Genomic DNA, 72,089 nt, shown 5'->3' on the forward strand with positions numbered 1-72,089 from the left:
GTAAGCTTCGTAAGGCTTTGTATGGGGACTGAAGCAAGCTCCACAAGCATGGCATGAAAGATTGCTGAGTATCTTGTCACTATTAACACTGTTGCGAACAAAATAGGTAATATTTCCTGAAAACGAGAAACATTTGGCATCTTTCAAAGATTCCATAAAAAAAGTTCAGTTTTTTACCTCTTTTTAAAAAGTGGTGTATGCATGCGTACAACACTGCCAAAAAAAGATAATATTTTGGGCACTTTACATGTTTCTTACAAAAATTGACATGAAAAAAAAGACTTCATTTTGTTACTTTTTGAGATTATAATTAAAAAGACTTCGTTTTGCTGACTTTTTGAGATTATAATTAAAAATCTAACAATAAGTTTTTAAAAAACATGCCAAAATAGAGACACTGTTTATTATTTCCATCTTCAATCCATTAAAAAAATGATACAACTATAAAAGAAGCCATTTTCTAAACATATAGCTTATGGCATAAGTATGGTTCCTCATAATCATTGCTACACCATCACTAGTTAATGTGCCTTTCCTTGAGAAGGTAGACGAGGCATCCTCTTCTTCACTATCCACAAATATAATTTTTTCTTCTATGTGTACACTTGAAGCTTAGACTCCTTGGGTCATTTGCCATGTTAGCATGATTGAGGATGTGCTACAGAGTGCAACTATAAACAACTATTTGTATAATTATATTACAAAAGCATTATCTTGATACAATTATTATCTTCATTATAAAACCCTATTTTGGCTCTCGATGAGAGTAGTATTAAAATCTATTTTGAAGCTCTTGAGTATTATAATTTCTTAATTGATAATATATACTTTTTTAAAAAGAGTTTGTTACGTACATATGAATTTTAAAATATCATGAATAAGCTATTTAAAAGTTGTCTAATTTTGAAAAATAATTCCACACTCATTTTTAAAGAAGATGTGTCCTTGATGTGATAAAAAAAGAGTTAAATGGTGATTTTAGTTATTAAATGAGTTTAGAACTTTTTCATAAAACTTAATGTTTTGCATCAACTTGATGCAAAACATCGAGTTGTCAACTTTTAAAACTTTTTCATAAAACTTAATGTTTTGTATCAACTCGATGCAAAACATCGAGTTGTGTGGAAAAGTTGATGTTTTGCATCAACTCGATGCAAAACATCAACTTTTCCACACAACTCGATGTTTTGTATCAAGTTGATGCAAAACATCAACCTTTTCACACAACTCGATGTTTTGTATCAACGTTGATGCAAAACATCAACTTTTTCACATAACTCGATGTTTTGCATATCAAAGTTGATGCAAAACATCAACTCTACCACAAAACTTGATGTTTTGCATCAAGTTTCAGATGCTTCAAAGAAGAAAGTTGGAGGATCAGAGATCGATTTTCACAAACGTCTTGTTTTAGTGATTATGTTCCCCCATTGGCATGCTCAGACAACCTATTGCACAAATTTTGAGTACCAACACAAATATGTTTTGATGCGATTTGCAGACGTCACAAAGTGACTTGCTGCATCAGCAAGTTGCTTTGTGATGTCTCCAAATTGCATTGAAACATAGTTGTGTTCATACTCAAAATTTATGGAATAGGTCATTTGTGCATGCATTAGCAGTCGAAATCGCTAAAAAAGTCCGTTTGTGAAAATAAACCTCCGATCCTCCAACTTTTTTCTCCAGAGCATCTAAAACTTGATGCAAAATATCAAGTTTTGTGATAGAGTTGATGTTTTGCATCAACTTTGATGCGAAACATCGAGTTGTGTATGGAAAAGTTGATGTTTTGCATCAACTCGATGCACAACATCGAGTTGTGTGGAAAAATTGATGTTTTGCATCAACTCGATGCAAAATATCAACTTTTAGCCGAAAAGTTGATGTTTTACATCAAGTTGATGCAAAACATCAACTTTTCCACACAACTCGATGTTTTGCATCGAGTTGATGCAAAACATTAAGTTTTATGAAAAGTTGATGTTTTACATCGATTTTATGCAAAACATCAACTTTTCCATAAAACTTGATGTTCTGTATAGAATTAAAGAAAAAATATGCCTAGGATAAGGTGATATAGGTAGAACATAGGTTTACGGCTAAGGACGTGAAAAACACATATGGTCGCAACCTTTGACTACAAATTTGAGAGGAGGTCATAAAAAAAATGCTTGTCTATGTAACCATGTAACCTTTGTATCATAAATAATATCGCTACATAGTAGATGCCAAAAAATCATGATAACAGAAGAGCTAGATGAGATAATCCATGATGACCTATAATCCATTGGTTTTAATCCAAATGTACAAGGCTCCATTGATTTGGAATACCATGATTCGCCAATCCTGATTTTTGTTCTACAATTCAATTTTAAAACTGAAGAACTATAAGCAAATACACATGGTGCGACCATCTATGTCGAGGAGGGAGGTGCATGTGAGCCTGGACTCTACCATGCCTATGTGTAGTAGTATGCTCTCCAGCATAGGGAACCTTGAATCTACCGTCATCGTGAAAGCTCTAAGATCTTCTCTACCACCATTCCAGAAGCCCTAAGCTCCTCCTTTTTCTCTTTGTACACAAAGACAATGTGAGCGAAGATTGCATCTCTCAGCATCCTTTGCATGTCCTCTAAATAATTATAACCAGAGGTCATTCTACACTACCCTTAGACATACCATCTTTCAACAGCCTTCACATGCACTATAAATAATTATAACAAGAGCTAATTCCTACACTACTCTTAGATATACCACCACCTATTTTCATGATAATGGGTATCTGGATAAAACATCAACATATGCATACTATGAATTTTTGCCACCACCACATATGTACATGATATAGGTATAATTTCTTCCTGCCACCCTTATCCATATTGCATAACAAAAATTCCCTTCATGAAAACAAATGCCTATGTGGGTCGAAATTTACACCCATAGGCTATATGATGTCTGCCTCTAAGATTGTCATGTTGAAAAATATATCTTTTAACATGCTTAGGTTTACTCAAAGTCTCCATAGTTACCATCTTCTACATATATATATAAATACAAGTCTACCTTTGCACACCTATAAGTTGACCTCTTTAAACTCTTAGCATTGGTTGTATATCATGCCCACTATCTGCTTATAAATAATAGAGCAGATAATTATATCATGCAAACTATCAAGGTAAGTATATACTAAAGGCTTTACTATTTGGGTCTAGAAATAGACTCAAACACCATATTAGTGAATTTGGGAATTTCCCAATTCCCGTTTTTGAATACTTAAAAAAGGGGGACATGGATAACATGTTTGTAAGTTTCTCAAAACCCTATCATATGACCTATCGTTGGAAAGCGCTTGAAAAATGGAATCTAAAGAGCTATAAAGCGCTCATTTTGGATTAGTGGTGTTCAAGTTATGGTTAATCCAAACTTTTGACCACGTGTCCCAAACTTGTGGGAAATTCCCATATTCCCCAATATGGTGTTCTCAAGGATGTTTGTAGATTTTTTCATAAATTATGGAGCTTATATTATTATGTATTCTAATATTTTTTAAGTGCTTATCAAATAATGTGTATATTTATGTATAGTGGTAGAACTTGTCCCAAAAAGTCCATTAAAAAAAGTGTCTTATATTCATGAAATTTATAAAATAAATTTTTATTTGAAAAAGATTGATATTTCTTTAAGTTATGTAGACTCCTATGTAATTTTGTAAGTCAAGTTTATTTTTATGTCACAAACAACAGCAGTTTAAAATTCTACGAAGGTTACACGTGTTTACAATCTTGAAAAAAAAAGAAAAATTCATGTATTTTTTAAATTTATACATGGAATTCTAGATGTGTTTTTAAAAAACTATGTTTTTAAGCCATTTTTGAGATTTCACACATTTTGTCGCGATAGTGTTTATTGGTTTTCATATGGCAGATGTAGATTACTCTTTGTATGTGCACAAGAGTGATAAGGATATTGTGATCATCACCATATATGTAGATAATCTTATTGTTGGTAGGGGGTGACAACTTGGATGAAATTGAGCATGTGAAAAGGAAGTTTGAGATGAAGAATTTGGGATATCTACACTAATTTTTGGGAATTAAGGTACTTTTTGGAAATTGAGGTCATTCACACATCAAAACGTCTAAAAATGGGCTGTTTATTAATCTAAAGATTAAGGAATGGTCCAATAGATATTTGCCACGTATAGCAACATGGGAAACTCTCGATGGACTCTTTGGTTTTAGTGGAAAGAATTCCAAGATAAATCTGAAGTAACAAATCTTTAGGCTCACTATGCAGAATGGAAACTCATTTCCCAATCATCTTAATAAAATAAAAAGTCTCCTTGCACAACTAGCAAATATCAAGGCACCTGTCGATGACAAAGATACCATAGTTTTATTACTAAATAATATGCCTAAATAATATGATAATATTGTAGCTACACTTCTTAATGTTTTGGAGCTAAAGGGGAATATTTTTTATGGAGCGATTGGAACATCTGATTAGTGGCAATGCACACTTTAACAATGACAAACCAGTGGATATCTCGCTTGAATGATGGAGACCAACAAGAGTAGCCACAAATGAGGTGATCCAACAACCCAAGGAACTTGAGGCGGATTCGGAGCAAATACTAGAACATGACATGGATGACATGATAAATGCCTTACATGATGGAACAGAAGATCGTGGTTTGGAACATGAAGGGGTAGAAGAAATCACACGACATGTGGAATACACTTCCCAACAGAAAGAGCTATGCAGGTTTGCTCATCTTCTACTATATCGTGGAGCACATGTGTCTATTTTACGCACTTGCCTATCCATGTTGAACTTGCAATCAATTTTTCGATGGTCTGATAGAAGCATATCAAAACTTTTTGCGTAAGTGATGATATCATATGCAATTAGTGAGTTATGTACCTTTATATGCATTTTCTTATACGAGCGTATCAAAACTTTTTGCGTAAGTGATGATATCATATGCAATTAGTGAGTTATGTAGCTTTATATGCATTTTCTTAGCCATTCTATTTTGTGTAATAGCTTATTGAAACATCAAATATTGCCAAAAGATAACGAGATGCCAGTGGACCATAGTCGAGCAAAAACAATGTTGCACACTCGATTGGCATAGACTACAACACACACCATGCTTGTCCAAATGATTGTATTCTTATCGACAAGAATATATCAACACAGTAAAATGTCCACATTGTGGTACTTCAAGATATATGTGCAAGGAGAAAGGGTACCACCAAAGTTTTACGACACTTTTCCATCATCCCTTGGATTAAAACAATGTTCAAGTGTAAATCCATTGCAGGATTGATGACTTGGCACCGTAACACTAGGTCCACGGATGGTGTTATGTGTGTGCCCCCACAGATTCCCCTGCATGGAGCACATTGAAGAGAAGTGGGTAGCCTTTCAGGAGGAGGCTCACCATATTCAACTCGGACTAGCGATGGATGGAGTTAATCCATTTGGTCTACAAAGTTCATCATGGAGTACATGGCATGTTTGTCTAGTTAACTATAATCTTCCACCATGGAGTACATGGCATGTTTGTCTAGTTAACTATAATCTTCCACCATGGCTAGCGATAAAAAAGGGCATCTTTTATTGTCTTTTGATAGTTCCTGGAAAGTACAAGGTGAAGAACATGGATGTGTATTTAGCCCCTTTAGTTGAGGAGCTTCGTGTTCTATGGGAGGGCATTGAAGTTCAGGATATTTCCAAGAGGTTTGGACAACGTGCGCTAACATTCAGAGGAATACTTATGTGGACTATGCATGATTGGCCTGGCTATGGAGAGTGCTCTAGTAATACTGAAGCTTGTTAACATATCATGTTAAGTCATGATTGTCATCCAAACTTACCTGCTACAATCTTTTTTGATGTTCTACAAGGCTTTCAGTGTCAAGGTATAATGGATGTCCATTATGTGGGCCGTAACTTGAGGCTCGATACTCAAAGTCTAAGAAGAAGATAGTATACGAGGGCCACAAGAAGTGTCTCCATGACAACCATCCTTTGCGTGAGGGAGGTCTCCTCGCATATGGAGGATTAGTGATTGGAGGATGTTATGGGAGCTAGATCCAACCTACACACCTCCAGGAATGAAGCATATATCCATTTTCCATCAACTTCCATACTGGAATTACCTTCTAGTGAGCCATCTTCTTGACCCAATGCACATTTTCAAGAATATAGCCGAGGTGCTTTGGAAAACCATCATAGGAGCAAAGGAGAGCAATGCACAACGAGATGATTTACAAGAGGTTCAATGCATGCAACACTTATGGGCCCAAAATAGAGCAGATGGAGAGCTGAAGCTACCAAAAGCACCTTGGGTCATGTGACAAAGGAAGAGCAACAACGTGTAAAGAAGTGCATTAGTGAGTTTCGTACCCCTATAGGATGCATGCATAACTTGAAGGGAGCATTTACAAAGGACGATGAGCTTAGTGGCTTGAAGAGTTATGATTGGCACAAATTCTTACAATTCGTGCTTCTTATAGCCATCAAGGATTGCCTCAATGATGACATTAGAGAAACAATTTACAAAATTGGTGCAGTGGTGTGTTGGATATCAAGGAAAGAGATTAGTAGAGACACATTGGAAGCAGCACGGTTAAACTCATGGAGGCTGTTATAATGGCTAAGAAATACTTTCCAAGTATTTTAACCATTTCATTGCACTTGCTAGTTCATGCGGTTGATGAAGTTGCTATGGTTGGGGTTGTCCATAGCCGATGGATGTTTTTCTTAGAGAGATTTATAAAGACACTTAAAGGATTTGTTCATCAAAGAGCTTGTCCTAAAGGTAGGACGGAAGTAGGATGGCTTGTTCAAGAATCACTTGTATATATAACTGAATTTCTCAGTATGTCTGATCCCGATGTGCCAAGATTATGGACACAAGAAGAAGATGATTGACTAGTTGGGGAAGAGCCACAAGGGAAAGGCCTTGTGAGAACAATGGATGTAGCATTGCATGAGAAGATCAATAAATTTTACATCTTAAACTCACATGCTATGGAGAAATATAAAAGTACTTATTTATTGTGCTTGCAGTATCGTAAGTTTGTGGTAATTTGGTCACGCGGATATCACTTTTGAGTAGAAGGAATAGATAAAAAGAGAGTAACATTTGATTGTGGGGTGTGAAGGCTAATTTCATGCAAGAAAGTCATTCAAGTGCAAGTGATGGAAATACTAAAGTAGGCATGCTAGATTATTGTGGAGCAATCTAAGATATTATCAAGGTTGGATTCAGAAAGTTTAATATGTTCATTTTTTATGTGAAATGGTTCAAGTTGGTAACTCAAGGGACGCAAGTAACTGTACGCACAGATAAGTGTGGATTTATTCAAGTAGATGGCACAAAGATATGGACTAACCAAAGGGACACATTTGTGCTACCAGAGCACTGTGTGCAAGTCATCTTTGTGGAAGACCCGACAGATCATAAATGGTTGTTTGTGATCCAAATAAATCCACGTGGTAAACAAATATTTGAAGAGGTAAAAATAACAGTTGACAAATTACCAGATGTGCTGAGGAACCCCCCCCCCATATCATGTGATGGTTGAGCATACACCACTAGCACCTATTGAACAACAAGAAGAACAAAAAGAATACGTAATAGTTGAGGACGTAGGTGAGGCCCACACTTGATTAGGATCGGATGAAGGTGTACTCATTGAGCAAATACATCTTGAACGAGAAATAGACACTAGAGATAATCTAGAAAAGAAGAAGAGATTCAAGCTGAGTATGATCATGATGCATCGACAGCTCTCATGCTAGAGCTAGAAGAGGATGACGACATGGATGAATTACCTTCTACTACTACAAGACAACCGGTTCCACCAATTGATAACAATGAAGAAGTATTTCTAGAAATAGATTTATTTGGAGACATGGATCTCGTTGAGGGACGAGCAAGTTGATGATAATGAACTTTAATTTCATTGTAAAACTGTAAGATCCATGTTCCCACCGAGCAACAGATTCGGGATACTAGCAGCGGAAGTAGCACTTCTCGCGCGGGACAGGGGTCCCACACTCGGGGCCTCACCCACGGATATCCGGATAAGAGATTAATCCGTTGGTTGTTCCAAACCGAGAACCCGAAAAAACTTCCTTTACTGGAAAGCACGGGCGATTCCACCAGGATAACATTTTACTCTAACGTAGTCAAGATCATTTTTGATCGAGCTGATCCAATTACATCTATAAGATACTTGGTCAGATCAAGGAAGAGACTTGCACTTGGATCATTGGGATCAACGCTTTTTTCCCTATTCAAGAGGCACAGCCGTTGATTCCTATCCATAGAACAGTTACTGTCCGGGATTTATTTTATCTATCGTAAAAACAAAAGTTTGAGTCTCGATTTACGGATCCATCAGTCCAGCCTAACCCCATCCACCAGTCCCATGGGTTAGCCAACCGCCCAACCACTGTAGTGATGGGATCCAATTAAGAATTTGGTTAGGTTTTGTCGGGTACCAAGGAAAAGAGTTCCAAGGCCCCCTAGCCGGATGTTCATACAAAATAAAACTAGTCACACCACTCACACACCAATATGAAATTGCCTTTTCACATATTCAACTAGTTTAAAACAATCCTTTAATAAAACCATAGTATCACTGATCACTATCTTCCAATTTATCCGGTTGATTCTTAATTTTCCCATCATTCCTTCATCAGAGTACCTATGGCATCATTGGCAACTAGGACGCTCACCACCTGTCCACACAAGGGCCGTTTCCTAATTCCTAGCCCATAATAGTCGGCAATATAATCACTTAACAAGATGGACTCTCGTTGAAGATCAGCAAGATCAACCAACAGATCCATATAAAGAGCCATGGACTCATCCATTGAAGACCAGCAAGGTCAATCAACCAGATCCATGCCCGATTTCAGAAAACAACTCCTACTCTTATTCCAATATCTTCCTCGACGCACGCATGGGTATCCTAGGCGACCCAGAGCCCGAGCACCGTATGGTCAGCACCCTCTAGGATCCTTCACAGGTGACCTAGCGCTTCACTCATAGGCCGCTTCCTTGGCCCCTCATCCACCGTACCGGAAGCTCACCATTTTAATCGCACCGAGGCTGGTCAACAAGACCTCGGCCGACCTTGCTACGCAAGACGTCCTTCATTGACTCTCCGTCAGCAGTTGCAACTTTATCAGTTAGGTCCACGACCTTAATCACAAGACGGTCAAAATGCTCCCCCAGCATTCTTGACATAAAACAGTCATTTACAAACAGCATTTACAAACAGTTTACAATACAATTTCTATTTTAACTTTCATTTTTCCACATTATCCCTCATCAATCTACATTCTTGACATAAAACAGTCATTTACAAACAGCATTTACAAACAGTTTACAATACAATTTCTATTTTAACTTTCATTTTTCCACATTATCCCTCATCAATCTACATTACTTATTCCATATTCCATTTATATGTATGTACTCATCCCATCACATCATTTTCCATCTCATCACTTCAGATTCCTTCACATCACATATCATATATTCACATCCATACATCCACATCTACATCCATACATCTATTTTCACATCCACATCTACATGCACATTCATGCATCCACATCCATACATCCACATCTACATGCACATTCACATCCATACATCCACATCTATATGCGTACTTTCACATCTACATGCATACATCCACATCTCTATGCATACATCCACATCCACATTCACATTCACCTCCATACATCTACATCTACATGCATACATCCACCTCCACATTCACATCCACATCTATACATCTACATCTACATGCATACATCCACCTCCACATCTACATCCACATCTACATCTACATGCATACATCCACCTCCACATTCACATTCACCTCCATACATCTACATCTACATGCATACATCCACCTCCACATTCACATCCACATCTATACATCAACATCTACATGCATACATCCACCTCCACATCTACATCCACATCTACATCTACATGCTACATCCACCTCCACATCCACATCTACATCTATACATCTACATCTACATGCATACATCCACATCTACATCTATACATCTACATCTACATGCATCCATCCACCTCCACATCCACATCTACATCTATACATCTACATCTACATGCATACATCCACATCTCCATTCACATCTACATCTATACATCTACATCTACATGCATCCATCCACCTCCACATCCACATCTACATCTATACATCTACATCTACATGCATCCATCCACCTCCACATCTACATCTATACATCTACATCTACATGCATCCATCCACATCTCCATTTACATCCTCATCTATACATCTACATCTACATGCATACATCCACATCTCCATTCACATCTACATCTATACATCTACATCTACATGCATCCATCCACATCTCCATTTACATCCTCATCTATACATCTACTTCTACATGCATACATCCACATCTCCATGCATACATCCACCTCCACATTCACATCCACATCTATACATCTACATCTACATGCATACATCCATCTCCACATCTACATCTACATGAATACATCCACCTCCACATCCACATCTACATCTATACATCTACATCTACATGCATATATCCACATCTCCATTCACATCTACATCTATACATCTACATCTACATGCATCCATCCACATCTCCATTTACATCCTCATCTATACATCTACTTCTACATGCGTACATCCACATCTCCATGCATACATCCACCTCCACATTCACTCACATCCCTACATCTACATCTACATGCAAACATCCACATCTCCATGCATAATAAAATTGTTTTAATTAATCTAGGATGATAGTTCCTAGAATATGGTAGGAAGTCCTCTTTTTATGCTTTGAAGAATGAAATTATTTTATGCATAATTTCTTTAAAAATTTTGCCATAGCTCCGCTACTATGACTGATAAATCTCAATTTTTTCTAAGGGATAAGGCTTATCATTAAGGAAATAATTAGAATGGTCTCTATTTGGATCATCAATCCATAATGGATTGAATCATCGATATACATAAACTAAAAGCATAGAAAAAAGCCATTAATTTGCTCTCAAGCATAGCTCAATCTTGGATTAAGGAAAAGCCTTATGAAAAGCTTCATTTGGATTGAAAAGGGTCATGAGTATGACCATTTCTTAAGTGAGAGAGAGAAAGACCATTAGAATTAATTATAAGTAGAATTTTATGTAATTCTTTACTATCATTAATTAACTTCAATAGCATTTCAAAAACCATATCAATTAAGCTTCTCAAGCTTGAGAGGGGTTGAGAAGAGAGAATCATTGAGAAATTATAGAAAAGATCAAAATTCACTGTACTTATCTTATAATTTGCTTGATTCTTTGATCACGGTAGAGGCCCCCAACCAATCAATTGGTTTAGTATGTTGATGGAGCTACCAATGGGGATTGAAGAAAGGGAGAACTTGTATCAAAAACTAGTGAATTATTAAAGAATTCACAGTTCTTGGCTTAGGTAGAGTAGAGTAACAATGCATAAGACACTATATCTTTTTCAACAAGGGAAGGCTTCTATTTATAGGAAAAATTGAGCTCCTAACCAAACAAACTGATTCTAGAATTTTTCAAGTCCGTTTGGTTGAATTTGGACTAGATTTGGACTAGATTTGGACCTAGTTTGGTTGAATTTGGACTAGATTTGGACCTAGTTTGGTTACTTTTTGATTTGATTTGGTTCCATTTTGATTTGGTTTGGTTCAAGAGATATGAGAGATAAAAATATCACATTATTTTTTAGTTTAAAACTCATTCAAGCATGTGAAATATGCACCTCCTTTAAAGAACTCCCCTTCCTTACATATGTGTCAAAATTCTATTGCTCATAGTTTTTTTACTAATAAACCTTGTACATTTTCAACTCTTCATCTTATGTGAAATATGCACCTTCTTTAAATAACTCCCCTTCCTTACATATGTGTCAAAATTTTATTGCTCATAGTTTTTTACTACTAAACCTTGTACATTTTCAACTCTTCATCTTATGTGAAATATGCACCTTCTTTAAAGAACTCTCCTTCCTTACATATGTGTCAAAATTCTATTGCTCATAGTTTTTTACTAATAAACCTTGTACATTTTCAACTCTTCATCTTATGTGAAATATGCACCTTCTTTAAAGAACTCTCCTTCCTTACATATGTGTCAAAATTCTATTGCTCATAGTTTTTTACTAATAAACCTTGTACATTTTCAACTCTTCATCTTATGTGAAATATGCACCTTCTTTAAAGAACTCTCCTTCCTTACATATGTGTCAAAATTTTATTGTTCGTAGTTTTTTACTAATAAACCTTGTACATTTTCAACTCTTCATCTTATGTGAGCATTTACTCATTTTTGGGTATCTTCTTCTTTTACAAATTGTTGGGTATCTTCTTTTACAAATTGGATTTATCTCCTCCCTACACATGGATTGATGCTATTGGCCCATAGGAACCTTAATTGGACCATAATCCAAAAAATTCTGAAAATCTAGACCCTTAGACTAAGGTTCTTTATATCTATTTCCAATTAATTTCAATTGCACATTGAAAAATTCTTTTTGAATTTCTGTTTCAAGGAAACTTATTTTAATAAGATGAGATATTTTTCTATCCAAAAATATTCAAAATCTTAATATTCTCTCTCTAGAATATTTTCTCTCTCTAGGTTAAAACAGCCACAAACAAGATCTCTTATTTTTCAGAAAAGGAATTGATTAGAGGGGAATATGCTAGACATCAAAAAGGGTTGGGGGAGGAATCTTACATTCTACCCCACTTAAAAAATGCGAGATGTCCTCATCTCGCAAGGTAGTGGACAGCTCTTTTTCTTAAGATCCAATTTTATTCTGGGGTTCCTTACATTCTGGTCAACCCAACAGAACACTGGGATAAATATCTCTTATATAGAACTCATCATTAAATAACAATTCATTCAGATCATATCATTCATATCCTTAACACGATAATGGTCCATTAGACTGAAAAGTTTCCTTCGGAACATTCCTCCACGGAAATTTTAGTCAAGCAAGTTCTCAATTTGACATCCCTTAACTTAATCTACCGGTCAAGTATTAACAGTAGCAATCTGACAGCACAACCCACTAATCTCATAGTGATTTGCTGAATTCATTATCATCATTCTAGTTATGAATATCATCACAAGGACTCGTCCCATTCCCCCTCATTGTGGTTTCATTATATTTCAACTAATTTTTAAAAATCATCATTTTTTAATCAAAATTTTCAATCAGAACCCAAATCAATTCATCAATTCTCAAACAGAATTAAAAATCATATCAATCACATTCGAAATCATCATCTGGATAGCATTAACGCTTATAATTTCAAGTCTTAGATTTACTCGTATATACTGTCAGTAAAGAGCTGCAGTTATACTCTCGAAAAATACGGTAGTCACGGCCCTTGGAATTATAAGGTAAATACCATCATGTCTAGGCCTCAAGTCAGGGATTCTATATAATTGCGGTACTTCCATTTGAAGACCCCCCCAGCATTCTTGACATAAAACAGTCATTTACAAACAGCATTTACAAACAGTTTACAATACAATTTCTATTTTAACTTTCATTTTTCCACATTATCCCTCATCAATCTACATTACTTATTCCATATTCCATTTATATGTATACTCATCCCATCACATCATTTTCCATCTCATCACTTCAGATTCCTTCACATCACATATCATATATTCACATCCATACATCCACATCTACATCCATACATCTATTTTCACATCCACATCTACATGCACATTCATGCATCCACATCCATACATCCACATCTACATGCACATTCACATCCATACATCCACATCTATATGTGTACTTTCACATCTACATGCATACATCCACATCTCTATGCATACATCCACATCCACATTCACATTCACCTCCATACATCTACATCTACATGCATACATCCACCTCCACATTCACATCCACATCTATACATCTACATCTACATGCATACATCCACCTCCACATCTACATCCACATCTACATCTACATGCATCCATCCACCTCCACATCCACATCTACATCTATACATCTACATCTACATGCATACATCCACATCTCCATTCACATCTACATCTATACATCTACATCTACATGCATCCATCCACCTCCACATCCACATCTACATCTATACATCTACATCTACATGCATACATCCACATCTCCATTCACATCTACATCTATACATCTACATCTACATGCATCCATCCACATCTCCATTTACATCCTCATCTATACATCTACTTCTACATGCATACATCCACCTCCACATTCACATCCACATCTATACATCTACATCTACATGCATACATCCACATCTCCATTCACATCTACATCTATACATCTACATCTACATGCATCCATCCACATCTCCATTTACATCCTCATCTATACATCTACATCTACATGCCCAAGGTGGATTCTCTTGTTGGTCCAACGACATGCCACAGGGGGGGTGAACTTCGAGTAAATGGACTAAGCAGGCATGTAGGGGACACCTCCTTGAAACCTTATGCCCCATTGGATCTCACTTTGGACCATCCACCCAAGAGATATGCCTGAAATTGCATCCGCAAAGGTGCCAAAGCCATAGGATGCTAGAGGCCGTTGTTGCGGCCGTGTGCAAACCTCTCAAACGATGTCAGATGGGGACGGATCCCTGGATCCTCTATGACCGTACTAGTACTAGTGCATGTGCAAGGCCATTTTGGGCTTAGACGCACACAAGTCGAATTAAGCCTTCATTAGAGAATCTCCCATCTCGAGCCACCAGGAACTATGCCGCTGAGACAAAGATCCCCCGGTCGTTGGTGGATAATCCTTGATGTTTATGCGAGGTGTGGGACTACATGTTTGTAATCCTTGAGGGATAAATGGACACTTTACCTTTTTGGACGGATGGAGTCCGACATCGTTACGATGCTTGACCATTATCCGTTGCCGTCGTGCGGGCGACAAGTTGGAAAAAATGGCCTGGAGCCATTTTTGGGCTGTTGGGAAACCATGGAGGGAAGGTACGATGAGGCCAACGCATGAGGGTAGTCCTTTTTATGGTCTACCTCCTTGTCTAGACAGCCCGAGAAAATTGTTTTTGCGCTTCAAATGGTGCGCTACCAAAGTTGGCACCGGAGCGAGGATGCCCAAGTGGATTCTCTTGGTGGTTAGATGACGTGCCGGGGGCAGGGGGTACTTGGAGAAAATGGAATCCGATTGAGATGGGGCTTAGTAAACATGCGCAGGACACGTCCTTAAAACTTTATGGCCCATTGGATGTCACTTTGGACCATCCACCCAAGAGATATGGCCGATACTGTGTCTGCGCAAGTGCCAAAAGCCATTTTTTTGCGGCCCTGCACAAACCTGTCAAACGATGTCGGATGGAGACGGGGCCCTAGATCCTCTATGAAGGTACCAATACTAGTGCACATGTACAAGGCATTTTTTGGGTTTGGATGCGGACAAGTCCAATTATGCCCCTATTAGAGCATCCACACCAACAGAGTATGCCAAGTTCTTAAGCTCTAGAAGTATATTAGTTATCCCTAGTGGTAGCTACCTCTTAGGTATGGGCTAGGTGCTACGATAAACAAAAATTTACGAAACACATGCCCTAAAAAATATATAGAAGTGACTTGCGACATGATGTGTCTACGGCCATGTGGAATGTAGGACCTTGGGTTGTTTTAGCACCTTGGGGCTGATGCCTTGGTTTCCATGGGGTGTACACTGACGTCTAAAAGATTAAGAAGAAGACTTACAAGGACTCTATCGCCTTGATAGATGCTGGTAGGACTCTTGGGTACATTATGGGCCCTCGTGAGACCGATGCCCTCATCTTCATGGGGTACTCCTTATGTCAAAAAGAAAGAAAAGGGTCTGTCGCCCTTGAGATACTTAGCGGCCTTTAGATTCTCTTGGCGGAGGTCTCTTGGCCATTGCTTGGGTCTCATTGGGATGGAACCTTTCTCTTTATCAAGCTAAAAATAATAATTCTCTTAAATCTTCAGCTCTTTACACAAAAAAAAAAACAAAACAAAACAAAAAAGAGAAAGAAAAATGAAAGAAAGAAAGAAAGGTCCAATCACCACCCATGGCTTATATTTAGGAGCAGGGTTGCCACTTAGGAATAACTTAAACACTTGTAGGACATTGAGACTGCGATCATAACCTGTGGTGTACAAACACACTTGCCTTTGCATAGCACTATCTACCACTTAGTCTCACTTTGACTAGTCTTTACTCGCTTCTTTTAGCACTCTTTAAAACTCTAATCGGCCTTACACTTGCATGCTCACATGTGAGATTGTCATTTCTTGTTTTTTTTTTCAATAAAAGGCTTTACTTGTCTTCCATTGTTTTTTTACAGCTTTTGTTTCTACCGCGCCCGAGGACGTGCGCGATTTAGGAAGAGGGGAATGTTCCACGGGAACACTCACGGGAACACGGATTATGGAAGGAGGCCAGAAGCAATTAATGCGAGAGAGTGGGATTGTAGCCATGGGAACATAAAGACGCACATAATTTTTTCATATTTTTGTGCTGAAGAGCAATGTAAATCGTTTTACGCCAATGTGGGTTCTAAATGAGAGTTCTAAGTGTATTAAGCAAGGCTCACTTATGCGGTTGTCCCCCCACGTGTGAAAGAGGCCTAGGGTTAGGGTTAGTGACATCTCTATAAAAGAGATGTTAGCTAAAGAAAGAGTACGTTTTTTGGCCATTCTCATAAGCTATTGAGTGAATCTCTTGAGCTCTCAAGCTATGGCAACTCTCTAACTCTCTCTCTATTGTACTCTAATGAGCATCAAGCTCCAATGAGTAAAGCTCCACTTCTTTCTCTTAATCTGTTTTAGTATCATTGAAGTAGATTAATCTATGATTAGTTGAATGCTTCTTTCTTTCTCTTGTGTATGCATGCTTGTAGTGTGTGTGTGTAGTCTCCATTGATGCAAGCTCTTGCCCACTTCATTGGCAATGAGTTATTCATGGATAGACTCTCTCTATGAGCTTGTGGGTTTGTGAATGTTACATTCTATGCTTGCTTAAGCTTGTGGGTTGGTAGATGCACGCTTATGGATTTGCTAGCATTAGGGAAAGCTAAGATTTAATCAATGTTTGAATGGGATTAAGAGATTGCCATGCATTGCTTGTTCTCTTGATTAGTGTAGTGGATTTAAGGGATTGAGAGATTGATTGAGGTGTTTAATGGTTGAATCATCAAGTGGTGGTTCGTGTATGTGAGCTCTCCCTCATGGGATAAGCCTTCATGCACTAATTGGATTGAGTCCTTGGATTGACATTGTGTTTCTTAACACATTTGTTGATCGGTAGTACTCTATGAGCACTATATTGCACGGTAGAGAGAACCGCTCTACATATGTCAACTTGTAGCCCCAAGTCATCAAGTAGCTTGCACAACCAAGCTACCTCACATGCTGCCATTGTAGCACCCCTATACTCTGCCTTTGTACTTGAGAAGGTAATTGTTGGCTGCTTCTTGCTACTCCATGTCACAGCACCACTCCCAAAGGAGCACATAAAGCCGCTGGTAGATCTCCTATCATGATACTACCAGCCCAATCTGCATCGGTGTATCCATACACCTCCAACTTTGCACCAGCCTCATAAAAGAGATCATAGTCTAATGTGCAGTTCAAATAGTGCAATGTGTGCTTCACACCATCGAAATGTGGCTTCCAAGAAACCTACATAAATTAACTCTCTAATCCAACTGTATAGTTCAAATCTGGCCCGACGGTCATCATGTAGATCAAGCTACCCACTATCTTCTTGTACGTAGTGGGTTTCTCCAAAATCTCACCCGCAACTGCACTCAACTTGCCATTTGAATAGAAATTGGCTTACAACCACCAGCCATACCATATTTGGGCAGCATGTCCAATGCATAGTGTCTCTGTGATAACCATATGCACTTGGCCGTCCTAATAACCTCAAAACCAAGAAAGTATCTCAGCTCACCCAAATGCTTCATGTCAAATTTGGCTTCGGAGAAACCTGCATAAACTAACTCTCCAATCCAACCGTACAATTAAAATATGGCCTTGTGATCATCATGTAGATCAAGATACTCACTATCTTGTTGTACATAGTAGGGTTCTCCAAGATCTCACCCACAACTACATTGAACTTGCCATTTGAATCTAATGGCATAGAAATTTGCTTGCAAGATGCTGACATCTCCCTTAAGATCAGAGAGAGATGGAGATCTTGTGATGGTCCTCATCCTCATCATAATATTGCGCTGGCTCTTGAGAGGACCAGCCATCATTATCATAGCGCTGCCTTGTCCAAGAAGGAGGAGGCTCTGGACAAGGAGAGAGCTATTAGGCGTAGGATCGCTACTCTTTAGAGGGAACATGAAAAGCATCCACATGCATCTTGGATTATAGACCTCTTGACCATAGTTAGAGCAGAGCTGCAGTTAGCCATGGACAGGAGGGTTGAGTTCGTGTTTCATGCGAACGAGGCTTTTTGGACTCAGATGGGTGGCAAATGCAACAAAGGTTTTTTCATCACACAGGCCTTCCCATAGCAGGGATTCTGTGAGGTATTTGCAGGATGAGGCAATAGATCACATTTGCGTAAGAGCCAATTTCTAAGATGGTTGAGCTCACAAAGCCAACCACATCTTTGTCTCTTTCTCCTTGTTTGGCAATATGAATTGTGTGTACAGAGACCAAAATTCGCTTCGTAACATAGAGTCTAGCATCAGTAAAGTGATTTAGCTTCACAAAAGTAGCCTCAGGGCTAGGAGTAGTGGGTTGGGCCTGCCAGGTGTCCTTGAGCCACTACTCGCTCAAAATGAGAATACTTATGGTACTACAAAATCCTACATAGATTCCATCGGATCTTTTAGCAAACTTTGGATTTCCACCCACAACTCTATAGGGCTCTCAACCAGCCCAAAGCTTGTACAAAAATCTTGTAGTAACAGTGGATCCCAATCCTAAAAAATGTCTTCGGGCAAAGAAAAGCACTAATTTCAAGCATCGTCCTCAAGACAAAATTTGAAGTTTTATATGTGTTCTTGAACACTTCCTCTGTGTTTGACACTTATATCCATATATTTTGCAAGAAACTCATCCACGACAGAGGACCCTTGGGGTAAAACACATCACTATCTATGTTGGGAAAAAGTTAGAGAAATCACAAAAAACTAATGTTAGTTGGAAATCCGCGTTAAAGAGAGGCCTCCATGCTCACAGTGTGTCAAAATTGTGATGCATCTAGGGATCCATGTAAATGTACCAATTCGTGTTCATGGAAGCATGAAGAGAATATTGCTTCCACAAATCTACATGTACACCGCTAAATCACTCATACTGTCCTCTCTTACCCACGGATGCCCAGTGGTTGAGATACCTCGAAGACACTAAGGTAGTACACTACGAGTTTTCTAAGGATTGGGGTGAGGAATTAAGATATAACTTGAAGGAAAACATAATGAGGAAGTCATCCTTGGAGAACCACAAACGCCTAAGCTTACAAAAGCTAGACAGCACCGAAAACAAAACAAAGCTTTGGCAGAAGCTGAGTGAGAGGCCAAGAAAGTTATGGCTAAAACAAAATGTGAGATTGAGGATAACCCACACTTGCTTTCAATACCAGACCATTTCAAAACCTACACAGTTGACGAACCAAAAGTAGTCCGACTGACGACAAAAAGAGTTAAGGAAAATGGACTGCCCACATCATACAATGGCCCAGCTGAAGCCAAGGAAGTTGATATTGCGGGACTAGGGGAGGAAGCCAAACCTTTTTATATCACTAAGGACTTGACTTCGGTTGAAGAAAATGAGCTCGTTACTCTCCTTAAGGAGTTTAAGGATTGTTTCCCCTAGAACTACAAGGAGATGAAGGTTGTACCACCTGAGGTGGTGCAACGTACAATCCCAGTCATGGAGGGATCGAGACCAACCAGGCAGAAACCATACTAGATGAATCCTAAATATGCGGCAATTGTAAGGGAGGAAATCAATAAACTCATTATTGCTGCAGATTTCATCTATGAATTTCATCTATGAGATAGAACATACAGATTGGTTGTCAGTAATCATAATAGTGCCAAAAAAGAATGGGAAACTTAGGGTATGTTTCGATCTTAAAAAAGTCAATGTAGCTACTAGGAAAGACCATTATCCATTGCCCTATACAAAACACGTTTTAGAGAGAGTGGTTGGTGAAGAAGCTTACAGCTTCTTAGATGGATTTTCAGGCTACAATCAAGTGTCTATAGCACCAGAAGACCAGCATAAGACAACCTTCAATACAATGTGGGGGTCGTTTTCTTACAAAGTCATGCCTTTTGATCTCACCAATGCCCAGCAATATTCCAATGATTAATGTGCACAGTCTTTAGAGACTACTTGGAGGTATTCATTGATTATCTATGTGCACACTCTTGATGGGCAGACCATCTGGCTTGCTTAAGGAAGGTATTTGAGCAATGTCGATTATATCGTATATCCCTAAACCATTAAAGTGCCAATTTTGGGTCAAACACGGTGTGATATTGGGACACATTATCTCTAAGAACGGTATATCCATACGGATAACAGCAAGGTCAAGTTGATCTTGGAACTGCCACCCCAGTCTGCTTCACTAGTCATCGTCAATTGAATATGCGGCAACATATCGACTATAGATATGTGCCGCCATACGAGGATGCGAACACCGCGAAATAGTAAGGGGCTTGCTGCCCCTAGGCCTCATCCCACGACTATCGAGGAAAAGATCTAAGTAGGCTCCATCCCTAATCGGAGCAAGATCACAGACCTGACGATATGTCAGGCCATGTGACACAGGAGCAGTGCGATGGTGGGCTATTCACTCATCTACATAAACAATATCGTGAAGGCTACGAAGGGACGAAAGCATCGCCTCCAAGTCTGCCACGATATGTAATGTAGACGGTGTGTCTCTACGGTGTGTCTCTAGCACTCCTACGGATAGCCGCTAACTCGCGGTCTATCTCTGTGATAAGGTTCGCAATAGATGAGCGGCCCTCCTCGTGTGACTCCATGCTAAAACCTAAGCCTAACACAAAGGTCCAATGTGAAGGGTCTAATGCTTAATGCTAAGTAGCACTAATGAAGCTATAAAATAATGCTAATGGGCCCACTAATGCTAATCGAAATCAAGAGAGCAAGGAGAGTGAAAACGACTTGTGACAATGAGGCAAAAAAACAAGTTTTTTGGTTTTATAACCTCGATCGAGGTTCGGTAGCATCATGCAATTTAGGGTTTGCAAGATTAACGCTCTGGATATTAGGGTTAGTGCAACATACGGCCAAGATACACACTTAATTTTAGGGTTGGTGAAGGATCGACGGCTGAGATTTGATATTACTATCTCGTTCGAGGTACATGGACGGCTAAGATTTAAAGTCATTACCATGACCAAGGTATATCAACGGTCGAGATTCATTATATACCTCGATCGAGATATTTAAACGGCTGAGATCGCATACCTGAATGGACAGTAGAGATTGTGTTTACGTATCTCGAACGAGATATTTGGACGGTGGATATTGCATTTATGTATCTCGAACGAGATATTTGGATGGTGGAGATTGTATCTCTGTATCTCGAACGAGCTATTTGGACGGTGGAGATTGGATCTCAATATCTTGTTCGAGATACGTGGACGGTGGAGATTGTATCCCATTACCTCGAGCAATGAATGGTCGCGATTTGATTTTAATTTCTCGCTCGAGATACGTGGACGATGGAGATGTGCTAGTCAAATATGCCTAGGGGGATACAGCGTGGCCCTGATGTGGATCCGAGTGACATAGATATCTCGATCGAGATAATGTGGTGGCGGTGACATGTAATGGTGACATGGATGATGACTGGAAACCCGGACCTGCTAGCGTGGCATTAGTTGGCATCTCGATCGAGATATGTCGATTTAGGCTTGGGAGGCACGTGTCGTGTTTTAATTCACGGCGCTATCACGATCGAGGTACTCCGCCCGAGATGCATGGATGTCCCAATTTTAGAGAGAGTGAACGAAAGTGAGTACCCTCATCTTGCAACCTCCCCCAATGTCAATGAACTAATGCTAACGTGATGATTTCAAATGAAAAGAGCAAAGCCAATGTAGATGAATATAGGTGCGCACACACATTTTTGGTTGAACATGCATCAAAAACCCAAGCCAAAAATTTATGCAAATTTTATCATCGGCTGAAAATCGATTTACAAGAGTGTGTTTATTTTGCTTCTCAGACCATTCCAAAGTATGGTCTCAATCATCCTCTTAAACATGTAGTTGACGAAGTCAGATTGGCAATGCCTCTTGATCTCGACATCCATGAGCAAGAGCTATCCACACACTAGGCACCTCTAGCATAATAGGAATAATAGCTTCCATACCACAAACAAGGAAAAAAGGAATAGAACCCAAAGCCACCTTATGCATTGTTTGCGATAAGGCCATAAAACATGAAGAAGAGATTCATCCCCAATGACGAGGCTTATCCTTGAAAATCTTGGAAATAATTCCACACAAGATCCCATTGGTTGTTTCTCACTAACCCATTACATTGTGCATAGTAAGGAGATGGGTGTTGATGTTTGATAGAAAGTTTTGTCCTCAATTATTACAAAATATCACCTTGAAAATGTGGCCCATTATTAGTAAGAATCTCTAGAGGTGTACCAAAAATAGAGCACACATGCTCCACAATTAACTTTACCATGGTCTTGGTAGCAACATCATAGGTATCTTTAACCTAGGCCCATCGTGTCATGTAATCCAAGTATGTATACCTTACGAGTAGAAGAGCAAGGAAATGGCCCTATAAAATAAGCCCCCCACTTCTTAAATGGTGCCAACACAAGTATAGGATGCAAAGGTCCACTCACCAATTGTTTGACATCTAAATATTTGATAGTCCTTGTAAGTACAACACCAGTCATGGCTGATGGTTATGCATAGTAGGCCAATAGTACCCTGAAGTAATAATATTCATGTCCATTACATCATAAGAAAAGTGTCCTCTGAAAAGATGTAGGGGGGAAGAGAGGTTGAGCTCTTACAAACAAGCACGCATATACACACACAATCCCTAGAAGAGAACACACATTGTCAAGATGATAGGCTGCAAAATTTGTTCTTCTTCTTCTCAACAAAAGAGGTCACCCAAAGAGATAAGGAGAATACAACATAAGTAGTAAAGCACTATGTACATGAGGCCCACCTTGTGCACACTCTAAGTGAGTGAGCTAGCACGATAAGTATGCGATAACGCAGTTGGTGGTGGACTAGTAGATTGTATAGTTCCGCTATAGAATCGCTAGGAAAGATCCATCATGTTAGCAAGCTACCAAACACACTAGTTATTTAAGTGGAAAAAACGGTCATCCATGCATATCATAAGTGTCATACCATGTGGATCTTGACATATCAACTTTCTCCCTCAAGCTAAACACACAAACCCTAGAAGAGAACACACAAGATGAGAGGCTGAAAATTTGTTCTTCTTCTTCTCAACAAAATAGGTCTACCAAAAGAGATAAGGAAAATACAACATAAGTACTAAAGTACTACCTACATGAGGTCCATCTTGTGCACATGCTAAGTGAGTGTGCTGGCAAGATAAGTATGCCATAACTCAGTGGTGGACTAGTAGATCGTATAGTTCAATTGTAGATTCACTAGGGAATATGGGTGAAATCAAGATAAGGTGGACTGAAAACCTGTCGTGGACAATGGTTGGACAATGGTTTACAACTAGTTGTGAAACATTTTTATGCAGAGTTAGAGAATTAAAACATGGTTGTTTAATCTTGTTTCATATTTATTATATCTAAAAGGTAGTATATAAATTGATAAATACATCTTATGATGATATTAAATCCACTAATATTGGTTGTCTTCAAGTGTGGTAACAACCAATGCAACTAGTATAAAGTGTACCATCTTATTATGCTTTCAACCATATCCATCATGTCAACAAGATACCAAACACGCCAGTGATGTAAGTGGTAGAAATGATCACCCATGCATATCATAAGTGTCAGATCATGTTGATCTTGACATCTCAACACTCTTCATCAAGCTAAACTCCATATTCTTTAATACTCCAAGCATAGTCTAAAATCTGCGTAGCTTCTCTGCTCCGAGGGCTTCAAAAGTTTCGTGAAAATGTCAACTACTTGCTCCTATATGCTAACATACATGAGAAAAATGTCTCTTGCTAAGACCCTCTCTCTGATGAAGTTATAGTGGACCTCTATGTGTTTGGTCCGCACATGAAAAATTGGATTCCTCACCAACTGTATACTACTAAGGTTGTTGCAATAGATGACAACTTGTGTGTTGTTCCATGGGAACACTCACGGGAACACGGATTATGGAAGGAGGCCGGAAGCAATTAATGCAAGATAGCGGGATTGTAGCCATGGGAACATAAAGACGCACATAATTTTTCCATATTTTTGTGCTGAAGAGCAATGTAAATTGTTTTAGGCCAATGTGGGTTCTAAATGAGTGTTCTAAGTGTATTAAGCAAGGCTCACTTATGGGGTTGTCCGCCCACGTGTGAAAGAGGCCTAGGGTTAGGGTTAGTGACATCTCTATAAAAGAGATGTTAGCTAAAGAAAGAGTAAGTTTTTGGCCATTCTCATAAACTATTGAGTGAAGCTCTTGAGCTCTCAAGCTATGGCAACTCTCTAACTCTCTCTCTATTGTACTCTATTGTACTCTATTGTACTCTAATGAGCATCAAACTCCAATGAGTATAGCTCCACTTCTTTCTCTTAATCTATTTTAGCATCATTGAAGTATATTAATCTATGATTAGTTGAATGCTTCTTTCTTTCTCTTGTGTATGCATGCTTGTAGTGTGTGTGTGTAGTCTCCATTGATGCAAGCTCTTGCCCACTTCATTGGCAATGAGTTATTCATGGATAGACTCTCTCTATGAGCTTGTGGGTTTGTGAATGTTACATTCTATGCTTGCTTAAGCTTGTGGGTTAGTAGATGCACGCTTATGGGTTTGCTGGCATTAGGGAAAGCTAAGATTTAATCAATGTTTGAATGGGATTAAGAGATTGCCATGCATTACTTGTTCTCTTGATTAGTGTAGTGGATTTAAGGGATTGAGAGATTGATTGAGGTGTTGAATGGTTGAATCGTCAAGTGGTGGCTCGTGTATGTGAGCTCTCCCTCATGGGATAAGCCTTCATGCACTAATCGGGTCGAGTCCTCGTATTGACATTGTGTTTCTTAACACATTTGTTGATCGGTAGTACTCTATGAGCACTATATTGCACGGTAGAGAGAACCGTTCTACAATGGCGCCGTTGTCGGGGAGCGAGTGCCTACATTAGTTGAGCACCATATACACACTACCACTCCTTGCAAAACTGTTGGGGATAGGAGAGCAGGCTTTGGGACTAATTTTGGTACTTATTTAAGACTAATCTGTTGTTAAATTCTCTTTATTTGTCTTGTAATTTGAGTGCGATTGGCTAGCTATGCTTCTCCCTTGAGGTCAGGACAAGGATTCAACACACGGGAGGGATTGGAGGTAGGCGCTAAACCTGCCAATTTCAATTTGTGTGCGAAAGAGAGAGGCCTATTTTTGCATTTCTGTCATTCTGTTTGAGGATAATTTTTGCTGTGTGAGGTTAATTTTTACAGCTTCTATTTTTTGCATGCTCGTTTTATTTTCTGTTCTTAGCTTAGTTTAGTTTTCTGCATCTTTAATTTTGTGCATTTTAGTTCTCTGTTAAACGTGCATTTTAGTTCTCTGTCACCACCGGTCGGATAAGGGGGTGCAAAAAAAAAGTCTGGAAAATTTTTCATTTTCTGCCGCAAAAAATTAAGAGGTTATCAAACTTTTCGAGAGGAGTTAGAAAACACCCATCGTCAAAATTTCGGTCCCGGAACCATTTTCCCATAGTGAGTCAGTATGGGAAACTGGTAAATTTTAGGCGATTTTCGATTCTGAAAAATACGCTATTTTTTTGGCCTAATGTGTTCGAGAGGGTTCAAAATGGGTTCTGGCAAAGTTTGAGCCAACTTGAAAATTTTTGGATTTTTTTGAAGAAAAAACCTTAAAATTTGACCTTATGCACTTGTAGTCGGGATGTCATATAGACACTGCCATAGGGTCTAGGGCACCTTCTAGAGTACCTACGCAGGAAAGTGGGACCCAATTGGTAGGAAATTTGGTAGATATTGCTGAAACCCTTTCCGAATCCCAATCAGATACCCTTTCCAGGACAACTAGCTCATTGTTTGGACAATCTAGGGCCGTCAAATAGTCATCCCTTAGCCCCAAATAGGACACCCACAAGATCTTTTAATCCATTTGAAGCCGACACCATGGGGTTACCACTCAATGTGAGACTTCAATATGTCTACACGAATGCTCAAGGAGTTGAGATCTTTAGGGATCCACAACAACGGTATCTCATTAAGATTGCGGACTTTTTCTCAGAGCTTGATAGAGCACTTCTTATCAATGACCAGGGGTAACATGTACATGGGTAGAGATGGTGTTCGCTTATTACGAAGTCACCTACTATCATCCAGAGAATGTAGACAAATTAGGAGAGCTCTCTAAGAGTGAGTTCCTAGATTTATCAAAGCCTTCCGGACCAAGGGAGTCTAGAGATGATTGGCTCATTGAGCCGGAGATGCCTGGACCATCCAATGCCCAGTCTTCAAAGCCATCCATAGATGATTTACTTTTTGTAGATCTAAATTTGGAAAGGGATAGGAAAGGCAAGAGCAAAATGGATCAGGGGGCTGAGAACCAATGGGAGTTTGTACGACAAATTCCAGTGACAAAGGTCTTTCAAGATGACCCACTTCAAGAGGTCTATAAGGACTCTTTAGAAGGATATTATGCCACAACTAGATTGTCAGAGCTAGATCTTCCTCTAGCTCTTGTGGTGGTAGTCGAGAAGCTTGCAGGATACAAGAACCGAATCATTGATAAATGGGCCAATGAATACCGAACCTTAGATTGGAAGGAGATTCGTGAGCTCACATGGAGAGGACAACCATTATTCATGGAAGTGTTCTCTACTAATACAGCTAAGCCAGGAGAGACAGCCTTTCTTAGAGAGACTGTTGCTTCTCCCCTACGACAGTTCACTAGAGAGGGACCATCAACATCAAAGTGGACCACTGCAAGTAGCCTAACTCTAGCACCAAGATATTATCCTACATCAAAAGTGCGACCACAGATCACACCACAACAACGTTTCTCTCACTATGACAATCGGAGGGTAGGGGAGCCAACTCGGCCTCCCATAAATGCACCTCCTGAAATGCGGGTAACAGGATCTTTGGAGAGGGTTGGTGAGGCAGGTAATAGGGGACCCATACCAATTCGGGATGCATATGGACCACCTTACCAAAGAGAGGAACCACTGAGAGTGAGAGGCCGTAGGCCTGATGATGAGTATTTAAGACGAGTAAGGCCATCAACTCTTCAGAAACTGGTAAAGAAGTACGAAGGGTCGAGAGATCCATATGACCATGTAACAGCATTTAGGCAAGCAGTTTGAGCTGAGCAAGTGACTGACAAGCATACGCAAATTGAAGGGTTTGGGCTCACTCTTGAGGGAAAGGCCCTTGCTTGGTTTCAGGCACTAGAGGCTTCAGACAAATCTTCTTCGAGTTTTGGAAGAGAGATTCATTGCTGCTTTTTCCTTGATGGGGATTCAACATGACACAGTAGAGCAAACATCTACTCTTTCAAGCAAGGCGAGACTGAGAGTGTTAGAGACTGTGTAAATAGGATGAAGCATTACATTAATCGTTGCCCAGAAGATGAGAAGCCCACCCAGAGTCGATTAATTTCTCTCTTCTTAAAAGGACTCAAAAATTCAACACTGCACACACATCTCTATGCAAAGAAGCATACAAATTTCAATGAGTGTTTCCATGATGCTATGGATTTCACAGCAGATGACTTCAAATTCCAAGATGGTACTGGCCCTAAGGTGCAACCTAGAGATCAGTGGGGTGATGACCAAAGTTCAGGGTCTAGTGCACTAGTAAATCCAGACAACATAGCTAACCTAGTACTAAGGAGATTGGGACAAACCTATCGCCCACCCATGTAGCCACAACAACAGCAGCAGCAGGCAGCGAATGAGGAGTGTACTACCTACAGGTCCTCATATTTGTGGAGCATGTGGCGGTAACCATAAAACCGAAGAATGTAATACCTTTTTTCCTGTAGTCACAAACCAACCCACAAAGAAGTGGTGCCAGGCCTGTGCTTGAAATTATACCCACACCACATAGGAATGTACTCGCATTGCAAGAATAAGACAAGAACATGAGTAGCAAAGGGGTGCAGTGGCTCCACAAATGCATCAACAGTACACTAATTTTGAATGTAAGCCACCGATGGCTCAAGAACAAACACGACCTGTACTTGGAGCTCAACCTCCTGCTCTCCTGGGACTACTCCTGTGAGGTTTGTTGACTACGACAATTCAAATATGTGTAGAGACTTGGTAAACCCAAGCTATGTGGAGGAGGAATATGCATCATATTCATCCAAGGAAAATCTCTTGTAGTCTCGCATATCCAAGCCAAGCACTGGAACCTCAACCGGGGGAACAAAATTCTTTGATGTTGTTAGGCGGCTACCAACCTAGGACTCCAGGCCCTTCAGGTCAATGGCAGCAAAGGAAAGTAGAAGCCAAACTAATGGGCCCCTGTTATGAGTGCGGAGAACCCCATTGGGCTCATGATTGTCCACATCACCCAAGGCAAGCAGCTCGATCCAATACAACAGTACCACAGTATCCACCAATTGAAAGATATTGTCTAGGGTGTTGTGTAGAACACTTTCCAAAGGATTGTTTGCTAAAACCACATGAGGAAGGCACCTCTCAACCAAAGGTCTCACTCAATTTTGTTGTTGTGCCACTTAGAGTCGTAACTAGATCACAGACACGAAATGCTGAAATGCAAACTGATGAGACACCTCGAACTAGGGATGCAAAGATAAATCTAGTGGACAAGACCACAGCACTCACAAAGATTGTTGAGGGACATAGGACTGATTGGGAGCAAAAGTTGCACTCTGTTCTTTGGGCATATAGAACAGCCTATAAAACATCTGTGGGCACAACCCCATTTGAGCTTGCTTTTGGGCTAGATGCAACTCTTCCTTGTACCTACTCTACAAGGAGTTACTAAACAATTGGACTGGACTGGTCATGAGCTTTCTCAACGCATTGATGAATTGGAAAAGCTTGATGAGACCCGCTTATTAGCGATAATGGGGATGTATGCCGAGAAGAGGAGACAAAAGCAATGGTATGATCGAAATGTAACAGCTGGCCGATTCAAAAAAGGGGACCTTGTGCTCTTGTACACACTTAAGAAGCATAAGAGAAAGCTCAAGAAACGTGGCCTAGGACCGTTTGTGATTAATGAGCTTACTCCAAGTGGTGCAGTGCGTTTAGAGACACTAGAAGGTGAGCAAATGCCTAACTTCATTAATGGAAGTCGTCTCAAGAAATACAATAAACCATTAATTGAAGCCATGCTTCAACAAATGCATGTTGCCCACATACGGAAAGAAGCACATGACCTACTTAAACATCACGCTCAAGAAGAAGCTAAAGCTAGAGTTGCAAAAGCCAAGGAGCATCGCAAGGCTTCTCTGTTGACCTTCCAGTTGGCTACGATGAACAATATATCGATCCTTTCAATATTCATGTGTGTCTTCATCTTCATGAGACTACCTACTTTGCCTCTACCTTAATTGACTTTGGTGCAGATTATAATGTTCTCTCATTTGACACATGGGTAGCCTTGGGACAACCAACACGTGCACATTCCTATTGACTTACGAAGTTTCTCAGGTGAAGATAACCCTATAGAGGAAAAATGTGTCATTATGATATCCATTCAGGATCACCAGATGTCAGTTCCCTTTTATGTGGCTAGTAAGTCCAAGGTAGTGGTAGAGGTTGTTCTTGGTCGATCATGGTTAAGTGCTACCAATTGTTTATTAGATTGGAAGAATAGATAATACAAATTGCAAATTGATTCTGATTGCATCTTGCGATCTGTTGCTCCACAAGTTTTATCATGTCAAAAGGGTGGTAGTTCTACCTTACACAACCCACTTTCAACATCTTCTCTTCAAGCTCCAAGACAAATGATGTGGATAATCGATGAGTCCTCAAGTGAGGGCCATGGCTGACATGTTCCAACTACTCTAGTCACTGCTCAAAGAAAGCCAGGCAAGAAAGGAATCGTCAATTTGGCTACCCAATGCGTACAAACTTGTACCATCTAGCCTAGTTGCTAAACCTCCTAAAGAGGATATCTTTTCCAAGCCTAAGCCGCCTCAGATTGTTACTCATTGGGTTCCAAAGCATGTTCTTAAAGCACAAGGCTATTATGAGGGTGCAACAGCACTTTGGCTTCCCAAATGCCATGGGTTGCTAGAGCCAGAAGAGTGTATCAATAAGATTCCAAAAGCCACTCTTGGTTTTTCATATCAGTGGATGCAAAGGAAATCAACACAACCTCTTCAAGATAGGATAGGTGGTTGTGATAGCACCTACAAATCTTCTTGTGTTGACCTTCCCAAAACATGTATTGAATCACCAGCTGTCCCAACTTCTCCTTGTTCTCGGGGGGGTCACTCGTATAAATATGTAAGTATCACGTGGGTTCAACAGAAGGACATTTTAAATATTTAAAACTTACAGAAATATATTTACAGAGGGGATTTATTTATTGTATTTTAAAAAAAATTTACAGATTTGAATAGGAAAGGATACATTATATTCACTAAAAAATTCACAGATAAGGGACTTTTTAAATAGGCCTTAAACGCACGTGATATAGAGGATTTACATATAGTGACCCCCCCCGAGTCCTTGTTACACACTTCCACCATCAACTTGTGTACCTAAGACAAATCCAACTTTACATGAGTCTCCTTTGAGCATAGATTCTAGCACTTTACTGCCTAAATCCTCTTATCTTGCTCAAATTCCTTGACAATTGCTATCCTTCCCACCTCTTAAGAAGGACATACCCAAAACCAAAGGTAAGGCATTAACACATCAAAAGATGCTATTTGGTAGATCAGTGTTTTAATAGTCTCACTTTTACTAATGTGGTTCCTTCTGCCATTACAGGATTGTGTTCTTTTTGAGATGATCTTATCTACTTGTTTTTGATAGGGATTGTAATGCTGGATATGAGTGTATAAAATTTGAAGTTTCTAAATTTCATTGTTCTACGCCCAGATACCTCCTGATGGATACTTGGTGAGATACATGTCCACCATGCATTGACCTTGATAGTACTCAACCTGAACATCGCAGGGGTTATAGTGCTCCTCCTTTTCAAACTCATTCTAGGTACTTTTATGCTCCCTTAGGTGAAATTTGCTGTGGGCATCACTTTGTCACTTTATTCTATCAATAGGTCATCCATTTCCACATTGTCAACAAGAGTGTGCAGCACGACTCGTATTAGGGAAAGCTTCACACATTTGTTGGCTATGCCACTCTTACTTTCGATGATATGGCACGGGCTTAATGAAACAAATTGTGGGAATTACACCCCAACACCATAACCTTCTTGATATGAGAGTACCAGACCTAGGACCAAATCAACGTAGATTACCTGAGGAGGTTCAAGCACAACAATGGAGGGATACATGTATAAATGACTTGCAACCACCTATCTTGCAAGCCCTTCTTCCCCCAGCCTCAACATGTCAATTTTGGATCACTATGAGCACCTATATTGAGCAATTCCAAAATCGGCATTGTCTGCTTAACCTTCCCATAGAACCAATGCCATATTTTAGCGAGGAAGCACTCCTTCCTCTACCACCTTCTCCAAAGGCCGCCTTTTGTACAGGGTTGTCCTTGCATCCTGACGTGATTGATACAATCTTTCCAGCAGAAGTGGACACGGATCCACCGCTAGTGCAAGGATAAGCACATCAACTCCACAATAAGATCAACAAGCCAGGGCACTTTTCTCCCACTGGGTTTTTCCCCTCGGCTATATTCGATGATTGGCACCAATAACAAATTTTATTCTTTTCTTTTCTTGTTTGTTAATAAGACATTTTGCAGAGATCTCAGCAAAACAAGAGCATACAAATACACTCCAACAGTCCACCTACCGTCGTGCCCACAAATTAGGAAGGGGGGAGACATGCAATGCCTACAAAGAGCAAAGAGAAGCAATCTGCACATCAGCAATGCATCAAGACAAACACGCCACATCAACGAGCACTACAACAGGTGTGTTCAAATCATAATCTTTTGTTCTTTATGTGCTTTTCACTTTTGCATATATTGTTTGCATGTTCACACACAGTTGGTTGGTTTAAGTTTTAAATTAGTTGTTACTATTGGCGAGTGATTTCTAGATTCTTAGAGGACTTAGTAGAAGGTATTTCTATTTGAAGACGGTGTAAGACATATACCAACAGAGTATGCCAAGTTCTTAAGCTCTAGAAGTATATTAGTTATCCCTAGTGGTAGCTACCTCTTAGGTATGGGCTAGGTGCTACGATAAACAAAAATTTACGAAACACATGCCCTAAAAAATATATAGAAGTGACTTGAGACATGATGTGTCTACGGCCATGTGGAATGTAGGACCTTGGGTTGTTTTAGCACCTTGGGGCTGATGCCTTGGTTTCCATGGGGTGTACACTGACGTCTAAAAGATTAAGAAGAAGACCTACAAGGACTCTATCGCCTTGATAGATGCTGGTAGGACTCTTGGGTACATTATGGGCCCTCGTGAGACCGATGCCCTCATCTTCATGGGGTACTCCTTATGTCAAAAAGAAAGAAAAGGGTCTGTCACCCTTGAGATACTTAGCGGCCTTTAGATTCTCTTGGCGGAGGTCTCTTGGCCATTGCTTGGGTCTCATTGGGATGGAACCTTTCTCTTTATCAAGCTAAAAATAATAATTCTCTTAAATCTTCAGCTCTTTACACCAAAAAAAAACAAAACAAAAGAAAAAAGAGAGAAAAAAGAAAGAAAGAAAGAAAGTTCCAATCACCATGGCTTATATTTAGGAGTAGGGTTGCCACTTAGGAATAACTTAAACACTTGTAGGACAATGAGACTGCGATCATAACCTGTGGTGTACAAACACACTTGCCTTTGCATAGCACTATCTACCACTTAGTCTCACTTTGACTAGTCTTTACTCGCTTCTTTTAGCACTCTTTAAAACTCTAATCGGCCTTTCACTTGCATGCTCACGTGTGAGATTGTCATTTCTCGTTTTTTTTTTCAATAAAAGGCTTTACTTGTCTTCCATTGTTTTTTTTACAGCTTTTGTTTCTACCGCGCCCGAGGACGTGCGCGATTTAGGAAGAGTGGAATGTTCCACGGGAACACTCACGGGAACACGGATTATGGAAGGAGGCCGGAAGCAATTAATGCGAGAGAGTGGGATTGTAGCCATGGGAACATAAAGACGAACATAATTTTTCCATATTTTTGTGCTAAAGAGCAATGTAAATCGTTTTACGCCAATGTGGGTTCTAAATGAGAGTTCTAAGTGTATTAAGCAAGGCTCACTTATGGGGTTGTCCCCCCACGTGTGAAAGAGGCCTAGGGTTAGGGTTAGTGACATCTCTATAAAAGAGATGTTAGCTAAAGAAAGAGTATGTTTTTTGGCCATTCTCATAAGCTATTGAGTGAATCTCTTGAGCTCTCAAGCTATGGCAACTCTCTAACTCTCTCTCTATTGTACTCTAATGAGCATCGAGCTCCAATGAGTATAGCTCCACTTCTTTCTTTTAATCTGTTTTAGTATCATTGAAGTAGATTAATATATGATTAGTTGAATGCTTCTTTCTTTCTCTTGTGTATGCATGCTTGTAGTGTGTGTGTGTAGTCTCCATTAATGCAAGCTCTTGCCCACTTCATTGGCAATGAGTTATTCATGGATAGACTCTCTCTATGAGCTTGTGGGTTTGTGAATGTTACATTCTATGCTTGCTTAAGCTTGTGGGTTGGTAGATGCATGCTTATGGATTTGCTAGCATTAGGGAAAGCTAAGATTTAATCAATGTTTGAATGTTACATTCTATGCTTGCTTAAGCTTGTGGGTTGGTAGATGCATGCTTATGGATTTGCTAGCATTAGGGAAAGCTAAGATTTAATCAATGTTTGAATGGGATTAAGAGATTACCATGCATTGCTTGTTCTCTTGATTAGTGTAGTGGATTTAAGGGATTGAGAGATTGATTGAGGTGTTTAATGGTTGAATCATCAAGTGGTGGTTCGTGTATGTGAGCTCTCCCTCATGGGATAAGCCTTCATGCACTAATCGGATTGAGTCCTTGGATTGACATTGTGTTTTTTAACACATTTGTTGATCGGTAGTACTCTATGAGCACTATATTTCACGGTAGAGAGAGCCGCTCTACATGTGTCAACTTGTAGCCCCAAGTCATCAAGTAGCTTGCACAACCAAGCTACCTCACATGCTGCCATTGTAGCACCCCTATACTCTGCCTTTGTACTTGAGAAGGTAATTGTTGGCTGCTTCTTGCTACTCCATGTCACAGCACCACTCCCAAAGGAGCACATAAAGCCGCTGGTAGATCTCCTATCATGATACTACCAGCCCAATCTGCATCGGTGTATCCATACACCTCCAACTTTGCACCAGCCTCATAAAAGAGATCATAGTCTAATGTGCAGTTCAAATAGTGCAATGTGTGCTTCACACCATCGAAATGTGGCTTCCAAGAAACCTACATAAATTAACTCTCTAATCCAACTGTATAGTTCAAATCTGGCCCGACGGTCATCATGTAGATCAAGCTACCCACTATCTTCTTGTACGTAGTGGGTTTCTCCAAAATCTCACCCGCAACTGCACTCAACTTGCCATTTGAATAGAAATTGGCTTACAACCACACGCCATACCATATTTGGGCAGCATGTCCAATGCATAGTGTCTCTGTGATAACCATATGCACTTGGCCGTCCTAATAACCTCAAAACCAAGAAAGTATCTCAGCTCACCCAAATGCTTCATGTCAAATTTGGCTTCAGAGAAACCTGCATAAACTAACTCTCCAATCCAACCGTACAGTTAAAATATGGCCATCATGTAGATCAAGATACTCACTATCTTGTTGTACATAGTGGGGTTCTCCAAGATCTCACCCACAACTGCATTGAACTTGCCATTTGAATCTAATGGCATAGAAATTGGCTTGCAAGATGCTGACATCTCCCTTAAGATCAGAGAGAGATGGAGATCTTGTGATGGTCCTCATCCTCATCATAATATTGCGATGGCTCTTGAGAGGACCAGCCATCATTATCATAGCACTGCCTTGTCCAAGAAGGAGGAGGCTCTGGACAAGGAGAGAGCTATTAGGCGTAGGATCGCTACTCTTTAGAGGGAACATGAAAAGCATCCACATGCATCTTGGATTAGAGACCTCTTGACCATAGTCAGAGCAGAGCTGCAGTTAGCCATGGACAGGAGGGCTGAGTTCGTGTTTCATGCAAACGAGGCTTTTTGGACTCAGATGGGTGGCAAATGCAACAAAGGTTTTTTCATCACACAGGCCTTCCCATAGCAGGGATTCTGTGAGGTATTTGCAGGATGAGGCAATAGATCACATTTGTGTAAGAGCCAATTTCTAAGATGGTTGAGCTCACAAAGCCAACCACATCTTTGTCTCTTTCTCCTTGTTTGGCAATATGAATTGTGTGTACAGAGACCAAAATTTGCTTCGTAACATAGAGTCCAGCATCAGTAAAGTGATTTAGCTTCACAAAAGTAGCCTCAGGGCTAGGAGTAGTGGGTTGGGCCTGCCAGTTGGTGTCCTTGAGCCACTACTCGCTCAAAATGAGAATACTTATGGTACTACAAACTCCTACATAGATTCCATCGGATCTTTTAGCAAACTTTGGATTTCCACCCACAACTCTATAGGGCTCTCAACCAGCCCAAAGCTTGTACAAAAATCTTTTAGTAACAGTGGATCCCAATCCTAAAAAATGTCTTCGGGCAAAGAAAAGCACTAATTTCAAGCATCGTCCTCAAGACAAAATTTGAAGTTTTATATGTGTTCTTGAACACTTCCTCTGTGTTTGACACTTATATGCTTATATTTTGCAAGAAACTCATCCACGACAGAGGACCCTTGGGGTAAAACACATCACTATCTATGTTGGGAAAAAGTTAGAGAAATCACAAAAAACTAATGTTAGTTGGAAATCCGCGTTAAAGAGAGGCCTCCATGCTCACACTGTGTCAAAATTGTGATGCATCTAGGGATCCATGTAAATGTACCAATTCCTGTTCATGGAAGCATGAAGAGAATATTGCTTCCACAAATCTACATGTACACCGCTAAATCACTCATACTGTCCTCTCTTTCAATAACCATTGATAGTGTCACATCCTTCAATAGCCCACCAAAAGCATTATCTGAAAGCTCACACACACATGTGTACACAGATGCTTTTCATGCAAAAATATATCGTTGTGCAAACTTAAGATCTCCTTGATTCCTCGAAAAAATAAACTTATGTGAGGATTTCCTGATGAATCACCATGGTTATGCTTCACAAGAACCACCATTAGACAGCTGAGAAGTGTACATAGATGCTTTTCGTGCATAGACATCGTTGCAGCTTAATATCTCTTTGATTCCTTGAAAAAATATGGGAAAGGCTAACTGATTGATCAGTTATTGCCTTTCTTCCAACGTGGAGTTAGAGACCATAAGATGCATGATTATCTGGTATTAGCCCGCCTCGACCGGCTACTCTAGATGCATGTTGTAAACTCGCAATTTAATATGAAGATAATATGTTGGAATTTCCACAATCGGAAGATGTCAGAATATCTTCAGTAGCAATGACTTCACGTGTTAAGAGTCACAAAGAGATTGGAACTTGGAGCAACATGTGAACATGGGCATACCCATCTTTACCCCCATAGGAAATTAGTGTGGTGATCTACGTGCAGATTGAATCACACTACCACCGAATGTCCACAGTTAAGAGCAAGGCCACTACTCTATTATGCACACTGTGTAAAATTGGGGGAATCATGATACCTCCATGTGTAGATATCCAAGGTTCCAAATAGTTGCATAGCTGTCTAGAGCTCCATTAGCCTTACCAGCACCAGAGCTGTGCAAATCACTGCAACTGCAACTGCAGGATAGCTAAACTCTTCATATTTACCTAGGGGGATGTTTCGGGTATAGGATGCTTCACCTCTGCCGCCACTTGTTCTACCACCATAACCACCACATGCTAAAATCAACCAGTGTTGATTGAAGAGCCATCAAAAGATATGGATATGGTGCGTGAAGTAGAACTCAGTTCCAAGAGTACTATGAGGAAGTTGCAGAGATTGCACCAAAATTCTATGTCCTATGTACTTGTGTTTCAAACCATGGTACAATGGAAAGGTAAGGACATAAACTCAAACATGAGGAGAGGATTGCTACAATGTTTTGGTTGCAATGGACCGCATCAATCAAATCACTAAGTGTCCAAACAAGAATGTGCTTCATACACACCAACCCCAACAATTGACTGCTCCACCCAATGACATGCTAGTACTTACTTGTACTAAATGTGGTATTGATCATTTGATCAAGGATTAATCGTCCATACCGCACAAGTGGTCGACTTCCACTTCTAACCAAGGATTAGTGTGCAACCTGGAAATATCACGCCACTCAATGTCCTGATGACAACACGAGCCCAGGACCGATTGGGGGACAAGGGGAAGAACCAAGCAGGTGCAACCACTTCTAGAATTGGTCGGAGAAGGAGAGTGAAAAAAGTGGGTAACGGTGGCACCAGGGTCACAATCCAAGATGGATATGAAGAAGATATGATTGACACTTGAGCCACCCAATCAAGAGAAGAAGGGGATCAAGCGGTCAAACAAAAAGAGCCTGACCTAGAGATGCAAGGGGAAAGACCATCAACCCCTAGAGGAGTCGGTGAATACCCAAATGCTGAAGAGGAGATAAGGAATCTAGAAGAAGCCAGGGCCCTAGTAGAAGAGTGTCAGGAACTTCATGAAGCCAAGTTAAGGGATAACCGGGTCAGGGGTACAATGTTTCCAAAAAATGAACCAATAAGGGAAAGAGAATTGGGCGTACCTACTCCAAAAGAGACGGAAGAGGGATCTCAAGAAAAAACAATGTCAAGAATGTTTGAGGAAGATGCGCAGGATGAGTCCATCCATTCATTCCCTAGGGATAGATATGAGACACACACGTGGAAGGAACCCTCAATTGCCAGAGAACCCAAAGACATAGGCAGCCTCGCAGATGTACTATCCACTTCTGTGCAAATGCCATTGGGACAACTGCTACGTAGCTCACCAACATTATGGGCATACATAAAGTAATGGGTAGAAGGCAGCAAACTAAGGCCGGCTGACACTACAAAGGATGTTCTATCTCCTCTGGGGGGAAGAACCTAAAAACACACAAGGGAAGGAACAACCAGAGTCATCAAATATTGGTTAATCAATTGGGGCATTATTACGAAAGTGGCGACACTAATGCTACAATCCCAATTCATCATAAGTACGAGGAACTAGCTATCCTGGATGGTGGGGCAGCGGTTTAGCATCACACAAAACGGTGTTGGGAAAACTGGGGAGCATATCTAATCGTTAAAATGGTAGATGGAACATCTTCAAGGCCCATTGGGATTTTAGAGAATGTGAGACTCAGACTCTTTATGTTTTGCTACCATCATACATTTGTAGTAATGGATTTTCTATGCCAACCAGACTCATATGACATAATGTTAGGGAGACCCTTCATGAGGGAATCCAAATTTGTGCACTATTGGTGGGCATTAGATCATTTGTATGTGTGTGGGGATTCACAAATTCTAAAGATAGATCTAAGAACGTGGAGAGCACACCCCATGGAAGGGCAACTGTTCGGTCGGTAATGATTCGGTCACAACTAAAAGCGGAACACATCCATACAAATATACCAGCCCACGGTGGAAAATTCCAAAGAGGAATAGGAAACAAAAATGTATGCATCACTTCCTCCGAATTTTAGTGAAAAGTGGATGCATGTGCTAGCTACCATAGATGTGATGCAACTGAGAGGAACCCAATATGTGGAATCTAGAATTCTTCCCACTAACCTCTGTTTGTATGGTCAATTGGCAAACCATTGATGAGGAATCAGAAGAGGAGGTCTTTAGCATAGAAGGGACTAGATCACAAGGTCGTACCAGCGCCCAATGCCCTAGAAGATGGTGAAAGCAGAAACGATATATTACTCGACAAAATGCCCTACTACAAAGAAAACCCACGGCGGATGCCCAGTGGTTGAGATACCTCGAAGACACTAAGGTAGTACACTACGAGTTTTCTAAGGATTGGGGTGAGGAATTAAGATATAACTTGAAGGAAAACATAAGGAGGAAGTCATCCTTGGAGAACCAGAAACGCCTAAGCTTACAAAAGCTAGACAGCACCGAAAACAAAACAAAGCATTGGCAGAAGCTGAGTGAGAGGCCAAGAAAGTTATGGCTAAAACAAAATGTGAGATTGAGGATAATCCACACTTGCTTTCAATACCAGACCATTTCAAAACCTACACAGTTGACGAACCAAAAGTAGTCCGACTGACGGCAAAAAGAGTTAAGGAAGATGGACTGCCCACATCATACGATGGCCCACCAGCTGAAGCCAAGGAAGTTGATATTGCGGGACTAGGGGAGGAAGCCAAACCTTTTTATATCACTAAGGACTTGACTTCGGTTGAAGAAAATGAGCTCGTTACTCTCCTTAAGGAGTTTAAGGATTGTTTCGCCTAGAAGTACAAGGAGATGAAGGGTGTACCACCTGAGGTGGTGCAACGTACAATCCCAGTCATGGAGGGATCGAGACCAACCAGGCAGAAACCATACTAGATGAATCCTAAATATGCGGCAATTGTAAGGGAGGAAATCAATAAACTCATTATTGCTGCGGATTTCATCTATGAATTTTATCTATGAGATAGAACATACAGATTGGTTGTCACCAATCGTAATAGTGCCAAAAAAGAATGGGAAACTTAGGGTATGTTTCGATCTTAAAAGAGTCAATGCAGCTACTAGGAAAGACCATTATCCATTGCCCTATACGAAACACGTTTTAGAGAGAGTGGTTGGTGAAGAAGCTTACAGCTTCTTAGATGGATTTTCAGGCTACAATCAAGTGTCTATAGCACCAGAAGACCAGCATAAGACAACCTTCAATACAATGTGGGGGATGTTTTCTTACAAAGTCATGCCTTTCGATCTCACCAATGCCCAGCAATATTCCGTGCACAGTCTTTAGAGACTACTTGCAGAGTGGTTGGAGGTATTCATTGATTATCTATGTGCACACTCTTGATGGGCAGACCATCTGGCTTGCTTAAGGAAGGTGTTTGAGCAATGTCGATTATATCGTATATCCCTAAACCATTAAAGTGCCAATTTTGGGTCAAACACGGTGTGATATTGGGACACATTATCTCTCAAAACGGTATATCCACATGGATAACAACAAGGTCAAGTTGATCTTGGAACTGCCACCTTAGTCTGCTTCACTAGTCAATTGTGATAAAGAGGCGAATCACACTACCACAGAGCGAGAAGGGTTGGCCATGGTTTATGTAGTCAAGAAGTATCGACATTACCTATTGGCCATCAAACTCGTGTTCTTCATGGACCATCAGACCTTATTATATTTGGTGAACAAGCCTTGCACCACGGGAAGAATCACACGCTGGTTGCTATTACTATAAATAGTGAGAAATGGGACACAGCACGTGTTGGCCGATCATATGTCAAGAATTCCAAATGGGGAGCCGAAAATTGGTGTTGGACCTCCTTGATGCTTATTTGTTCAAACTGGACATGGTGCTCGAATGGAGTGAGAAAATAACAAATTATCTAGCTTATGGTTTTCCGTAAGAACAACCTTTGAACAAAGATAAAATGTGGTGGCTTATCCAGCTTGCTGCACCTTATCAATTAATTGTGGGAGAACTGTGTAAGCTAGGTAAGGACAATGTCCTAAGAAGATGCATGAGAGAAGATGAGTTCATCTAACAATACTGGTGGATGAAGCACGTTTAGGGATAGCCGGAGGACATTTTGCTGGAGAGATTACTATTGGCAAGGTACTTCAAGCAGGACTTGGCCTACATTGTTTGGGGGATGCCATAGAGTTTGTCAAAAGGTGCGAGGAATGTTAGCAATTTGCTATCCCGCAACAAAGGGACATGATGCCACTCACCCCTTGTTATTGTCAGGCAACCTTTCGAGAAATAAGGGATTAATTTTGTTGGACCTATTAATATAGCATTGCATCATCAAGCCCGATATGTAATCGTGGCCATGAACTATTTCACAAAATGGGTTGAAAAAGCCAGACCCTCTAAGCGAGCTGATGCATGAAAAATAGCAAAATTCTTATATGAGCAAATTATCTCGAGATTCGACTGCCCATTAGAGTTAGTCAGTGATCGAGGTTCACGTTTCATTAATGAGGTGATTAATCACTTACTGGATTCCTAATAGTCCGCCAGAAGTCATCACCTTATTATCCACCATAGGCTAATGGTCAAGCAGAGAGTACAAACAATATTTTGTGTACTATCTTGACGAAAACATTGGAAGCAAGTGAAAGGGACTGGGAGCATAAGCTAACAGTAACCTTATGGGCATACCGAGCATCATATAAGGTAGCAATGGGATACACTCCCTTCCGCCTAGCTTATGGTGTGTGTAAGATTCCTCTCCCAACCCCCTTTTTGATGTCTAGTATCTTCCCCTGTAATCAATCCCTCTTCAGAAATATAAAGACCTTGTTTCTAACTGTTTTAGCTTAGAGAGAGAAAAATATTCTACAGAGAGAATATTCAGATTATGAATATTTTTGGATAGAAAAATAACTCATCTTATTAAAATAAGTTCCCTTGAAACAGAAATTCAAAAAGAATTTTCCAATGTGCAATTGGAACTAATTAGAAATAGGTATAAAGAACCTTAGTCTAAGGGTCTAGATTTTCAGAAATCTTTAGACTATGGTCCAATTAAGGTTCCTATGGGGGGCCAATAGCATCAATACATGTGTAGGGAAGAGATAAATCCAATTTGTAAAAAGAAGATACCCAAAAATGAATAAATGCTCACATAGGTGAAGAGTTGAAAATGTACAAGGTTTATTAGTAAAAAACTATGAGCAATATTAAAAATATGAGATATTTTGGGTATCCAAAAATGAGTAAATGCTCACATAAGATGAAGAGTTGAAAATGTACAAGGTTTATTAGTAAAAAAAAAACACATATGTAAGGAAGGGGAGTTCTTTAAAAGAGGTGCATATTTCACATAAGATGAAGAGTTGAAAATGTACAAGGTTTATTAGTTTTAAAAAAAAACTATGACACATATGTAAGGAAGGAGAGTTCTTTAAAGGAGGTGCATATTTCACATGCTTGAATGAGTTTTAAACTCATAAAAATTGAGATATTTCATCTCTCCTCTCTCCTCATTCAAGTCTAGTTCCAAAAAGTTAGCTTAACTGACCTAAAAATGGTCAAAAAGTGACCAAACTGACTTGGAAAATTCTAGAATCAGTTTGTTTGGTTAGGAGCTCAAATTTTCCTATAAATAGAAGCCTCCCCTTGTTGAAAAAAATATAGTGTCTTATGCTTTGTTACTCTACTCCACCTAAGCCAAAATATATAGTGTCTTATGCTTTGTTACTCTACTCCACCTAAGCCAAAATATATAGTGTCTTATGCTTTGTTACTCTACTCCACCTAAGCCAAGAACTGTGAATTCTTTAATAATTCACTAGTTTTTGACACCTCTCTCTTTCTTCAATCCCCATTGGTGGCTCCATCAACATACTAAACCAATTGATTGGTTGGGGGCCTCTACCGTGAATAAAGAATCAAGTAAATTATAAGGTAAGTATATTGAATTTTGATCTTTTCTATAATTTCTCAATGATTCTGTCTTCTCAACCCCTCTCAAGCTTGAGAAGCTTAATTGGTATGGTTTTTTTAATGCTATTGAAGTTAATTGGTGAATAGTAGTGAAGAGTTACATAATTTAATAAATGCTATTGAAGTTCATTTCCATTTATGTTTAAATTCTAATGGTTTTTATGTAATTTCTCTCTCTCACTCAAGAAATGGTCATACTCATGACCATTCTCAATCCAAATGAAGATTTTCATAAAGCTTTTTCTTAATCCAAGATTAAGCTATGCTTGAGGCCAAATTAATGGCTTTTTTCTATGCTTTTAGTTTATGCACATTGATGATTCAATCCATTATGGATTGATGATCCAATTAGAGACCATTCTAATTATTTCCTTAATGATAAGCTTTATCCCTTAGAAAAATTTGAGATTTATCAGTCATAGTAGCGGAGCTATGGCAAAATTTTTATAGAAATTACGCATAAAATAATTTTATTCAAAGCATAAAAAGAGGACTTCCTACCATATTCTAGGAACTATCATCCTAGATTAATTAAAAGAATTTTATTATGCATGGAGATGTGGATGTTTGCATGTAGAAATAGATGTATGGATGTAGATGTGGATGTATGGATGTGAATGTGGATGTGGATGTAGATATATGTATGGATGTGAATATATGATATGTGATGTGAAGGAATCTGAAGTGATGAGATGGAAAATGATGTGATGGGATGAGTACACATGTAACTGGAATGTGGAATAAGCAATGTGGATTGATGAGGGATAATGTGGAAAAATGAGAGTTAATATAGAAACTGTATTTTGTGACTGTTTGTAAATGCTGTTTGTAAATGACTGTTTTATGTCAAGATTGCTGGGAAAGCATTGTGACCATCTTGTGATTAAGGTCGTGGAGACCTAACTGAAAAAGTTGCAACTGCTGAGAGTCAATGAAGGACGTCTCGCGTAGCAAGGTCGGCCGAGGTCTTGACCAGCCTCGGTGCGATTAAAATGGTGAGCTTCCGGTACGGTAGATGAGGGGCCAAGGAAGCGGCCTATGAGTGAAGCGCTAGGTCACCTGCGAAGGATCCTAGAGGGTGCTGGTGCTCGGGCTCTTGCCTAGGATACCCACGCGTGCGTCGAGGAAGATATTGGAACAGAGTTGGAGTTGTTTTCTGAAATCGGGCATGGATCTGGTTGATTGACCTTGCTGGTCTTCAATGGATGAGTCCATGGCTCTTTATATGGATCTGTTGGTTGATGTTGCTGATCTTCAACGAGAGTCTATCTTGATAAGTAATTATATTGCCGAATATTATGGGCTAGGGATTAGGAAACGGCCCCTGAGTGGACAGGTAGTGAGCGTCCTAGTTGCCAATGATGCCATAGATACTCTGATGAAGGAATGATGGAAAAATTAAGAATCAACTGGATAAATTGGAAGATCGTGATCAGTGATACTATGGTTTTATTAAAGGATTGTTTTAAACTGGTTGAGTCTGTGAAAAGGCAATTTCATATTGGGTGTGTGAGTGGTATGACTAGTTTTATTTTTGCATGAACATCCGGCTAGGGGGCCTTGGAACTCTTTTCCTTGGTACCCGGGACAAAACCTAACCAAATTCTTAATTGGATCCCATCACTACAGTGGTTGGGCGGTTAGCTAACCCATGGGATCGGGGATGGGGTTAGGCTGGACTGATGGATCCGTAAATCGAGACTCAAACTTTTGTTTTTACGATAGATAAAACAAATCCCGGACAATAACTGTTCTATGGATAGGAATTAACGGCTGTGCCTCTTGAATGGGGAAAAAAGCGTTGATCCCAATGATCCAAGTGCAAGTTTCTCCCTTGATCTGACCAAGTATCTTATAGATGTAATTGGATCAGCTCGATCAGAAATGATCTTGACTACGTTAGAGTAAAAAGTTATCCTGGTGGAATCGCCCGTGCTTTCCGGTAAAGGAAGTTTTCCGGGTTCGGTTTTGGAACAATCGACGGATTAGTCTCTTATCCGGATATCCGTGGGTGAGGCCCCGAATGTGGGACCCCTATCCCGTACGAGAAGTGCTACTTCCGCTGCTAGTATCCCGAATCTGGTGCTCAGTGGGAACAGGGATCTTACAGTGTGGAGGTAGTAATGCCTATGGAATACCTAGTTTCTAGCTTAAGGATTGCAATGCAAGAACGTCTGACAAAAAATGCATTAGCTAGAAGGCTAATCAATTTAGAGAAGCTTGATGAGACCATACTAATTGCATCGCATGGACTCATGGTCGAAAAACTACGAAGAAAACATTGGTTTGATAATAACTTAAAACCAAAAGAACTGGAAATGGGGGACCTTGTCCTCATGTATAGTGTAGAGAGCACCAGAAAAAAGAAACTCAAGTACAGAGGCCTAGTAACCTTCTGAGTGTCTGAGAGATCACACCTTAGGGGTCGGTTAGAATTGAGACAATTGAGGGTGTACAGCTGGAGGGTTATGTCAATGTGAGAAAACTTAAAAAATATTTTGGACCACTGACCCAAGAGATGTTGCAAGAACATAGAAGGAGATCGCAAACAAAAGAAAAAATCTAGCAAGCACAAGAAGATGCTAAGGCAAGGGAGGCCAAAGCCAAATAGATACTCTTGAAGGAATGTTGCATGTGAACATGGCTTCACTAACTCTCCTAATAACAGGAACTAAACATTGAGCCATCACGACTCAGGGTGGGACTCTCTATGACTAAATGTCATGCAGCAAGCATTGCATTGATAGATACGGGATCAAGTCATAACTTGATCTCATATGAGACATGGGTAGCCTTAGATAAACCTCACCTTGAAACCACCAATGCACAAGTACACAGTGTGCACTTGACAACTACGAAAGCTGAGGGATTTTTAAGTGTTAATGTTTCCATGAGAAATAATTCCTTGGTTGGGAAGGTGTTTGCCATGCCTGCAGGCTTCATGGAGGAGGAAATGATCCTAGGACAGTCCTGGATTTACGCTAGCAAAACTATAATATCTAATGGGAGAAGAGGATAGCACTACTGAGAGAACGAGGGCAACAATGTCATTTTCATACCCTTATGGAGTCCAATAGACACACGGAAGCATACCATGATTGAGGATATAGAAACACCAAGAAGAGTGACATCAGCTCATGAAGAAAAAAAGGCAGCAATTCTGCAATCCCTATGCAAAAAGCATCCCAAGTCATAGGGTACACAGCATTGGGTTCCTAAGGGTCAACTTAGAAACTAGCTCTACAAGGATGAGAAGGGCGTCAATAAGGAATCAACAAGAAGATTTCAAAAGGGAGACAAGGGACATAAATGGTCTTCATAGGTAAGTTGGCATACTCCAAACAAAACAACACTCCACAAAGCATTTGTAAGCAATGGGTCCGAAAGGACTTGCTAATGGCACAAGGTTACTACCAAGGCAATACAACAGTATGGGTGCCCAAACTCCACCCATTGGACACTATTTGCAAACACCTTTGAATACAAAGGAAAGGGTAGTAAAGGCATTTCAAATCAACTCCAACTAAAACCAATGCTAAGAGTGCACAAACACTGGTGTCAACCCAACAAGATGGGTTCAATATAACCAAACCAATCCACACGACTCAGTAGAAACACTGTTCAGTTGGGTGGAGGGGAGAATCAAGCACTCTCACATGGAGCAAAAATGCCAGCAACTACACCTACCCAAAAGTGCCAAAGTACCACCTTGGTTCCCATGGCAATAAAAAGATAAAGTTATCCATTAGTCACAAAATGGATACAACGTAAAATTGGGTATCATTCACTTCTTTAAATGCATGTTTGAGTGTTTGAGCATGAAGATAAATATAGGGTATCAATCTTGCACACACATGGTCCAAAAAGGTTCACATCGTGAACTGATCCAAAAAGGTCAACTCCATGAAGGAGCTGATCTAAAAAGGTTCATGCCGTGAATTGATCCAAAAAGGTTCACGCAATGAACTGATCCAAAATGCTTCACGCCCCGTGAACTATTACAAAACAATTCACGCCGCTATGAATTGGTCCAAAAGTGCTTCACGCCATGAAACAGTTACTTTTTCTAGACCAATCGTAGGAAAACACGTGGCATTCTTCATTAAGGCAACCGCCCAGTTCGACGATTGCGTAATAAAATCAAAATTCTTTCCTTTTTTTATCTTTTTGCAATCGCCGATCATCGTGTGCACAAATGCAATTGAGCCTTCCTTGCATTGTCTTCCTCCTCATTTCTTTGAGTTCAATCGACACCTACTTGTTGAGGTGGGAGCTTGGGCCCTTCTTTGTGTTTTCATTTCTTTCATGTATTCAAACATTGATCATATTAATTGAATGCCTTGGGACAAACAATGTCTTTGCATTTCGAACAAAGTTCTTACATTTTGAACAAATGTCTTTGATTGTCAATCAATGTCATCATCATTAATTACCTCGTGATCATCCTTTTACAAAACTCCACTCTGCGGTCTGATCCAATAATGCATTAATCGAGTTTACAAAAAAACAAAACCTAAAATACTTCATGGCCAAAACTTGCAAACTCACAGCTACGGCCAAAACCACGGATTTCCATCTCATGAAAATAACTCTCATGGAAATCCAACTCATGAAAATAACTCTCACGGAAATCCAACTCACGGATTTCCATCTCATGGAAATCCATCTCATAGATTTCCATCTCATGGATTTCCGTCTCATGGATCACGAAAATCCAATTGGATTTCCATATCATGGAAATCCAATTCACAGATTTCCATCTCACAGAAATCCAACTCCTGGATTTCCATCTCACGGATTTCCAATTCATAGAAATCCACCTCACGGAACTAACGGATTTACCCCTCACAACCTGCACTTTCACAGCTTTAACACATGCACTTTCACAGCTTTAACACATGCACTTTCACAACTTTAACACATGCACTTTCATGGTACTTAATTTGACCTTGTCATATCACAGGTGTAACATGCCTCATTTTTTGGTCACACCACTAACACCCTTCCCATCACAATTAACCTTCTTACCATTTTTTTAAAGAGAGAGAAAAAAGACAACAAGAAGGAATGCCCCACCAGTCTATGGACTAATCTTTTTTCCATGTACATATGTCAACCTGAGACCCAGAAGCTGTAGAGACCCCCACGGTAACACAGGCCAATGCGACGTGATCCCTAGTGAGCCAAAAGAGAAGACCCACATGGGGCCCGAAGATGAACTGCTTGCCTAGGTCCATACGCCCAAGCTTTCCATGGTGCCATCATCAACCAAAGAGATCCACATGGCACATGGAAATGTGGCCTTGTAGTATCATAGCCCGGAGTGCCTCTAGATTCTAGAAGAGGTAGAAGTTAAAGACAAGTTGGATAAGGTGGGCCTTGGAAGGATGGCACAGGTTCTCCCCCGGAACATAGACACAGAACTTTGTGCATAATATATAAAGATGTACGATAAAACCACCAATAGGAAGACAATTACAAAATTAAATGGCACCACAGAGCAAGTTTTGATCATAGAAGAGTTAATACGTGACGCTCTACAGCTCCCACCACACCAGTCAAGATACCTACACATGCCTTTAACAAGATGCCCCTAGAACATCACGAATGAAGTCACAAAAAAGGCATGCAGGGCTATGTCACTGATCATGCAAGTGAAGCTAGTGGACAGGTACAACAAGGTGCCATTGAATAGAATTGCAAAGGTGCATGAAGAAAAGGAGGAGGATTGGGCTTATTATATCCACAGGGAAATGGAGAATTACCTTAAGGCCCATCAATCAAAGATTTGCAACCCATACCTGATGACACAGGTACTCAACCATGTGGCTTGGAGGCCTCTCCCAGAACCAGAACCCAAAGAGAGAATGAAATTAGCACTCCTAACAAACTAGTGCTGACGGCTGCGAAAATGCAAGAAGGGCAAGTTGTACTCATGGAGACTAAAGAAATAATGAAGGAGATCAAGAGAGGAAGGAAAAAGAAGACTGAAAGAAAGATGAGAGGTGTCATACTAGATGTGGCTGAAGAAACACAAAGAATTAAGGCTGAACTCGTACAGGAAATCAAGTCGTACAGGAAGTACTTGGGTAGTAAGAAGCCACTATCCAGCGAGGCCACACAAGAAGAGAGGACGAAAGCACATCAAATAACTCCTCCTCAAAGCCCAGCTTAATTAATCTTCGAGAACCTGTCTCCCCTGAAGAATTCTACTATGTCAGACACACCTGCGAGGTTGCAGCAGCAGCCAAAGTTTGAAGCAGAAGCAGTGTCGGAATAATCCCAAGAACTTGAAGAAGCTACATTGCTCCCAGTGCAAGTCACAACAGCACCATTAGATACAGGTAAAAGGCCAAGGTCTGAAGATACACCCAGTCCAAGCAAAAGGAGGCGTTTAGAGGACGAGGAGGTGATACCAGAGACTTCATTCCTACACAATGTGGATTATGACAAGTTCTTTCAGGAAACTGTGGAAGGACTGGATAGGCTACTGAATCTACCACAAGACTGGAAGGGGCAACGATCACAAGTGCTTCAATGTGGAAATAGGAACAACCGAATATGGCAGTGCCAACTCCTCATGACACATATGCTTCATGATAGCAATGCTCCACTCTTAAAGGAAGTTCAAGAGGCAAACAACCAAGTGCAGACCTTGCAAGAATACCTAAAAGCGATAGAGGCCACCCATAAGGATGTGATCTTGAAGAGTTTAAAGGCAACTGAGGAGAAAGAGTTTAAAGGCAACTGAGGAGAAAGAGTTTAAAGGCAACTGAGGAGCAAGAGGCTAGGTACCAAGCACTGGAAAATAATAATTTGGTTCTCATCCAAACTATTGTGCAAATAATTAAAGAGAATACAGATTTGAAAGCGCAGCTGGAGTAGGCTAAAGAACACCTTCAGAAGGAAGTCACCCATAACCAAGAGCAAGTAGCTACCCATGCCCAGAAAGTACAGGAGCTCAAGCACTCTTCCCTTGCCAAGGAAGAAGAGATACAAAGCCAGATCCAAACACTATCCTTAACTCTGTAGAAAGCAGAAAATAGAGGCCTGGGACCCACTTGCAACAAGAAAGAGAACAGAAGAAAAAGGAAAATGTGGAGAAGATTAGAGCACTTAATGACACCATCACCACCAATCAAGCTAAGATACAGAGAATGATGATTGCACATCAAGAGACAATGGTGCAAGTCACCCAATAGCTATAAGATAGTCAAAGATTGGTTTCCTAAAGACTTCAAAGAATCACTGAGGCTCAGAGAGAAGGGAGGCTACCGCCGCCAGACGAGCGCAAGAAGAAGCAACAAAGCACTTTGAGGAGATGGATGCTTCCAGGATGGTCAAAGAAACAACTATATCAAACCTCCTTAGCACCAAGGACTCTCGTATCCAAGAATTGGAACGTTAACTTGCCATACAAGAACGAAGTCAATGACAAGAACCTACAGATGAAATGCGCCTACTCCTTGAGCGAGCCTCGGAGATAGGTCAGTGCCAGTCATGCCTCGAGCCCCTCCTCAAACTCTTGCTTTCTTTTTGTCTACACTAACCCTCTCATTGCTTCAATATGATATAAACCTGAGGACCTAAGCCTAGGAGAACTAACACTCATTAAGCAAAATACGGAACGTGACGCTGATCCCACTATCATTATGAGAGTTTTTCACGTGTCTCGTGCTCTAGAACTCTCAAATCCTAGACAATAGCATCGACAAATTAGACCTATTTATTCCAATGATATTCCTGACACACTGGCCAACTATGAGGTTGTAACCCGGAGTTATCAATGGATTATAAGCCATATGTGGCTAGAAGTATACAATACTCACCAGCACTTAAACTTATGTGAATCTGCTTTATATCACCCTTTTGGTATTCTAAAACTCTATCATAACATCTACAAACATGTAGAGGCAATGCTAACAAACGTCCTTTACACTTTTGATAATACACATATTGAATATCCTAACATAAGTCCTGAGGATATCACTGAGCTCCAAGATTTTATGAAACTCCAAAAACCTAGCCACCCACCCCCAAGCTCAGGCCATGGTTAGGAAGGGACATCAAGTTCAGCATCTAACCCTACTCACCCCATGTATTCTAACCTAGCCAGTAAATTACTTAATCTGTATCCTAATGCTCCGCCTACTACTGACAAGTCTCAAGCAAACTGCATTTTTTCTACTCTCCCTTCTCAACCTTTGGAATTTCCCACTAACACTCTCGCCCCCGAGGAGGTGCCGGCACACCTGACCCGTCTCCCCCACGGCAAACTCAGGAGGTACATCATACTCTCCCACAAGACACCATTGAATCTTTTACTGATGATACTATTATGGAGTCCTTGTCTAGTGCAGAGTATGAAGGATTCAGAAGGGTTGGCAATCCACTGCTAAAGCTAAAACTTATGTTCAAGGTGTTAATGCAAATAACACCATTTGAACCAACTTAGAGGATTTTACCAGAAGCGTACTCCGATGTCACACCAACAAAGCAACATTATGTACCATACCCTCTCCGAGCACCTCGCCCGAAATTAGAAGAACTACTATCTTTGGCTGGAGAGGGTACCTTATGGTCTCCCATGGCACGACACACAAAGATAGTAAATCCACAATTGGCTGACCTTTTGGAAATCAGAATGGTGACATTTACGATCATTTATTGCTTTCGTAGGTGGAGGAAGGCGCAGTGAGTCCACACAAGAGAGGGGTATACAACAATTATCACAAATGATGCACACCCCAACTTGGAAGATATTGGCATACAGCGAGACTTGAGAAAGGAGTTCTCACAATCCCAAAATACAGCCATAAATATATGTGTGCACCGCCAACTCAACAAGTTAACTTCTTGTACATGCCACTAAAGAGAAGATGGACCCCTTTGGGGTTTTAAGAGGCCAAGCAGCAAGCAAGATTCACATGTTTGTTATAACTTCCCCATCTTCATGCCAGCCAACTTTATAGACATAAGAGAACAAAGGAAGCAGGGATGGCGTTGTACCCCGGACCCAGCAATAGTTGCGAGCGTTCGATTCTTAAAATTACTGGTGGTCCTAATTGATCAAACCAAGGAATGCTATGATGGGTATGATGTTGAGGAGCTGTAGTTTGACATGAATCAAGGACCCTCTACTAACAGATGCATGATGTATTATCATTGCCTAAGGTGTCTTCCTGCCCACATGCATGTCACATTCGAGGACATGGTCGACACCAGGTTCTAGAGATCACACTCACCATTCCCGAAGAATTCTAAAAAAGCTTCAATCATACTGTAACTTCTACCGTCACTCACGAGTTCAGCGACTAGGTCTTTCGACCTCGGTAACAGGTACTGAGGACAGAATCTACATCAGGTAGGGGGATGTTAATCCCATTTTGGATTAACAAGTATGCTCCTCCACTTGAGGACATTAATAAGTGTCATGCAAAGGCACTATAAAAGTTATACATTATGAGATATTGGCCACCCAAAGCCTTAGTTAAGTTTGGGGCGCCCAAGTGTGAATAAGGGCCAATTGTATATAAGGAATTTTCTCATAAATGAATGGACACAATCTCCCGTTGTGCTATTGAGAGCTCTTGTTTGTGTCTTGAGAGAGATTGATTGAGAGAGAGCTTTCTAGCACTTGTGCCTCTTCTATGTTGTTGCATGCTTTTGTTGAAGAGTGAGAGAGAGTGATTGCCTTATGTGATGGTGTGAGCGACTCTATGGTGACAGCGTGGAGGTGGAGCTTGGAGGATTGGAGCTTCACAAGTGAACTTGGCGGCCTCAAGGCACACGAGTTCAAAGCATTGGTAAGTGCCCTATGAGAGTTGTGTTCTATTGCTCTTCCCTTTGGTGAATGCATCGAGTAGGGGTGTGGTAGCCCATAACAGTATTGTATCTAGCTTAAGAGCTGACAACGCTCAACTCACCACCAACACGAACACTCATGGTAGCATGGGCAAGCTCTACTACAATTACTCGTTCCCACTTTGGGATCATGATAGCAACTCGGCAACCTCTTTCAACACCTCTTGTAGGTTCTAGATAGAAAACACTAGCGAGAATTTGTTACAGAACATCCAAAGGTTCCTTTAAATTCCAGCAACCACTGGCTCGTCTTGTTCAATTCAACCGACAATGGAAACCAGCTTGTTAAAATTATGCATTCAAGATATGAATGTGCTATGTTTGGAATTTATGCTTAAGATTTTTATGCACATTCAGCCAAAAATGTGTGTGTATTGAAATCAAGGTATTGCCTATGTTTATGTGTGTGTGTGTCCCAAGTCACAATTCAGAGGGGTGTTGGAATATGTGCAATTGTGTGCTTGTGTATCCATATGTGTGTGTGTGAACATCCCTAAAAAGAATGTGACAACTCATTTATATGTTTTTGTGTTTATGTAAGTGTGAACCACCTCTTAGAGGGGTCACAATAATATCTAGATATTTGAGTGTGTAATGACATAAACAATGATGTGAGAAGAGAACCTTTGTACTTATATAAATGTAGGGGTACTCCATTGAATGAATACAAGCTAATGTCATATTATTGAGTACTCACTCTCTCTCTCCAGCTCTCACACTCTTTCTCTATATTTGCCTACCTCCCAAACACCATAATCATAGCTTTCTTGCTTGTCCCACCATAACCATAACCCTAACCATAGACCCTTTTGCCTACATGGTATCAGAGTGATTCCCTTCTAGCATATATACTTCTTCATCCTAGAATCTGCCCATCTCTCCTCGCAATATTAGTTGGGTGAAAGCATGATAAGGTGGTACACTTTCTACCAGTTGCATTGGTTGCTACCACACTTGAAGACAAAAAATATTAGTGGATTTAATATCATCACTCATAACATGTATTTAGCAATATCTAACTCTACATGAAAGTGTTTCACAACCAATTGTAAACCACTGTCTAGGACATAGGTTTTAAGTCCACCTTATCATGCTTTCACGCTCTGTTCCTATCCATGTACCTCTGTTGTGCACAACCTCTCCAATATAAAAACCCTTGAAACTAAAGCCTTCTAAATCCTTCTCGAGATGTATTTACATTTAGGATATGGGGAGGGAAAAATCTACTTGAGTTTATTTCATTTTTTTAAAAGTGTACAATGTTATTGGAAACAAAAATTATTATATATGCTAGGGCCTGTGTAGAGCTGAATTTCCCTTTATAGAGTTAAGGGGGGTGGCCAAAATGTCACCCTTAGAATCAAAGCTAAAATAATTTGAAAACTTCCTACTGGGTAGCAAAGCCCTTCAAACCTTATACTCTTAGAAAATAGGTTTGCAAAGAGTTTACAAAAGCAACGACCATATCTCCTCTTCTAACAAGAAACTCTTAAATGAAGTCAAGTGTGAAAAATAGAGGACTATAGTGAGGAAATTTGAGATGTACATGACTTAAAAGTGTACTTGACTTTCTTCAGCACATATATATAAATATCTACTATTGATTTAAAAAAAAGTTTTGCAAAAGGCATCCCCACAGAAGGCCACTATTCTGAAAATTTAGAGATAAACATTTATGTTTTGAAGGTCAACCAAAGAGTAGGTAAGCCTTCAAATTTTGAGCCCTGCTTGGAAAATGAGACAAGTTTCTACAAGGATGGGCTTGGAGTTACGGGTCAGCAGTACAATGATCGGCCGATTTGAAAATATCGAAGTTGAGTGTTGGCTTAGTCTTTTGGCCATTTATGCTACCCACAATTTTGGAATCCTACCAACAAATTTGTTTATATGAGCAGTGGGTGGTGACTTGCGCATATACCTAGTTCATATAATATATGATTAGTGCCGATGCATTGTAGAGAAAATTTGGTGGATAGAATGCAACTTTGGCCTGGATTATAATTTTAGGTCATGGTTGTTGCATTAGGGTCGCCCATTCGCTTTCCTTCAACTCTAGCTCGTTGGGGTCCGAGCACGTTTCTAGCAGTACTCTATCTTTCGAGTATGCTAGCTTAAGAGCTCACAGTGCTCAACTCACCAACATGAACACTTTTGGTAGCAATGGCAAGCTCTACTCTACAAGGACTCGTTCCCCCTTTGGGATCACTGCAGCACAGATGGCAGCCTCTTTCAATACCTCTTTTAGGGTTCAGATGATTATTCTAGCTCGCTTGGTTTGTTGAAGTCACTAGAACAAAACCCCCCCTTAGCGACGGGCCCAAAATGACAAGTTTTTCTAAACACATTGCTTAAACGATGACGAACGTCGCTTAAGTGATGCGTTTGGAATTTGATAATGTATCATCACAAACCTCCATTGGTACAGATGTTTATGCATCGTTTAAACAACGTCGACAAACAACGTTTGCATACTAGAAAGCATTGCATAGACGATGCCACTTATACATGTTTACATACTAGAAAGCATTGCATAGACGACGTCGCATACACATCTCGTAAACTACGGTCTGGAATTTTTTATTCGCACCTTCCTGCCATCCAAGTAATGCGCCATGCGCTTTGTTTTGTTGTAATTTTTATAGATTTACTAGACCCTTGGCCCTTTTGCGCAACCACCTCTGTGTGCTTGGACGCCTATGGGGCAAGCTCTATTCTTGGCCACCTTTGTGTGCTTGGCCGCCTATAAGCTCTATTCTTGGCCACCTAGTTGGGTAAGCGTTGTGCTAGGCTGCCTAGCTCGGCAAGTCCATGTTTGCTTGGCCAAGCCCCTTGGGCTAGCCGATAGCCTGTGCCTAGCCTTCTATGGGCTGGTGGGGGCAATGCTCTATGCATACTCTTTATGCATGCTTAGAGCTTGCATACTTTGTGTATGTATAGAGAGAGCGATCTTTACTCATAGAGCATAAAGAGTATGCATGATTCAACTCCATGCATAGAGTATGCATGCATAAATCAAATCCTAGGGTCTTTCTTGGCCCCTTGGGGTGGCCACCTATTCGTGCAAGCACAACGCAACACATGCATCATTGCTACCAATGCCTTCAGTTTTGACTTCTTCACTGACATCATATCCAATGTCGTATGTCTAGTTAGGCATGTGCTCTTCATAGTCATCGCTTTCTGTGCACTTTGGAATTCTTTTGTTCTAGTACATGTACACCAATTTCTCAGCCCTTCGTGCAAGTAGCGGATTGGTTGCGAGTAGTACTATGCACATATCCCGATTTCTTTCGAAGCATGAATTTGGAACACATTAAGCAAGCACCTTCATTTCAAGTGGCCTTAAGTAGTTACATGATGTCCTATTTATCATCCACCATTTCCAAGATAGATATTCCTTTACTAGGTCTTGTAGGAATAAATTGCTAGAACTACCTTCCTTCAATCTATACTTAAGAAATTCTTGAACACAACTGGCAGCTACATCAAACTTTGTGTACACAGATTTGAAAACATCATAAAAATTGTGCAACACCTCCTCATTGGTGTTAATGTCTAGCGCCCAGTACTCAGGATCCATCAAATAAGCCACACAATGTAAAGGACTATGAGTAGTGATTCATTATGAATGGAAATGCTTGATCATAATAATAATACTTTTTTACTTTTTTTTAAAATGGTGCTCGCCTACCTCTTGCCCATTCAAGGAATGCAACATCCCCTTCTTTGTTGAGATTCAAGCTCAATGTCAGCTTGTGCCAGTTGCACTATATGCTGGAATGTTAGGTAGTAACATGTGTGAGACATAAATGACCGTGTCCAGCTGGTCATAGTGTGTGGACAGTAGCTAGGGTTAGCTATGTGTGGACACAACACATCTAGTGTGTTGTAGCTATGGATTATGGCTTAATGCATTGTGTGAGATGGGACATGGCTTCCCTCTATGGTAAGGGTTTGATTAATACATTAGGGTTTGCTCTTGTGTGTGTGTCTCCTCTCCCTCTATCTGTTTTTCATCATGGTATCAGAGCATGGTGCTCTCTATTAGGGTTTATGAGTGAGTGAGAGAAGAGGGAGAAGAAGCTATGGAGCTTGCCATTGGAGCTGTGAAGCTTGGAGCACACTGATTTTCACCAAATTTGAGAGCTTGGCCTATCAGGTAAGGAATACTAAACATCCTTGAGCGGATTGTAGGTTCAAAAACGCAAACAACATCAGATTTGAGTTGCCCAAAGCAAAGGAAAAATTTCTGTTTTGCAAGCTCTCCATTGAAGCTTGAGTGTGGTGAATGTATGAGGCAAATGGTTGCAAATATGACAAAGCATCATGTATCTTGCAAATGGGAATGTGTTGGCAACTCATGTGCAAGCCCTAGAATGAATTTGGAGCAAGTTTGATGCATTGGAGTGATTGAAAATTTACTGTTTTGAAGCCCTCACAAAAACAGAGAATAGAGGTCCATTTTTCATGCAATTGGAGCCAATCTCTTGTAAAAATCAATCAATTGGTGGCTTGGGTGCATGCATAGGAGTGTTGGGAACCCTTATGCACCTTAAATAGCCACAACAAACTTGCCAAATCCCTCCTACAGTAGGCAGCGTAGCTTAAAGGCCAGAAACACGACAGTTTTTTAGAAGTCTTGCAAAGTGGAGGTCAAATACAAGCTTTTTGTGATTGATTAATCTCAAAATCTTCTTAGCAATTTTGTGATACACAAGAGGAGAAGGTTGCTATGTGGTTGGTTAGAGCAATTATGCATTTTGGAGCTAATTATGAGCTGATTAAATAGGCTGTAAAAACAGTGATTAAACAGGCTATAAACAGTGATTAAACAGGTTGTAAATAGTGATTAAACAGGCTGTAAGTGATTAGTGAAATAGAGGGTCATTAATTGGCTAATTACTCTCTCAACTTTTACAATTCGTTCAATTCATTTTACATGGAGTTAGAAGACATCATTGCTAAGCTAATGAATGCTTGGTCCCCCAATTTGGACAATAATTGAAGAAATTAGAGCACTTTTCCTACTCGTTTTACTAGTTTTTCTCAAAACAGAGAAGGGGATTTGATATTTCTAGTATGTATGCATCTTGGTTGGTGTTAATATGCAACATTGAGCTTGTTTGGGTGTCAATGAAAGTTATCCACACTTGATTGAACCACTACATTACAATTTGAAGCCTTGGAAAGCGTACCAAAATAGGGTACTTTGGACTACGTATGCCAGTTCAATTTGAATGCAATCAGTGTGATTTTCTATATCAACAGTGAAGTTTGTTGAGTACTTTGGAGTATCTGGAACACTTATTAGAGAAGATGTGATTAGTGAGAAATTAACTGATAGCTTAATGTAGGCATGGATAATGAAAAACCAGCAAATTCTCATTAGGCCAATGCCTCAATTTATAGAGTTTACATCCAAGCATCCAATCCCATTGATTTCTCCTTGATTCACTCCACCTCTTTTGCTTGATTCTCTCCTCCTCTCCTAGAATATCTCCACACCTCCTAAATCTCCTCATGCTATCCTTTATTCTCTCCCAGTAGATGCTTCTCACCTTTTCACAGATTCTCTCACATTTACAAATTCTCTTTTATAGCCTCTAGCCAAGGGCTTGTTCTTGCACACACCCTATTCACTTGTATATTTCAACACCTCCCCTCAAGTGAATAATCCTAGCACACCTGGACCCTATACCAAGTTTCCCTCTTACTTGGTAGCTTGCAACTAGTGCCTCAGGTCCCTAAACTCATAGTCCTTGATACTCTCTCTCTCTATGTGTCGTCCAAGGCTACTACAAGTGCCCGTGACCTTGATTAAAGTGCTCACACATACATCTACCACATGGCCTACATCATCGGTGTCTCTCTCTCTCTCAGAAAAGATGATCTGACTCCACTTCCTTAGGAGCCTCCATGAAGTTTGCCGATGTCATTCCTTCTCCACCCCACTGGGTTTGCTGTACCAGTCTCTTGCCATGTGTCCTAGCTTTCCATAGTTGTGGCAAGTGAAGGTCCTTCCTCCTACTCTACCTCTTTCTCGTCCTTGTCCTCGAGAGAATCCTCCTTGGGTGAAGAATGCTTTTTCTTCTCCTGCTGTTGAGTCCAGCCATTTCTTCTCTTTGCCTCTGGTCTCTTGCTCTAGTAGAGCTCCTTCTATCTCAAGTAGCTTCAATTCAGATACATTCTTTAATGTTGCTACAATGTTTTCATATTCACCTTTGTCCACACTCTTCAGAAGCACTGCTAGTGCCTCATCATCTTCTACCTTTTTACCAATAGCTGCCAGTTGTTGCTTAATGCTTTTATATTTGTTCAAGTGTGTGATTAAAGGTTCACTTTCCTTCATATCCAATTTGTAGAATTGCATTAACAGATTTATCTTTGAATTTTTAGCTTGTGTGCCAAATAATTTATTGAGTTCATCCCATGCATCTTTTTCCCACTGTATCCCAGTGATGTGATGAATGATTTCATCATTTAAACTGAGTGCGATAAGTCCCAATGCTTTTTCATTCCTGCTCTTCCACTCATTTTCTCCTCTCACCTCTGGGCCTTCATCTCTTCCCTCAACTAGCCCCCACAGATTTTTCCTCATGAGCAAATACATGGTTTTTGTCTGCCATGTGTAAAACGGCTCCCCATCAAATTTGGCTATCTCTTGTGCCGTACTCATGATGACAGTGAAGGGGGTCTTACCTCTTGATCCAATTTCAAGATTCAAGGGTAGTGTCTACTCTTTTACAACTCAATTTGGTGTTTAGGAGATGATTACAATCAGCATAAAATTACCAAAAATTACATTAAACCAAGGGTAACAAATTTGTACAGAATGGTTGGAGTATCAAACCATCTCTGAATTGCAATCTGAAGTTATAGGGATTTGTATCAGATACCTAATGGTTTATTTGAACCCTCAATTGCACCAAAATATAGTGATTAGCACTGATTAATCATTGATTAGCAAATTAATCCTTTCTATTGTGTGCAAAAAAAAGAGTATGCGGGAAGTCCAGATCTGAGACCTTAGAGTTCAAATGAGCTCACATCCTTTCAAGGCCATCAATAGTAATTAGTCTAGTAGAGGATTAAGCCAAGAAACACAAGATTTGACCAAACATTGAATGCTTAATCTCTGTTTTACCAAAGTCACCTACTGCTACAGATTTGAAGAGCTTGGATCTCACTGTAGACTTGATCAAATCAAATTCTATCTTCACCATCTTGTAGAGCACCCTTGAAAACCCCTAGGGCCAAGAGGAATTAGAGCAATTTGATCTAGAGCAGTAGAAATATCAAATTTTCTTCAAAAAAAAATATGCCTACAGAATCGTGAATTTTGTGAGCTATAGAGGGCGGTTTGCTGCGTCAATTTGCTTGGTTGGACTATGGGGAGGTTGGCTATGCATGCCTAGAAGGACTTGCCCTAATGTTGCTCCTGTAGGGAGATCAAACCGCTCCACTGGCTAAGGGAGGCTACTTAAAAAACAACTAAAAAGTGATTATTTTTTAATCATCCACTAATCCTAATTAGTTAGATAATGGGCTCATAAATTTGATGGATTCTAGGCTAAGCTCTAATACCATGTGAAATTTGCAACAATGTGATGAGCTATGGTGGATCAAATTCTAAGCTCTAATACCATGTGAAATTTTCAACAATGTGGAGCTATGGGGGTGGATCAAATTCTAAGCTCTAATACCATGTGAAATTTGCAACAATGTGATGAGCTATGGTGGATCAAATGCTAGAATCAACATCATTAACAAAGAGATTAGATGATAATTAAGATGTGATTAGTGAGCAATTAATTGATAGCTTAATGTAGGCATGGATAATAAAAAACCAGTAAATTCTCATTAGGCTAATGTCTCAATTTATAGAGTTTACATCCAAGCATCCAATCCCACTGATTTCTCCTTGATTCACTCCGTGGACCTCTTTTGCTTGATTCTCTCCACCTCTCCCAGAATATCTCCACACCTCCTAAATCTCCTCATGCTACCCTTTATTCTCTCCCAGTAGATGCTTCTCTCCTTTTCACAAGTTCTCTCAAATTTATAGATTCTCTTTTTTACAGCCTCTAGCCAAGGGCTTGTTCCCGTACACACCCTATTCACTTGTATATCTCAACAACTCTAGCTGACGTGAATAAAGTGAAGACAAAGCTTTCAGAGGCCATCACTAAGTGGAAACAAAATCAGCTAATTAATTCCACTAAGTGGAAACAAAATCAGCTAATTAATTCCACTCAGAAAATAAGAGCTTGTGCTAAGCTCAGTGATATAGTGCAATGGGCTAGCAGAATGTTTAGGAACTATCAATTTAAAGTACTCTTTTACAATATATTGTTTCTATAGTTTAATGAAACTATCAGCTTTATATCCGTGATAGTCTGATATTATGTTGTTGTTTTCGTTCTTGACGTTTTGTGAGATACATTATGTTATTGTTATTGCCGTTGATGGAATTTGGAGTTTTATTTGAGTATGTTATATTTTACTTAGAATGTGATGATGGTGATTGTGTCCATCTTTTATCTTGCATATATGTACTAGTGGGTTGTGAGGGTATGCTTATAGGTCTAGATACAATCTCCTTCTGCATATGTGTATAGATATCCACCATGGCAAACTCCAGGAGGTCAGGCCTCTTGTTTAATAGCCATCAAGAGAGTATTGCGGAGTCTGGGTTTGAGTAGAGAGGAGATAGAGGAGGACATGGGAGAGTATCTTGTGTTGGGAATTGACGAGTTGGAGGCTACCCTCTCGACTCTCTTTCTCCTTGTGGACCACATTCCCTAGCGAGGGCACCTCTAGATCCGTCAGAGGAGGAGGAGGAGGAGGATCGAGAGAAGGAGGGTCAGAAGGAGGATTAGGAGGAGGAGGGTCACGGTTATAAGGTGGGATTGGATGTGAAGGATTAAGATCCGGAGCTAGACATGGCACCAGAGAGGATTAGGATTAGGACCAGGATGTGGCTCCATGCAACCAAATGAGTATGTATAATTTTAATAATTTGTCTTTTTTGAGCTATCATTTGTTTAAAAATGTCTATAATAATTATATTTGGTCAATTGTTTAGGACACAAAGGAGAGGTACACAAAGGCATGGTGTTGTCACACCCAGGAGCTTCCATAGAGGCGTCGATGCAAGTATGAAGTATGTTTTGTATATTATACTAGTTATTTCAATGTCTAATAACTATTTGTTTTAATTTCCTTATAGGAGTGACGAGCGGAGCATCACAAATCCCCTTGAGAAGTCATTCCCACTGCCGTTGGTGCCATGATCTTGTATAGGGGATGTGGGCATAGAGTTCTCCATCAATGAGCGGGGACACATAGTGGACCGAGACAGAGGTAAGGTTTTCCATCGTCGGATTTGAGACCTTGTGGACCTCTATATGCCTGAAGTCCACAAGCTATGGGAGTAAGAGATCTTTGATTATAATATGAGATGGTTGTAAATTGTAATTGAACTGATTAATAAACATAGAGTTTTCATTTAAATGCAGGGACCAAGATGAGGTCAGCAAGAAGTTTGTCCTTGCACAGCTTGAGCGAGAGTTCGAAGCCGGCTGGAGCCACAAAGGTGTTCTATAGGAGTGTGTGATTCTACTCAGGAGAACTAGAGAGCTAATTCATGGTAATAATACACAACCTTGTTTAAAAGACTAAAGTAGATGTGTATAAAAATAGAGAGAGAGAGAGAGAGAGAGAGAGAGAGAGAGAGAGAGAGAGAGAGAGAGAGGGTGTCCAAGGTGCTGGGCAACCATGCACAAATAGTGCAGGACTTCCCCACAAGCAGTCAACTGGCTAGGCAAGGCCCTAGCCTTGTTGGCTGCTTGGCCAGGGCCCCTAGGGCTAGCCGACAGCTTGTCGAGCCCATGCAAGGGCTGGTGGGAATAGTTTGGGGACTTCCTGGCGCCTTGGGGTGGCTCTAAGCTACCCCATGCTGACTTATGCTGAATGCTAACTTATGAATGTTGAACTCCACACCTTCCTAGGGTCTTGGGTTGAAGACCACCAAAATGATGGAGAGATACCTCCAATGACTTGCGAAACCTTCAGGGAGACGAATCAATAACTTCAATGCTCAAAATTCAGCAATCTTTCACGAGACGAAAATAATGCACAAAATTGAAGTATATTTGTAGAAAATAGATAGAGAGAGGGAGGGAGAAAAGGACATAGTATTGGGTCTCAAATACTTGTAGGATTGGAGCTTGCCCTTGATTGTGTAAGGTTTGGCCACCCCAAGCAAACCAACTGGTTGTTGGGCAGCCACTCAGCTAGCTATCTAGACAATCCCATAGCTAGCTAAGAGCTTCTCTAGGGCATGGGGACCAGTTGGCTGGTTGTCCATGGGCCATAGAGCTGAACAGCATCCCCTCCTGGCCCTCCTGGCCTCCTGGGGGTGGTTCTCCACCTCCCTTATGCCCACAACAAGAGCACAAGGCTCTCCCCTAGGATAGCCTTATGGGATGCCCCTTTCTCTACATGCACCTACAGATGTTCGACACCTAGTTTTTGCAGACTAGATACACAGATCACCTGACATCATTCCAGAGGGAGACTCATAGCACGAACTAGAACTTCTTCATGTGTAGGACAATGCACACCTGAGCTTAGACGCATAGAGTGGAACCCTTGTTGGCTCCCAAACTGGGGTCACATGAGACCAATTTTCCATTTCAGGTGTCCTGCACCTTCTTATTCAGATATGTCCACGTGACAGCCCCCTTGACTATATATAGCATTGCCACTTAATTTAGTCTTTTGTACCACTTCATAGATATATCTGGTACCACATCATCTATTTGATGCATGCTACTACTGGCGGCACTTGCCCTACATCAGCACATCTTCTTTGTTGAAAACATATCTACAACATTTTTCTTCAATAGAATACCTTGTTACAATAGGCCACTATTTGCTACATATCATCAGCATTTTTATCCTCAGCTTATGGGACAACATTCCTCTCTACTACACTCAGCACATGAACGTTTTTATCCTCAGCTTATGGGACAATACTACACAGAGTACATCAACGTTTTTATCTCCAGTTCATGCGACAACAGGCCACTCTTTGATACACAGTACAACACAATGTTTTATCATCACCACACCACTTAGGGGACAACAGCCAACTCTCTACTACATTTTATCATCATTTTTATTCCACCACTCAGGTATTGCAACATCCTTGTCACTAGAGCTTGCAAGACTTCCACCACTCGTGAACGGAAGCCCCCTTGACTATATATAGAATTGCCTCTTCATTCATTCTTTTGTACCACTTCATAGACATATCCGGTACCACATCATCTATTTTTACTGCTATTGCTACCTTGTTGTTGGAGATGCAATCCACATTTCTAGAGAGAACCAACTCACGTGGTGAGACTAGGTTTGAATCTTGGAAAGTTGAGGTTTCTACAAATTGGATAATCGGATGTCACCTAACACCTTAAGGTTTTGGGGTCTAGATGGCTAGACCAATTTGTGGAACACCTCAGTTAAGCGCGCTTGCGCGGGAACACAACTAGGATGGGTGACCTCCCGGGAAGTGGGAGGATCCATGTTTACAACATGGTATCAGAGCCTAGGTTGTGATGTTGGAAGCTAAGGCCTCAACCAAAGTGTGGCTCTCGAGGGGGGGTGTTGGAGATGCAATCCACACTTCTAGTAGGGAGAACCAGCTCACGTGGTGAGACTGGGTTTGGATCTTGGCAAGTTGAGGTTTCTACAAATTGGATAACCAAATGTCACCTTAATACCTTAAGGTTTTGGGGTCTGGAAGGCTAGACCAATTTGTGGAACACCTCATCTAAGTGCACTTGCACAAGAACACAGTTGGGATGGGTGACCTCCCGGTAGGAAGTGGGAGGATCCATGTTTCTAACACTACCAGCACCTGCCCTACATTAGCACATCTTCTTCATTGACAGCATATCTGCAGTGTTTTCCTTCAGCAGCATACCTTGGGACAACATCCCACTCTTTGCTACATATCATCAACGTTTTTATCCTTAGCTTATGGGACAACAACCCTCTATGTTACCCTCAACACATCAGCGTTTTTATCCTCAGCTTATGAGACAACAACCCTCTTTGCTACAAAGAGAACGTCATCATTTTTATCTTTAGTTCATGGGACAGCAGCCCACTCTCTCATACACAGTACAACACCTAAGTGTTTTATCATCAGTACACCACTAAACTTTTTGTCTATGTTTCACTTCCAAATTGTGCATGTGGAAGGCAAAAAGAATGTAGTGGCAGATGCTTTGTCACGCAAGCCACAGGTCTGCTATAGTAGAGAGTGGGACAACAACCCACTCTCTGCTATAGTTCATCATCATTTCTCTTCCAATACTTAGGTATTGTAGTGCCCTTGTCACCATAGCTTCTAGCACTTCCACCACTTGAGACGGCATCCCTCTCTGCTCCTCTCCACCACTCAGGTATTACAACAGCTTGCACCACCACCACTCAGGTATTACAACAGCTTGCACCACCACCACTTGGGACGGCAACCCTCTTTGATATTCATCACCATTCAGGTACAACAACACACTTGTCACCAGATTCTGCACCATCATTGACATCAGTATCACTTCACCTTCCACTGCCCACTACCACCTCGGAGTGCCTTTACCTCACGTGGACGCGAGCCTTTGTCACTGACCATGCTTCAGCTCTCACATCGTCTTTGCTTCTGCATTGGCGTTCTTCTACTAAGAGTCACCTCACATCATAGGGTTCTTGTACATATGTTCACTCACCATTATATATAAACTCACTCACCTATTTCATGCTGTATTATTTGCTTTGATCTCAATGTAGGGCAAGAAGAAGTAGGATTATACTTGAGCTTCAACGACTAGACTCGAGAAAAATGTCAATGTAAAAGAGTGGTTCATCGTTGTCCTTGCTAGATTCTTGTAGTTCCTCTTTTGTTAGGTCCAACCTAGGTGGTATACAAAAAGTTAATGTTACAAGCCTAGTTACCTACTCAATGCCAAGCTCATGTAGGTCTTCATCCCCCTCGTCCTCGTCTTCCTCCTCTCATTCCTCATTCACACTAGATGGTAATGGTATATCTCCTTGAGCAATCACCATCACGGTGAGGTCGGGATGTGTATACTCCTCCTCGGGCAATGATGTATCTTCTTGGATATCAATATGATTTCTATCCTCACACAAGGAGTCCAGTGTGCTATCAAAAATCCATCGACCTTGTGAGGATTGACTTGCACAATTTGGCACCATGGATTGCCATTTGGATTCTTGTAAAAGAATGCTTGTTCACAATGCATTGGAAGAAGGTAAGTTTCTTTTTTACCTCGTAGCAACTTGGAGGAGTCGATAGACCAAAAAAACATGGTCTCTCTTTTCACAGTAGCATCTTTGCCTCTATTGTGTACGGAACCAGCAAACCTTCAAAATGACCGATAATAAACATGTTCTCGAATTACCACCAACATGTGAGAGAAAGAATCAATTTCTGTAATGACTATACTTGTTTTATAAAATGATAATTAACTTCATATATTCTCTCTAGATCCCCAACATAACCTAGCTTGTCACATTGACAAGGTTCGTGTCACGGGAACTTTCACGAGATTGTTGTTGAATTGATGTAACAATACAAGAGTCTTGAGTAAGATACATATCATCAATTCTTTTGACTCGAAGATGTTGTCCATGCTATATGCCCAAACCTAAAATCACAAGCGTAGAGAATATTAACATCACAAATGCACGCCCAATACTGGGCTCAAACTCCTCATGCGTAATTGCGTATCTTCTTCTTGCACCTTTTTAATTCTCTCTTGTATCCATGTCATTGCCATTGTGGGGGTCACCCATTGCCTCTTCGACGTTCTTCGCATATTATTCGATCCATTTTTGCATACATTCTGAATTGTAGATTACAAAAATACTTAAATTCTCTCGTTTTGTCCTGATTAAGACATACTGGGAGTCCCTTTCCACATAACACTTCTTTTGATAATTAACTTGATTCTTCTGTCATCCAAATAGGGGGAGATTCCTCATCAACAAGTTGGAAGTACTTGAAGAGATAGTACATGCACTCATGATGCAACCATCTCTCTACCATAGGTCCTTTGGGCCTTGCTCTCTAACACACAAAACCCTTCAAGACTCCCATGAAGCTTTAAACCAAAAACATCCATTGTGTGCTTACAACTCCATCAAGCTCCACCTCCTCAACGAGGTGGATAAGCACATGAACTTGGATGTCAAAAAAGGACGTAGGTAACTTAGGAGGTCTATGCACTCTAATTTTTTTTGTAGAATCTCCCGATCTCGAGTGTCTTTTTCCTTTGATGTGATTCACCTAGAAAATGATAAAACACTACTTGATAACTAACTTCAATTGTAAATAAGAATCGTATACACATTTTTGAAGGAGCAGTACCTTTGCAAGGGACCCCAAACGGTATATGATATATCAAATTCCCTCGGTTAAGCATCCATGAATTACAAGTGTGTCAAGATATGCTGCAAATAGTCCACCTTTAACGTTAGTATCCATACAAATTAACAAATGTCAAGAATAAGATAGAGCCATGGCCCACCTTTAGAAAGTTATGCCAGCCATGTGTCTTTAATCGAGAAAGACTGTTATCATCCATAGTAAACATGTTTCATAATGATGCACCATAGTCTGTAGGTGTACGGATCCATCTCATCCTATCATTGATCGTGCACATCTCGTCCTTTGTCAGTACTACCCATGGTGCGTGATAATAAGTTGTTTTTCCTATTTTAGGACTTACTATAGGCCATAAATATGGTTTGTATTTTTGTTCCTTCAAATCCACCCTCGCAGTCTCTGTATCTTGATACCCACAAGATGTTTCCAAAGCGAGTGTCCAACATTTTTAAAAATATGCATGGGGTCAGTAATATGTGTGATCTTTAATTCTTTTCAATATTCCAAACTATACCATATTGAAATAAGAGGTGTCATTGATTTTTTCCTTCTCTCTTTGTGATAACCTTTGTCTTCCTCGTCACTTGTGAGCTCAGCATTTGGATCTGGGTCAAAGCATGGGAAGGTGTCATGCTATTTTGGCTTTCAATCATGGAAATCCAACACCTTTTGAAGATTTTATTTTTCCTTTTAAAAGGTTGATAAAATTCATTTTTTTTACGAAGGCCATTTTTTCTAGACTATAGGATACATTTTAAAAATGCCTTTCAAGTTTAGGAAAAAGTGATGGGGCATTCATTTGAAGATGTGGGTGCCTCTTAACCTTTGTAAGTATCATGACTGGAGTAGGGTGCCACTCAATTCTGCATGCTTTGTTGTTCATAGGTAGAGGTAAGCTTTTCCCGCCCTACATGCTTCCTTCCAAGCTCCCTCTAAACATTTCAGGCCATTTCTCTTACATGCACCCTATTTTTTAAGCTAGAGAAAGAGGCACCGCAAGGGTTACTTAGCAAGGGATACCTCTTTTAGAAGATGCCTAAGCCTAATAAGTCATCTCAGGCCGGTCACAAAAAGAGGCTTCCCATTGCTGAGCTATTGCAGAGAACATTTTGCATGATAACTAGCAAATTTTATAGCTATCCATGGTCTGTCAACTGTTGGTAAGGACCCACGCGTCAGATTCGAGAGATTTCACAAGCTAATTGGACCAATGTGTTTGCATGTCCAATGCACGGCCCTGGATAGAAAATTATGCATGATGAAGTCAGGGAAGAGTACCACAAGGATTTAATGCTCCTCCATTAGAATGCCTACCAGAAGCTTCCTAAGAATGACGATTGGGTGTCTACTTTGCAAAGGGGTTTGCACTTGAGCAGTCAAAGGTTGCACCAGGACAAATCAATTGGGCTCACTTTGCAGAGGAGGCAATGAATTGGTTATAGAAGCACAATTAGTTGGAAGACATTATGAACAGGTGGCAGCTCAAGAAGAACAGGGTTCTGAAGAGATTCCAGAGGGTACTTCTACCATGGGGTCAATTCCTCGCTCCGACTACCTACATCAACCAAGTGCAAGTTATGGTGGTTGCTCTACAAAAGTGTGCCTTACATACCAAGGAAGAAGAAGATCCCCTTAATGAAATGGTGGTCTCCATGGGCCAAAAGATATCGGATTTGGTGGTGTCAGAGATTGAAAAAGGGAGAGGATCACTACAAGAGGCAAACAATGCCTTACACTTGGCAAAAGGTTCACTCAGACAAAAGAGCAATTTCGAGGAGATCCAGTCATTGCTTGCTAGAATGCAAGGTTTCTCTCATATAATCTCAAGGGTCCATAATTTGTTTCCATTGAGGATGAGATACGTGAGCTTGAAATGAAGGTTACAAGCTACCAAGGTACCATATCTATCTCTTCTTTTTGGTGTAGCTTCCTTAGTTGTATTTAAATGTCAGTTTAGACTGCACTTGCAAGATGATCAATATGCATTGAGCTTTGAGGCACTACTGCAAATATGTTTGATTTGGTGCTTTGAAGCACTACACATGCAAGATGATGTACTGGATAGTGCTTTGAAGCAATCCTGGATAGAGTATGGTGCTTTAAAGCACAACACATGACCTTAGTGATGTGCTTTACTCAATCTGCATGGTGCTTTGAAGCATTGCATGCCTTAGTCAATCTGCTGGATGGTGCTTTGAAGCCTTGCACAAATGCTTGATTCTATGTGAACGGTGCTCTGAAGCATAACACATGATGAGCTCAATGATGTGCTTGATACAATCTGCATGATTTTTTGCAAGACTACACATATGCTTGCTTCTTTCTGAATGGTGCTTTGAAGCACTATACATGCAAGATGATGTGCTTGACTCAATATGCATTGTGCTTTGAAGCACTACTGCATATATGCTTGACAATGTGCATTGCACTTTGAAGCACTGCACATGCAAGATAATGTGCTGGATAGTGCTTTTGAAGCACTGCACACATGCTTGTTTTAATGAGCACGTTTCTTTAAAGCACATCACTTGAGCTCAATGATATGCTTGACTCAATTTATATGGTTCTTTGAAGCACTGCTGCACATATGCTTCCCTACTGCATGGTTCTTTGAAGCACTACACACATATGCTTCATTTAATCTGTATGGTGCTTTTGAGCAATGCACATATAAGATGATATACTAGATGGTGCTTTGAAGCACTGCACAAATGCTTGTTTCAATGTGCATGGTGCGTTAAAGCAGAGCACATTAGCTCAATGATGTGCTTCACTACTTTTGCATGGTGGTTTGAAGCTTTGCACATATGCTTTGATTCAATCACATGGTGCTAATACTGATGTGCATACAAATTTCATGTTTCTCTGATTATGGTGCACTCTATGGTAGGATACTTTGGAAGCCAAAGAGAGAACTCTGGAAAAAGCAAGATTGAATTTCAGCTTTGCGTTGGAGCTACAGAATAAGGCTAATGGAAGTGCTCGTATCCTGGCTCGGCCTCTTTTGTCAGTTCTGCGTGTGGAATGGTGGGAGGGTATAAGCATTTCTGGCTTTAGTGAGTGGTGTTGTGGGTGTGGTCATGCCTTCAATGCATGTGCACTCGAGGTGTTTTCCTTGCCTTGCAGACACGTTTATCATTTCATGTGTTGTGCACATGTGTGTGAAGGTAAAGAACTGTGTAGCTCTAGAGTGCGACCAGATTGTTCCCGCCGACATAGGACTTTGAGGATGTTAGGTCTTAATGCTATGGGTAAAGAGTGCGCCAATGCTTTAGGTATTGAATAATTTCTTTTATGCTTGTTTGTGTGGATGCACATTTAGAATTCTCGAATTATTATGTTTGCTTATGTGTTTATTCTTCTCTTGCACATTACAGGCAAAACATATATGCCTAAGGACTTCAAGGACAACTCTAGTGATAAATTGGATGAAACTCTCACACCATTCCAATGTATGTGAACTAATATGTTTTGATATGTTGCTGTTTTGAAGGATTTGAAGATCAATCTATTGTCTTGACTTTTTTCAGTCACATATTCTCATGGAAGTGTAGTGGGAGATGGTAAGACGATGGAGACAACTAACACAAGGAGGCAGTCTATCAACAAGGCTATGCATGTGAAGACCCTTGAAAACTAGGTGACATGCTCTTTACATTCGCAATCTTCTCATTTGTTGCTTTCCCTATCATGTTTGTTAGCTTATATTAGATATGAATATTGTTGTATGCAATCAAGGAGGTCAGAGATCTAGGAGGGGGATATTGTCCTTGAGGAGGTTTCTCCTAAACCAGCAAAGAAGCTTGCAAAGTATAATTTGGGTTTTCACGATGATGGAAGTGCTTCTAGTGGGACACCGACTAAAGCTGAGAAGAACATACCTGTAGATACACCCAAATGAAGGGGTACACGCAGCAGCGATCTCGAGTGGACAGAATTGGATATACAGATGTAACCACTTGTGAGGTCACCTCCAAAGTGCAGATGTATAGGTGAAAAGTCCCCTGGAATGAGGTGACATACTCTGTACATTGGCAGTCTTCTCATTTTTTGCTTTCCCTATCATGTTTGTTAGCTTATATCAGATATGAATATTGTTGTATGCAGTCAAGGATCTAGGAAAGGTGGATATTGTCCACCATGAGAAGGTTTCTCCTAAACCAACAAAGAAGCCTACAAAGCCTAATCTGGGTTTTCAAGATGATGGAAGTGCTTCTAGTGGGACACGAAGCTGAGAAGAACATACTTGCATATACACCCAAACGAAGAGGTACACGTCCACTCACTCATAGTTACACACAGTTAGACACACACACAGTTACACCTGTAGATTTATAAACACAAAGACACACAGTTACACACACAAACTTATACACACAAATAGTTACACACACATAGAATTACACATCCATTTACACACACACACACACACACAAAGCTTGTCAAACACAAAGGTGCTTTAAAGCTACATTAATTTTAATGGCAGTTCATGGAACTTCAAAGCTACATAGTGTTTTCATCTACATAAGGTAGTGAATGTATGCTCTATGACAAGAAGTAGATATTGCTTGTCTCATCTTTTAGGGGTAGTTCAAACTTGGTAGCATATT

The sequence above is a fragment of the Cibotium barometz genome, chromosome 24 (genome assembly GCF_041138505.1).
Source record: "Cibotium barometz isolate CiBa-2024 chromosome 24, ASM4113850v1, whole genome shotgun sequence".
In the NCBI taxonomy this organism is placed as follows: Eukaryota; Viridiplantae; Streptophyta; class Polypodiopsida; order Cyatheales; family Cibotiaceae; genus Cibotium; species Cibotium barometz.